At 38.2% G+C, this 64,406-nt stretch overlaps 2 protein-coding genes across 6 annotated transcripts; one reads left to right on the plus strand and one right to left on the minus strand.

Annotated features, from left to right (window-relative positions):
* Nucleotides 1-2,415: 2,415 nt before the first annotated feature.
* On the minus strand, nucleotides 2,416-10,548 carry LOC127565809 (fructose-bisphosphate aldolase). Of its 5 annotated transcripts, XM_052006394.1 has the most exons (5): nucleotides 5,801-6,620; nucleotides 5,543-5,742; nucleotides 5,230-5,318; nucleotides 4,760-4,856; nucleotides 2,416-3,786 (listed from the first exon to the last, which is right to left on the minus strand). In XM_052006394.1, the coding sequence occupies exons 1-5, from the start codon at nucleotides 6,597-6,599 to the stop codon at nucleotides 3,697-3,699; spliced, it is 1,275 nt and encodes a 424-aa protein (XP_051862354.1). In that variant the 5' UTR covers nucleotides 6,600-6,620; the 3' UTR covers nucleotides 2,416-3,696. The 5 variants fall into 5 exon arrangements, with proteins under 5 accessions (XP_051862354.1, XP_051862355.1, XP_051862350.1 ...); XM_052006395.1 differs by lacking the exon at nucleotides 5,230-5,318 and having other exon boundaries at nucleotides 4,775-4,852; XM_052006392.1 differs by lacking the exons at nucleotides 2,416-3,786; nucleotides 5,230-5,318 and adding an exon at nucleotides 10,385-10,548 and having other exon boundaries at nucleotides 4,551-4,852.
* A 1,533-nt stretch (nucleotides 10,549-12,081) lies between these two features.
* On the plus strand, nucleotides 12,082-28,730 carry LOC117575929 (dipeptidase 1). Its single transcript, XM_052007340.1, has 8 exons — nucleotides 12,082-12,171; nucleotides 20,820-21,528; nucleotides 21,601-21,670; nucleotides 22,456-22,632; nucleotides 22,729-22,813; nucleotides 22,905-22,980; nucleotides 23,091-23,229; nucleotides 28,375-28,730. Exons 2-8 carry the CDS (start codon nucleotides 20,888-20,890, stop codon nucleotides 28,480-28,482), a joined length of 1,296 nt encoding a protein of 431 aa, XP_051863300.1. The 5' UTR covers nucleotides 12,082-12,171; nucleotides 20,820-20,887; the 3' UTR covers nucleotides 28,483-28,730.
* The last annotated feature ends 35,676 nt before the right edge of the window (nucleotides 28,731-64,406 follow it).

Genomic DNA, 64,406 nt, shown 5'->3' on the forward strand with positions numbered 1-64,406 from the left:
ATACTGATGAAAACTTTAGACAATTCGTATTGTACTTAAATATGAATTTTATTGCAAATAAATTATATTCAATTTTGGGCAATTGCTGGACCGCAATGACCTGAATGAATGAGGCAATTTGCCAGTTGAAATAAGTCAATTTGAATTGCATTACAATGCCGTATAAAGTAATTTCAGTAAATTTAATGCACATGTACAATAATCAGCCGAAAAAAAGTTCTGTTTATCACAAAGATGCGAAGCCGCAACCACAACAAGAGCAATTGCTGTCGTTTCGTATGTCGCATATTGAATACTCTAGACGATTGGCAATTATCTTCGGCTGGCGCAATTAAAATGCGAATGATTTATATTTATAGGTATTACGAAAGACTGATAAGAATATATAGTACAAATGTATGTAACCTATTGTGTAACTCAATTATAGTATTCACAGATAGGGTATAAATGAATTCGCAATGCAATTAATCTGACCATGTCGATGTCGGATGGTCAAATATGGATGTCTCTATAACACATTGATGTAGCCTTTGTCGTGGTTTTTCAGTGTCGTCGCCGTGTCTGCCTCTGTCTGTCCTTTTGTCTACCTCACTGTGCATTTTATATTTGATTCTGATTAAGGGAACTTTGCACTCGATGCAGCTGCAGACACCCCAATATGTAGTAGAAGCAACAGAGCCAGAGAAACACAGCAGCTGGCAGCAACATTGAAATGCGGAGCATTGCACAGATTACGCTTGCCTTTTGTCTGCTTTTATTTGCATTTTCAATGAAGGAAATTGTTAATTGAAATTGAGACCAGAAACATTGCACACAAAAAGGCGAATTGTGGCTACTTTTAGGTGTCTGCTGGCTGCCTATCAGTCACAGTCTCTCTCTCTCTCTTTATTGAAGAACACTCGCTCTGTGTCTGAATAATTGTAATGTCAGCGCACGCAAAACAATATATAAATACTCTGGGTATCAACATTGAGCGTGGTTATCTTAATTTAAACAACCGAGATACAATACCCCAGACCTGTCTGTCTCTCTTGTCTGCGTACTTGTAAGCTCGTGTCGATGGAGCCTGCAAACTGTTACTCAATGAAGCACAAGTACTCGTAATGTGCAAACATTTCATTAAAATGAAATTTCAAATTGATTGCGAACAGAGGAGACCATCAAAAAAAAAAAAAAAAAGAAAAGAGAAGGTAACGCAATAATTCTAGGAAAATGAAAGAACGACAGGAAGCAATCCACACACAACATACAACAGCAACAATTGTTGTACTGCAGCGGAAATTCCATTTTGTTATTGTTATTAATAGCACTGCAGAAAAGTTAGCATCCAGTTGAACTTTTGCTGCTGTTTATGGTTTTTCCTCTCGTTTGAGTGTCAGGTGCCTGGCGGGAGTTACATAATATGGGGGTAAAGATTCCTAGTATTATGTTCCTCGCCACTTAGGTAACTTTTGAAGCGTATTGCAGCATACTTTGATGTGATAACCACACGCATTATTTAATAACTGTTATAAAGCAAAAGAGTAGGAAAAAGTAATTAAATAATTCATAGAAATATTTCAAGAGGGTAATTACGTTTTAAATTTAAAAATAGTTGAAAAGTTAATTTATGGAAAGTTGAATGTAAAAAGTTTTAATAATTGAACAGAAATTCGTTTGTTGGGTGATTTGCCTGTAATATCAATAACCAGCTAACGTTTAACGTTCAAACACACAATACAATGAAAGTAAATATACAAAAGAAATGAAAACCAAACTGAAGATGAATTGCCTTTTGATTTTTGTGTTTAATATTCTAATATTTTAATAAGTAAGTTTTTTTTTATATTTATTTTGCTTTGTTTGTTAATCAATGTTTTGGTAATTTTAAGAAAGCCATCATTGAACTCAATTCATCTACAAATTCAAATCTTCCTTGATAAATCTAAATGTTTTTGTAGTTTCTTGCTTTGATTAGACAACAACTTTTGTATTCCTCAAAGTTACGGAATGATTATCTCATAGTCGATCACACTCGATTGTAGCTGTGCTGATTATTTATTGAGTTACTTCCGATTTTCTATTTTGGTCTGCCAATAAAATAAGTACTAAGTACTTGCATCACAGCGCACGTTGTAAATCTTCTCACTAAATATAAGACGTAGTAGCAGATAAGTTTATTTTACCTGAGCTAAAAATATATATTTAATCAAAGCATATAATAAATAGTTCTATAAATAACGCTAATGTTTACAATTCGTTGCATAGTTATTGTGTTAAGTGGCTTTCAAACTGTATGAATGAAAACTGTAAACTTCATAGCCTGCGCCTGGATGTATGCAACAAAAATTGAATCTCTTACTTAACTACCAACATACTTAAGGTAAATTTAATTAAATGGCATCATTCCTCAATTGTATAATAAAAACAGTTAAATTGGTTTGCTCTCTTATAAGGTTTTCTTTATTGAATGATGTTCGTTCAAAGCCCTTATTTTTTAACATAATTGTAATTGTTGTTGTTGATTTGTTTTCTTCTGTATTTTGGTTAATGTTAAGTGAAACATGTTGTTCTTGCTTTTACATGTTGTTATTGTACGTTTCGCTTTCAGGATTTCAGGTTTTAATAAATGAGTTATACCTTTCATTGTTTTCGTAAGTTCTTCTCTAAAATCATAAAGTTCGCTTATAAATGTAATATATTATTTGCTTTGCTTGCATCTAAAATGTTTTCGATTAACAACGATATGCAGAAATATATAAAGTAATCAAATTGAGTAACACATAATAATATGAATCATAAATATAAATATTTAGGTATGTATGGGGTTAGTAATTTATCAGCATCGATATCCCTTGATCTCCGTGATCAAATGGGAATATTTCGGTGGCTATCAATACAAGGGTAAATAATAACAATAATAATAAGCTGTCAACTACAGTATTGCAGTCACCATATTATTATTATTACTATACATTGTTATGTTTTGTTAATATTTTCAACCATTTAGCAATAACAATTTCATATATATATATGTATATATGTGTATGAAAATCAACTTATGTCAGTTGACAATTATTTGGTTTGTTCTTGATTAAAGGTAAGTATTTCTTTTTTATTAGTGTTTGTGTATTGTTTATTTGCGTCTTCACTTATAATTATAATCGTAATCATAAATATAAAGTGTAATAATAATAATAATTATAAAAAAAAGTTTTCTCATAGCTTTTTTTTTACAAACGTTGAAAAATATATACGACATAATTAGAAACGTAAGAAACACATGCGATTTCAATGTTTGAAACTTGAATTGTTCATTGTTGTTGTTCTTATTTTTTTGTTGATGTTGTTCGATTTGTTACACTTTTTTGACTTGCGACATGTTAAAACAAGTGCGTTTGAAACAATGAAATGAATTACAAAAATTCATAATTTTAAATATTAATAATATTTATATAATTTGCATAACTTCAACATTTTTTTTTTCTTTGTGCTTACAACTAAAAGTAAAATTGCGTCTCATAAACATAATTATTAATTTTTTTTCAACAATTTTTGTGATCCATCATCTTCATTTTTTTTTTTTTGCTTTTTTCTGCATGCTTTTTATCAGCTTTTTGCTTGCGTGTAACTTAGAAAATAAATAATGAGAATTGCCGAAAAGTGATTTTTCCAGCAACTCGCGTTTTATTATCTGCATTAGCGTTTGCGGCCACCTTAGTAGGCGTGGTTGGCAATGAACAGGGAACCGGAACCGGCACCAGCGCTGCCGGGAACGTATTTGCCCACAGCGGCCTCACCGTTAGCCTGTGATGAAGGAGAAGGAGAAAGATAAAGAGGAAGTGTTAATTAAATTAGAAATTTGTAAAAACCCTAAGTAAATTCTTATAAATAACTTGACGCTCACGCAAAATGCTTAACGTTTCAGTTTTCAAACTTTGCTGCGATTTCTGCCATGGCTCACTGAACTGTAAACTTGTGGCTCAACTCGCCCGACTCTTCACGTTTTCTCTCGATTTTTCCACCTGCGGCAAAATATTTTTCAAGCTCGTCGTACACACCGCCCACACGTGTAAAAGTTTTTTGTAAATTAAATTTTACAAGTCTTTTGAGCAAAAAGTTTATTCGATTACGGATAATTGCGCTGCGCAACTGCGACGAACTTGGCAGCGAACAAAAGGGGACGAACCCAAAGGTTTTCGCAATCCCTTTGAACGCCGCAGGCAAAAGTTGAACCTGACCCGTAATTCACTGCTTGTAATTCACACAATTATGTATACGCCCTGTGTCCGGTCAGCTGTGTGTGTGCGTCCGCTGGCCAATTACGTTCTTTGAGCCATGTTAAAATATTCATGGCTACACAAGCATAACGCTTGCCTTTACAGTTTTGCAAGCACTGCTAAATATTCAATTTACAAACTTGGTTCCTTATTTAACATTTTAACGATTATACATATTTAAATATATTTATCTTAATACTAGTTATCTAAATATCTCCCTCTGCAACAAAAAATATTTTCATTTACGTACAATTAACCTATCGATCGATTCTTCAAACATGTGTCTTAAGATTGTTTTTTTTTTATTAAAATTCTAGTTGTACATCTAAATGATAAAATTAAAAAAAGTTTATAAAAGAGTGTAAAAGAAATATCGTTATCTCCATTTCTGTGTGTGTGTTTGTGGCTCTCTGGAATGTAGTCTGATCGCAGCACAGTTTAGCGGGCCTTTGGGTAAGCTATTGCACTTGCATTTGGCCAAATAGGATTTAATATTTTTAGTATTTGTGGCCAGCAATGAAGAGACTGGCATTAGCCGCATACGAGGGTATCGAACCGGCCACGTATTTGCCTTGGCAAGCTTGGGCATTAGCCTGTGTTTTTGGTTGAATGGTGCGGGTAAAAATATAGAAACAGAAGAGGAAGCGGGAATTGGTTGGGATTAATAAAAGAAAATCGTGCATAAGGATTAACATAAAAATAAAGTGAGGTTAGCAACAACATACAAATGAATAAATTATAGAGGTTAATGCAAATGAGTTTATGATGTTATAGTTCAATATGATTCACAGATGTTAAATTTATAATTACAACTTTAAATCGAAAATGCTTTAAAAGTATGTTATGTTGATAGATTATTAGAGTTAGCTTTGTACACATGCGAAATAAACAATTTTTGTAAGTAACTTCAAATTTGTTTCTTTTTTTTTGTGATTTCAAATAAAAAGTAGTATTAAAATGGAATTAGTATTTATGATCTTCAACATGAAGTCCAGCATCACCAGCAGCGCCTTTAACCGAACCGGCTTCATAGCAACCTGCACTGGCAGCACCATTGGCCTGAATGAGTTAGTGGGTTAGGATAAGGATGATGATGATGATTAGTAAATTTGGATGGGATTAATTTGGGATCGAAGTGGAAGCTGTGGCAAGCGGGAAAGCACCCGAGACTTGTCGTCTCAAACCCAGCCTGACAACCAGAACTATATGAGTTCTTAAATCTAAGCCCATTCTTAAACTAAGCCAAAAGTCCATATCTTAAATAAGGTTAATCTAAAACTTACCCTGGCGCGCTTGAGCAGCTCGTTCTGGCCAGCACCAATGTTCTCCTTCTTGCCACCCCATGCGCGGAGCACGGAGGCTTGCAGGGCACGACCGTACGAGAAGGTCAGAGCCCATGGGCGACCCAGAGGAACTTTGTTGATGGCGCTCAAGTTGACGGAGGCCTCCTCCTCGGACTGACCACCAGACAGGAAGGTGACGCCTAGTGATTGTAATCATTTAGTAAGTTTGCAATTTGGAATTAGAGAAATATCTCTTACCGGGAACGGCAGCGGGCACGGTGCGGCGCAGAGCCTGAACGGTGGCCAAGCCGATCTCCTCGGGTGTGTTCTTTTTCGCGGCAGACTGACCAGCAGTGACCATGTTGGGCTTCAGCAGAGTACCCTCCAGGTAGACGTGGTGATCGTTCAGGGCCTTGTAGACGGCAGCCAGAACGGTCTCGGTGACCTTCTGGGCACGGTCCAGATCGTGATCACCATCGGGAAGCACCTCAGGCTCAACAATGGGGACGATGCGCTCCGACTGGCAGATGGAGGCATAACGGGCCAACACATTGGCGTTCTCCAGAATGGACTGGTATGAGGGGGTGTTCTTGCCGATCTTCAGCACGCAACGCCACTTGGCGAAATCGCAACCCTCCTTCTTGTACTTGGCGCAACGGGCAGCCAAATCATCCAGACCCTGGGTGGTCGACTCATCCTCAGAGCCGAACAATGGGACAACACCCTTGTCGACCTTGATGCCGGGAATGATGCCCTTCTTCTTCAGCAGCTGAACGAAGGGAGTGCCATCATCGGCCTTCTGGTACAGAGTCTCGTCGAACAAGATAACGCCAGAGATGTTCTCAGACAACTTATCGTCAGTGGTGAACAGAAGCTGGCGGTAAGCGCGACGGTTCTCCTCGGAGTTCTCCACGCCAATGTCCTTAAGACGCTTGCCCATGGTCGACACGGACTCATCGGCGGCGAGGATACCCTTGCCGGGAGCGACGATCGCCTGGGCGATGGTCTTGAGCTCCTCCTGCAGCTCCTTGCTGGGATAGTTGAAGTATGTGGTCATGTTTGAGATTCGCGTATAGTTCTGCAAAATACGAGTCCATTTTGATGAGAAAATTTGAAAAATAAGGGCGGTCTGTGACAAAACCATTTTTGCAAAAATTTAACTAAACGATGAATTTCAAAAGCCCTAATAAAAACTACAAAAAAGACAACTAAAAATTTCCAACTCTGATATTCTGATGTTCAACTTAATTATATCTGTATTGAATATATCAACAGCAATCAATCATGAGAATTATATATTTTGAAAGCTAGTCAAATGCTCAGCTGTTTCCAGTTAGAAAGAGACAGAAAAAGAGTGACAGTAAGCAAAGTAAAAAAGAGAGCAAAACAGAGAGAGAGAGAGAGAGTTGCAGAGAGCGCAACTCTTGCTGCTGGCAACATTTCGTTCACATACATATGAATACACATAAATGTTGCCAATGAAATGTTGCTAAGCTCTTGTTTTTTTCCTTTTTTTTATCATTTACTTTTGTTAGAGAACAGGTGAAAATTTCACTTAATATGCAAAAGTAAAACAAATCTTTGCAAATGCTATTAAAGTATTTGACTATTGAATTATATTCCTAATACAAGCTTGCACTTGTTTAAGTATAATCGTAAACTGCTGTATTTGCTTTAAACTCATTCACTTTGCACACTTCCTATTTGTTGTTTCAACTTCAGTTAAACTTTTTACATTTTATTCACTTGATTGCCTAATACAAAGTTCACTTATTTCAACAACTGCACTACATATTACTTATAAGCCTTAGTTTTCAATTAGTTTTCAACGGTTTTTAGGGGAACTGCTCGAAGAGTGAACCAACCTCGACAATGCTTTTCTAGCAACTGAGCCAAGTCGGACGTGCGAATCGGACGACAACCTCGACCACTGATGTAATCAAACCGGTAGGCATCGAAATATGTACATGAGTATTACACAGACTGGATGGTGTCTAGAGGGGGATTAGGGGGCAAATCACCCTCGCATTTGTGACGTGACCGTTTGTTCACTTTCACTTTCAATAGAAGCTGCCCTGATGCGTGATATGCGACATGCGGCGCATGCTCTTCGCTTTGACATTGAACAAGGTCAAGCAACATGTTGCGCTCCCTCCGCTTCTGCTCAAATGTTGCTAAAGTGAAATTTGTGACGTGTTGCTTACGAAACGGTTATACAAATTCGTAAAAAATCAACAGAAATTCGTGTGGCACGAAAGAGAGAGAAAGAGAAGGAGTGAGGAAAAGGCAGTGATATATAGAGAAAAGTTTCGGATACAACAAAGTTGCAATGTTGCGACTGCTTGACTTGTTTGACATTGAAAAGCACGCACAACTTATATACATTTATATTTAGGTATACTATATATGCAAGTGTGGTGACTATTCCAGCAAATGATTAGAGTAACCTCAACTGATAGTGCCTAATAAACTACATAAATAACGTTTTGTTTACGTCGACCTAGAATAAAGCTGAATTGATGAATTACACTTCAAACACTTGACTCTGCTGCAGAAGAAAGATCTCTATATATACTTTTATGCAAATATATATTTTGATATATATAAGTAATATAAAGAAAGCTGATTCACTTTTTTTTAACACACACCTACACGAGCCGGCAATCGATCGAAGACTGAATGTAGCCCAAAATACGCCACGAATAAATATAAAAGCGAACCCCACAAAGCGACGCATGACAACAACAACAACATCAACATCAACGACGACAACATAGAAGAAAAACAACAACAACACTAATTTACTGCTGCTATCACGAGTGTATATATGTATGTGTGTGTATTTGTATAAAAATAAAATAGACACATGTGTACAAATATGTTCGGTCGTGCTGCTAAAAAAAAAACAAGTTGATAAAAAGAAACGAATATATAGTAATTTTCGAAAATTATGGAAACTTTGTGGAACAACAATTGATTCGCTGTTGGCTGTCGTCAAGCAGTTAACATCTTTAACCTTCAGCAGAGGAGCAAAACAAGAAATAAACGAGCCCCCATATAGACCAAAGTCTTCTTTTTTTTTTGCTGTTGTTATTTTGAAACGTTATCATAACCAGACTTGTTCAGGATGTTGTTGTATCAATAATAATCAGGGCCTGCCTCCTCTCAGTCATCAGCAATAGGTCAAAAGAACAAAACGAGCTATGACAAGACTGAGATTATTTCGAGTGTAGTAGAATAGAATAGTATTTATTGATGATTAGGGCAACTGGCGACGATTATGTAGCTCAACTGACGTCAAAAGGGGCAACGAAACCGGGAAAGATACAGCGAGAGAGCGAGAGAAATGGCGAAGAAAGGTTGACAAATATCTATACATAAAAATAAAAAAAAAAACCCCAAGGGAGAGAAGGGTCTGCAAACAGCTGTTGCTTGCATTATGATAGCAACATATATAGTGAAGGAATATGTAAATATATTCTTTAAACTTTTATCATTTCCTTTTTACTTAATGCGTAAAAGTGAAAACTAATTTGATTTGCAAAAGTTTTTTTAATTAGGCACATAATAAACATTTTTATGACTGTCAAAGACTTTGTCATCAGCTTTAGTAGTAAATTTTTTATAATAACACTAAATATTGTTATCATTTTTTTCGCATTGACCTGCAAAATCTTTTACTTTTTTAAGAGGGCAAGGAACTGGTTTCATTCACAAACTTGTTTTGCGTCTTAAGTTGCGCATAAACTTTGTTATATATATTTTTGCCACCCCTAAAAATGCCACTCTCTCGCTCTCTCTTTACATAAGCTTTAAATATTTCTCTGTATGGGGATCACTCTCTTATGTAAATCCCAAAATCTAAGCAAAGATAAAATGCTAAAGTGACAACCACACCCGAGTGAAGCAAATACAATTTATTTACTTCAGGTCTATCCTCATTCTCCCTCTCTCTCTCTTTCTCTCTCTATATATCAGTCTCTTTTTCTTTTCCTCTATGTCTCCCTTTATCATGTGAAATCAATTGCTGAATAAATGTTTTAAAGAGTAGGAAAAACAAAGACAATTGATGCTAAAGTCAACAAACGATGACGACATTTAATTGAGAACTAAACGAAAGCTAATTAAATTCATACATATAGATAATTGAAAATACTTATACGACGCGTGTGCGCTATATGCATATAACATTTGAGACAACTATTTATATAAAGAAAAAGACGACGACGACGACGACTACAAATTGCAGTTGAACAGCTGCCAAGAAGCAAATGAACCCATAAGTGAAAATATAGATGAACATGCAGAGAGCGACCAAATGCAAGAGAATGACGAAAAGGAAGAAATTAACTCTGCATGGAAGAGCCGGTTAAGCCGGCAATTCAACTATGGTATATATTGGAAGCAATGTTATACGATATCTGGTGGCGGGCTCAGGTTTCTTATCAGAGTTGGAGCGGTTGCATAGGTCAACGACGTTGTCAACGTCGATAAGCAGTACAACTAAACCAACAAAGTTCGAGAAGCCCTCATAAAATACTTGTAGTTAGAAAATTTCCAGAGTCACACACACTCAGCACACACACACACCCACATACACACACGCACTCGCTTACAACGAGAATGTTCTGTAAGTTGTAATCAGCTTTAACCAGTGCAAAATGATTACGAAACCAAATTGAGATAGATGTGAGAACATAAAAAAACGGGCAATGCACTTGATATTATTACGAGATAACGAACTGCGTTTTTTCTTATTTAATTGTTCCTCTTTTAATTTATTTTATTATTATTATTTTTTCTTGATTATCACACACTGCGGCAACACACTTCTGCACTCACCGATCTGGAAAATGTAACTGTGTAGGTGTTTTGCTTTGCGCTGCTCTGCTGCTGGCTACCGGCTGGCTCTGCTGCTGCTGCTGCACTGGAGTTAAATAGAGGACGCTTTTATTTTTGGGCTATCGACTGCGACGTCGACGTGAAATTCCAAAGTGAAATAAGCAAAAAGGCGGCCGAATGTGGGCAAGAAAAACGTCAAAAGGTTGTTTGGAGGTCGTTCGGTGTTGATAAATCGAATGCACTCTTTGTGCCTAAATTGAAAATACCAAAAGCTCGCGGTATCTTAAAGCTTGCGGCGGTCGCTATGGGCGTGAGTAAGCACAATCAGCTGTGCGCAAGCAGTGCGTGCTTTGCACTGCTTGTAACGTTAGACAATACGTTAGTATTTAAATATTTAAATTTGCGCTGCTTGCTGTTGAAAGTTAAATGTGAACTGCTTGATACGTTGGACTGCTTGATTCGCTTAACACTGCTATTTTAAAGTGCATTACGATAGATTATATTTATCAAATATAAAAATAATAATATCTGTATAGTTTGAATTACTTCCATATTAAATACGCTAATCAGAAAACAAAGTGTCATTTTCCACTTGAAACACTATAACTGATATGGCGAAAAATAGCTGGAATAATTCAAGAATCATAAATTAAGAATTACTCACTCACACAAATTATACTTAATTCCGCAAAGGCTAATAACAAAGCACTTGAAAACATGCCTGACCTCCTACAATGCGAAATGACTCAATCAAACAATAAGCAAAATGAACAAAAACAGCTGACTAGAAGAGTCGTAAATTTCCCAATATTCCACACATTAAAATTGGAGTGACTCAAAGAGAATAATTCCGTTGCTTACTCTTTGTTTTATTCTCACGCACACTCCCCGCAACTTTCTCTCTTCGCTGTTGCTTTATCCTTTGTGCTTAAACTTGTGAGGAATCAAGTTTGAAGACTTTAAGAACTAAACTCCTCAGTTAGTATTTAAGCAACTTAATTGTTTTGGCTTACTTAAAATGTAGTAGTTATATTTTAATCCTTTATGTTATGTTCTTAACTAAGTATTCTCTTATCTAGTTATCCCATTGATGCCATCTTTATGTGTTGTACCGCGTGCTCTTATCTAATGCAGCAGCCACAATCGCAATCACAGTTAGAGCCACAGTTATATCCGCATCCACATCCACATTCACATCTCCTTTAGGTGGCTCTTTTCTCTCTGTTGTCCTTGCTCTCAAAATGCTTCGCTCGTTGTTTTGGCTTCGTGTTGTCGTGTTGTTGGCGTCTCGTGTTCGTGACGGGCGCACAAGGACTGCGGCGAGTCCTGTTTCGCATTTTGTCGCCATTTTCAGTTTCAGTTGAAATTCGTGCGTCGGCCGGTTGGGTTGTGTGGCAAACGCGCTGCTTTATCAACAGCCACACGTGTTGCATTCGCCTACAACCACATACACGCACGCACACACACACAGACACACGCATACATACGTGGAAAACACGCAAATTACGTTACGTTACGTATACGCCGTGCCTGCCATTGCCCTCGAGCGTCGACTGCGACAACAATTACGCGATTTTCTTGGCGTGTGAGAATTAATGCAAGAAAATTATGTGAATTACAAGTGAAGTGTAACAAACGAGATTAAATACTCCAAAAGCAAGTGTACAACAAAAAAATAAAGTAAAAAAAATACACAAAATAAGAAAAAAACCAATAAAGTATTAAAGCACGAGCTTAAAGCAAAAGCCACAAGCCGGAGAGCATGTTAAATAGTTTGCACAATTTTGGTAAGCATAAATGCCCATAAATCCTGGCAAGCAAATAAATGTACAAGTGTGTGAGTGTGAGTTTCTGTATGTGTGTATGTTTGTGTTATTTTCTATACATATAAATTGGTACATGGGACATTTTGTGTACCCGGTTTTGCGGTTCATATGCAGATTTTTGGCTGCCAAATTCGTAATATTGAGAAATTGATGAGTGCCACTAGGTTCAGCGCAGCCGAAGCCACAGTTCAGCCTCAGCTCAGCCCACAGCTCAGCTCTCGGCGACTGGCAGCCACTTCATTAATATGCAGCAGGCGACATGCGAATGCGAATGCTGTGCGTTGTCAAGTCACCCAATTTCAACCCAGAGAAATCCAACCTCAAACCCAAGCCCATTGCCACATGCCGCACACACACAGACAATGCCATTTAATAGCACTTTGTGAGTGTGTGTGTGTGCGAGAGTGTGTGTGTTGTGGTCCCTTCGTTTCTTTGCCGCCAAGTCGTCTGCATTTGTGGAAATGAGTATCCTATAGCTGGTGCTTGAGTATCATCCTGTCTACTGCCTCCTGCTGATGATAATGTTGATTTTTGCCTTCCGCAACAATTTGCTTTGAACTTTGCCCTCCTTTCATTCTCATTCACATTCTCTCCCATCTCACTTGTTATGCTTCTGTTTTTCACCCCTTGTTGTGTTGATTTCATAAACGTTTGTTACCTGCTTTGAAGCTATGGTCAACTCTCCGGACACCGTTTGAGCTTTGGCTTTTTGTTTAATTCCGATTTTATGACACACTTGACATTAGGGTGAAATTTATTGGGTGCAAAAGATAAATAGTTGAAGAAATTCCACATAAAATGAATTCACATTAATTTAATTAGGTTTAAAATTGTGTTTTAAATGCAAGAAAATATCGCATCATAAACTATAAATATACATTATTATTAGGCAAATAAATCAGTTTAATTAAATGACAACACAGCTTATTAATTCGCTGCCATTAAATTTATAAAAACAGCAGCAACATGAAAAAATTGTAAATATATGCAAACAATTTGTTTCAAGTGTTAATACCAAATATGAATGCGCATTAATATTAATAATTAAAATTGCTCAATTAATCATAAAAAGTTACACATGTTCGACCACAATGCAAACAAATATTAAATGAGCTACGCAAATGTTTTCTTAAAGACTTGAGAAAACCTTTTAGTTTAATTCGAGTAAAAGTTGACTACGAAATTTAATCAAGCTTATTTTTATGTACACACAAATATTATTTGTATTTTCTCTCTTTACTTTGAGCAAATGTATTTCTTTAGTTGAGCTGCCTGTGGATATTTAATGTCAACTATTTGTGTGCGTTGGCCAAAAGTAATATGTGATTTTATAGTCGGAAGCAGCATCTTTGGGGCCATTTGGGGGCAAACATTTAAACCTTTTAGCACTGGTTTTGCAATTGGTTTTCAACTCGTGCATAAATTATGCACGCCAAAGGAAATAAAAAACAAAAAACAAAAAAACAGTAAGGACAAAGCACCAAAGCAACAGAGCAGCCAAAGCAAAGGCAAAAGGCAAATCAAACAAGAGCAGAAAACATGAAAATGTTGTAAAATAATTTCAATTCATTCTTACGCACGCATGCCTGAAGGGCGTCTCTTTGCTGTTGCTCTGATTGTTGTTGTTGTTGTAGTTGCCGCTTGTCATTGTATTGGTGGTGCCCCCAAAAAGTGTGCCACACATACGAATATACTTTTCCATAAGTTGCTCAGCTTCAGTTGTTTACTGCCAGCCCAAAATATGAAATGAAATAAGCGCAAAATAATCAAAATCACAACAACAACAACAGCAAAAACAAAATAATAATAATAAAAAAAGTGAAACAAATGAAAGCAAAACATCAGGTGGCGTTTCTTTCTTTCGTACTTTGCACAATGTGCGGCACCTTTTTGTTGCTCTTTCATTAAATTAATTTATGCCGTATGGTTACTTTCATTTTTCTCATGAGTTCTTATTGAAATTGGACTGAAATTAGAATTTATGGCTTATGGAAATAAGTGCGTTGCAAACCTTCTCCTCGAGGAATCGTAAACGATTCAATGTGGTAAATATTTTCCATGGCATCGCATTTAATTGCTTAAAGCTCTGCTGTGCACGAGAGATAAATTGCCGAAACTCAAGTTTAAATGAGCCTTAAAAAGTTTTTGTTATGCTCAACAGATGCAAGGTTTTATATTTCGATATCAAATTTCGATTCAGAGCTGGAAAGAATCTTTATTTGGGATAGATCAGAAGGCGAATGTTTAAAATTTTCATTTTAAAGCGCGTAATTTTAAGCCTTTAATATTTATGCTTTTTATTATATTCTGTTAATCTGCTGGCAATACTTTTTTGACTACAGCTCTGGGGCATCAACAAGATCAGCTTAAGTTGTTGGCATGTAATAATTCTTAAATATTTTATGATGCCCATTAAAATGGGAAATTGCTGAAGCTCTGGCAGATGGCTTTACTTAAGCCAAACACTGCGAAGCGAAGCCACGCCACGCCTTATTATTATTATTATTATTGCCAGGCATTCAGGCTAACAAATTTTTGTGCCCCCTGGTAAAAGGACTTTCTTGTGCAGCGCCGTGAACTAAAAAACAGCCAAGGCGTGGAAATTGTGAGCAAATGTGAAAGCAGCGACTGATGGCTTGCTACAATTCGTATTGAATGGAATGAATGGCAATGAATGAATTCGAGTCCAAAGAGCGAAAAGCAAATGAAAAAGAAGGCTACTTGGAAGGCACGGAGGGCACACCGTATATACGGAAGAGCAGGGAGAGGGAAAGGCAGAGGGGGTTGGCTGATTTTAAATAACGTTAAGTAAGCGCACATGAATGCATTTTGATTGTCTGCCATAGTTTACGGCACGTTTCCTTGCCAGGCTCCGGAATGGAAATGAAGAACGACAAACTCACAAGCCAGCGGGTGACTCTGGACGTTCTTCCTCCTCCCTCTCTCTCTCTCTCTCTGTCGTGTCTTGGCAGCGGCAGCCACTTCCTTAAATGCTGCGCTAATGTTGAAAGAAAAGTATTTTTATTATTTTTATTTATTTGCTTGCTACTTTGTATGAAATACCAACTACCATGCAGAAGTCACAGTCACAGTAACGTCAACGACTGCGATGCGGACGACGTCGCATTTCCTTGCTGCAATTTTCCAACGCGCGCTCCGTTTTCTTTTTTCTTTCTTTTTTTTGCCTTTTATTATTTCGTTTCGTTTTCGTTTTTTATATGTGTGTGTCGGTTATGCGCCGTTCCCTTTTGAGGCCATGCAAAATAATGTTTTATATGTTGCAATAAATGTACGATTCGCCCGTTCTTGTTGCCCACCCACTTCCCCTATCGCTGCATGACAACGCGCATACGCAATGTTGTACGCAGTTATCCTTGCGCCCATTTTGTCTGGCTCCCAGCGACTGTGAGTGTGTGTGTGTGTGTGTGTGCGTATGTGAAAGTACGTTTATCTCTCTGCATTTGCTGCCCAGTTGCCAACTGACAAGCTACCAATTTTGCGACTCGCAACGTCGCATGTTCCCTCAAGAAAATACTCCCTAATTGCAATAAAGGAACAAACAACCAAATGTCGAGTTATGTTTGCATTTTTTCCTTGTCTTTGGGAGAGCTAAAAATATTTTCGTAACGCGATTTAGATTGTTAAATTTGGTGAAATAATTTACTATTATCATTTATAAGATATTTATGCACTTTACAAATTTTTTGATACTCACCTTTAACTTTTTAAATATGTGCGTTAAAGACAATTCAATATTACTCAAAGAAAATCTATTTTGAATATTCGATTAATCATTTTTAATTTATTGTTAGTAGAAAAGTAGTTGCCTAGTCTGTTATACTCCAAAGACTTATGGATCACATCTAATTTTTGTAGTAATTCTATATTATAAGAATTAATTCATATCTAATTTTTTATATTGCTAAAAAAGCGTTTAATCAATTTTAATTTATTGTTAGCAAAAAAATAGTTGCCTAGTCTATTATATTGCAAAAAATTATGAATCACATCTTATTTTTGTAGTAATTCTATATCATAAGAATTAATTAATATTTAATTTGTTATATTGTTAAAAATCATATCAAATTGTTGTGTAGTAATTAAGTAGTAGCTACTTAATCTTGTATGAAGCTTATAATAATAAAACATATCCAATACCTTCTTCTACATATACGAGTACTCGTACCTTTTTGTTAGTAAGAAGTAATTCCTTTATCTCTTATGTTACTAAAAAATCATGATTAATATTTCAAACTTATTATTCTTGTATTGAAAAACATATTTTTTCATTGCATACAAGTTAAAGTCAGAGTTTCATTGTTTAACTGGAATCTGGTACTTTAAAAAAGGATACAATTGTAAAAGGAACAAGGGTATCAAAAGTATTTAACGTATTTTCTATTGTTCTCTGATATTTTAATTGTTACAGCTTTCGACTGTGAGTGTGTGTGTGTGTGTGTGTGCGTATGTGAAAGTACGTTTATCTCTCTGCATTTGCTGCCCAGTTGCCAACTGACAAGCTACCAATTTTGCGACTCGCAACGTCGCATGTTCCCTCAAGAAAATACTCCCTAATTGCAATAAAGGAACAAACAACGAAATGTCGAGTTATGTTTGCATTTCTTTCCCTGTCTTTGGGGGAGTTAAAAATATTTTCTTATCGCGATTTAGATTGTTGAATTTGGTGAAATATTATTACTATTATAATTTATAAAATAATTGTGCACATTACAAATGTTATGATACTCACCTTTAACTTTTTAAATAAGTGCGTTAAAGACAATTCAATATTACTCAAAGAAAATCTATTTTGAATATTCGATTAATCATTTTTAATTTATTGTTAGCAAAAAAGTATGAATGATATCTAATTTTTGTAGTAATTCTATATCATAAGGATTAATTCATATCTAGTTTTATATATTGCTAAGAAATCGTTTAATCATTTTTAATTTATTGTTAGCAAAAAAGTGGTTGCCTGTTATACTGCAAAAAATTATGAATGATATCTAATTTTTGTAGTAATTCTATATCATAAGAATTAATTCATATCTAATTTTTTATATTGCTAAAAAGCATAAATCGTATCAAATTTTTGTGTAGTAATAAAGTAGCTACTTAATCTTTTATGTTACTAATAATTATAAAACATATTTAATACCTTTTTGTACATATACTTTTTTGTTAGTAAAAAGCAATTCCTTAATCTCTTATGTTACTAAAAAATCATGATTAATATTTCAAACTTATTATACTTGTATTGAAAAACATATTTTTTCATTGCATAAAAGTTAAAGTCAGAGTTTCATTGTTTAACTGGAATCTGGTACTTTAAAAAAGGATACAATTGTAAAAGGAACAAGGGTATCAAAAGTATTTAACGTATTTTCTATTGTTCTCTGATATTTTAATTGTTACAGCTTTCGACTATGTGTGTGTGTGTGTGTGTGTTTGAGTATTCCATTTGAAGTCCTTTTTGCATTTGGTAGCAGAGAAATGAACAGTATGGCAATTTAATTAAAGATCAAATGTTGGTCCTTCGTCCTTGGTGCTTTTAGGGCTTCTGGTCCTTGCTCCTGTCACTGGCATAAATGTTTAACGAAGCGTCAAACGTTTTCGATTTCGCAGTCTCTTGTTGTTTGTCTGGCTTGTTGTATTACAATTGTATTCGTCGTTGTTGTTGTAGTTGTTGTTGTTAACCCAATAGATGTTCATTTAGCTGCTTTGCGTGTTGTCGTTGTGTTGTGTTAATACTTCGTGCGTTGCGACTGTGTCACGTTTTTGCTTTGCCCGTTGCTGTTGCCCTTGTCACAGTTCAATGTTGTTCTTGTTATCAATTTTTTTCTTGTTCTGCATAATTTCGTTTAAGGCGAAAATATTAAAGATCTTTGTCGAGTACCGAGCCGAACCGAACCAAACCACATCGCAAATGTTAAGAATAAAAATGACTTCAAATGGGCACCAGCAAAATGCAAATAAAGGGAGAGCAAACAGAGCAGATAAGAGATATCTTTCAAACTTTGTAGAGTGGAATGTTTCCATTTTGTTCCCAAGCAGCAGACCATGAAAATCAACATACGAATTCGTGTCCTTCCATTCCACATTTCTCCCTTTCTTACTTCTTCTTCACCCAAGCATCATCCATCTCTGCATCCTCTTCTTCGGGCTCGGCTTCGGCTTTGGCTTCCTCTTGCAACATCCACATCCACTTTCAGTTCTCCTCGCTTTTGGTTCTTGTTATTTTCTCTATTTGTATGCTCTACAAAGTGCATACCAGCAGTTCTCATATATGAACTCTGTGCAAATGAAAAATTGTATATTGCACGAAAAAAATGTTGCAAATGGCAAAATCTTGAAAATACAACTCGTCTACTGTCGACAGTCGACAGTCGACAGACACAATGCCACAATAATACGACGCATGCCTTGGCACAGTTATTGCGATGCAGGAATTCAAAATATTTTTATGAAACAAAGCAAAGAAAACATTTAGTGCAACGACAATTCAACAACGTACAATCTCATTTCATAATGGAGCTAATGAACAACAATTGCAAACTGCTCGTTTCATTTCAAGATATTTTCATTCGTTATTCGTTTATTCGTTAAATGATTTAACCAACTGAGCTCAGCTTATGCTAGATAATGTTCAAAAGAATCCAATTATTGGTGTGTCGAAATATTCGCATTCATTTCAACTGTTCAGCAATAACAAAGAGGAAAATTGAATTTTAATCTAATTGTAAAGTTTCAAATAATTGTTTCAGAGAATTTTGAATCATTTTTTTTAGCGAGCGAATAACTGAAGGAAATATTCATTTTACTTGAATTAATCTTGTTAACTAGGAGATAGATTGCTTTATTCATTAGAATACTATAATCTTATAAATAAATTAAAGTCTCAAATAAATAATTTCGACTACTAAGCGAATAGTTTCAAGGTGTATCTGAGGGAAAATTTGCAACGCCAACTTCCGCCCTTGCAAATCAAATAAAAAGCGTAATTTTGAAGCTTGATTTTTGTTACAGGCAATAATAACTGCAGTATTAGTGATTTCTTAAAATTTAGATGAGATCGGAAAAAAGTAGAAGAAGTTATTTGAGAAATACTTGACAAAAAATTGTTATTGCAATCGTGTTTTAGTTGTTAACAATGTGGTATATTTTGTACTCTTTGGTATATTTACATCATCTACATCAACATACCAAAAATATGCTACGACATCTTTTGTATTTTTTGGTATCTTAATTTGGTATATTTTAATAATAAGTTATGCTTTTATTCAAAATGGGTAGCCAGTATCTCACAGTCGAGCACACTCGAGCTTTCTTGCATATTTTAGTTGTTCGTTAATTTTTTATTTTTTAGTGGATGCGATATATAACTTTTTAAATATTTAATTTGATGCATTATTTAATATTTTTATGAAATATGACTTCCAAAAAAAATGTGTACAATTTTCATTATATTTATTTTTGACTCTTTTTCCAATCTTAAGCTGTTTGACCTTCTGCAACTTTTATTCGTTTTCTGACTTCCGAATCCCATTGAACATCAATTATTATGTTCAACCAATTGCGTCGCCAAAGCTCACATAAACTTTATTGTCTACGCAATACTCAAGTTGCCTTTTTATTTTGCTGTTTTCTACTTCATAGCAAGAAGCCGACTTATGCATTAAAAACTATTAAGAGTAGTTTAGTTTAGTTGAGTTCTGTCCCATTTTGTAGTTGTTGCCGTGGGTAAAAACTTTAATTTGAGTTTTGCAAAAAAATTTGCGAAAACGAAATGGGTTTCGCACAACTGACGAACAGGAAAAAAGTGCCCCCGAAAATCAAAAACGAACGCAAGACAGAGTAGAATCGGTCAATAGCCTTTGGGCGACTACTGTGTCAGCAACTGTGGCTTACTCATATGCTACTTGCAGCCCATGGCCAATACTCCGACATCAGTTGCTTTCAACATTTAGCATTTTTCCCCCACACCCTCTTTATCCACCTGCAGTTGGAGGCAAAACTTTTTGTCGCTTCAAGATGAAAAGAAAAATCCCCTCCAAAAAAATTCATGGAAAGTAGTTTTGCTGTGTGTCTCTCTTCTCTCCCGCTCTCTCTCTCTGTTGGGTATTCAGTGTGCCAAACTATTTATATTCGGTGTCGGCTTCTAGTTGCTGTTGCTGTTGCTCTAGCTGATCCGTTAGCAAAAAGTTTGCTATAAATAATTTTTGCATTTTTATTGTGCATTTTTATGCATTCGATATCGAAGTTGGTTCCGCAAATAAATATGAAAAGTTTTATTTATGTTTGGCATGGCGGCGGCTAAGTCGAAACCCAACCAGAAGTCCATGGGCGTTATATTTATGGCATTTGTTTGCCAACAACTTTCAATAGCTCAATCACGACATCCAGCTAACGTGGGGAGTCTAAGCAAACAAAACCAAAACCAAAAACTATAGCGCATGCAATATTCTTGATGTACACTAGAAAAACAAAAAAAAAAAATGATAGAAGATTCCCTCCAATACGTGTTCGTACTCCAATTTGGATTTCGATTTCCATTTCGATTGTGATGTGATTGTAATTTGCTTTTCTTATTGTTGTTGTACTTGCAGTTAGAACGACGAACATCATCAATGTGAGTGCTGCGTGGCTTGTGCTGTGCTGCTAGCTCCTGGGGGCAATGAAATCGAGGAAGCTGCCAAAGGTTTGTGGCCTCAACTGTTTGACGCTCGTCTACTTCCCGGTGCTGGTCTTGCCCATATTAAAATGCACAGTTGTTGCCACTGCCAATGCCAGCAGCAGCAGCGGCGGCAACAGCGACTTCGACTATCGCATGCAACGGGTGCGAAATGTGCTGAAGGAGGTGCCACTGATCGATGGCCACAACGATTTGCCCTGGAACATACGCAAATTCCTCAAGAATCAACTGAAAGACTTTCACTTTGGCGGCGATCTACGCGAACTTGCCCCCTGGTCATCGAGCGCCTGGAGTCACACGGATCTGCGGCGTCTCAAAGAGGGCATGGTCTCAGCCCAGTTTTGGTCCGCCTACGCGCCCTGCTCGTCACAGCATCTGGACGCAGTGCAGCTGACATTGGAGCAAATCGATTTGATACGACGTCTAGTGCAGCTCTATCCCCATCACATGGCTCTGGTCACCACCGCTGCGGGCATCGAGCAAACCCATCGCACTGGGAAGATAGCCAGCCTCATTGGAGTCGAGGGCGGCCATGCGATTGGCACCAGTCTGAGTGTTCTTCGAATGTTCTATCAACTGGGCGCACGCTATCTGACACTAACACACACCTGCAATACACCTTGGTAAGTGGCACTTGGCTAAATTGACAGCTTGATGCTTGTTCTTTGTGATGCTTAATAGGCACTTTCTTACAGGGCGGACTGCTGCAAAGTTGACGAACCGGGAAAATATCCACACATCGGTGGACTCTCACAGTTCGGCAAGGTAAGCTAAGAAAACTAAATTAAGGAAGTCTTACTTTAAAAATAAATAAAATTAATGATTATTGGTTTATGGCTAATTGATTTTCATTTAGATTTAAATCATGTTTTTTGACAAGAAAAACCAATTATATTTCCATAGCGAAGTGTTTAAAGTTGGCGTTGTATATTACTACAATACTGTGTTTTTAATTTGCTTGAAGTTGTATTTTTATATTCAATTCTTTGTCATTATTTATTGTTTGTTTCATACCATAAAATTCAAAAATTTCATCAAAATCATTCTCTTGTTCATTGTTTGTAGTTATTTTAAATAGATATGCATCACACTTATGTTATTAAACAAAAATCAAAGTCAAGTCGTTTGCATATTAAACATTAAACTTTCTTCGTACACTTAATAAACATTGAACCAAATTGTTATTGAAATCGATTATATTTTGATGAAATACATGTTAACAAACACATCATAAATGCTCATAGCATATTTACGCAAACTCGTATGCTACTCTTATCAAAAGTTATTATTTATATGAATACAACAGATGTTTGAATTCATTTGTTGCCGGCAAACACAAAAAAGACTTAAATTTCACAAACCATTTTTATGCCAATATTTGATTGCATTCCCATAAATAATTCCCCAAAAATCAATTGTGTGTAATACTTTTGCACATGTATAATTCTGAAGGCTATTTGTTAGTATTTATATTAATAAATAAAACAAAAAGTCTGAACAATATTAAAAATATTCAATTTCTACTTCTTTATTTTGCTGCTGCTGTTTAGCTGGTGGTCAAGGAAATGAATCGCCTGGGCATGATTGTTGATCTGTCGCATGTGTCGGTGCCAACAATGCTCGATGCCCTCGCTGCATCGCGTGCCCCGCTCATATTTTCGCATTCCTCGGCTCATGCCATATGTAATAGTTCCCGCAATGTGCCGGATCATGTGCTGCAGCGCATTGTACGTATACACATACATACTTATATGAAAAGCCATTGCCATTGCTCGGCAGCCAATTAACTTGGCATTAATCTAATGAGGTTTTCTACTTTGCAGGCCATTAACGGCGGTCTCGTTATGGTTGCGTTTTATCCGCACTTTGTCAGCTGCTCGGGACAGGCGACACTGCACGATGTTGTGGGTAAGTATGAAAAAAAAAAACAAAAATTTATGCAGCTGCGTTACACATAAAGGGAAAAAAGTTTAATCCAATTCCGTTGCCTACTTTTCAGCGCACATAAACCATATACGAGAGGTGGCTGGCATTGACCATGTGGGCATTGGTGCTGGCTACGATGGTGTCAATCTGTACGTATTCATTTCTCTTTCGCTCTATTTCTTTGTGTGTGCATACTCTCATTGGTGTATACGTGTTTTTTCCATCTTCTTCGTTTTTTTTTTTTTGTGTATGTGTTTAGTGTGCCGAAAGGCCTGGAGGATGTTTCCAAATATCCGCATCTTTTTGCCACTTTACTCGAGTCGGATAAATGGTCAGAAGGGGATATTGCCAAGCTGGCTGGCAACAATCTTATACGCGTCTTCAAGGAAGTCGAAGCAGTAAGTATAACACACATTCTAGTACCTAAAAACACACACAACAACAACAGGATAAATCGTGAGAGATAGGAGAAAGAAGAGCATTTGCCATTGGCATTCCATTGTTCATTGTGCACGTTGGCAACATTTCTGAATGGCTTCGACTAGTTGTGTATACTACCTGCAGATTAAGGCTTAGTCAGAGCTACCCAAACAAAAGCACATTTCTCAGCTAGAGCCAAACAAAAAACATGTTGAGCCACTGCACCATCCCCAAGATAACTTCGAAACGGAGCGAAGCTCTAGTTGCAGTTGCTGCTCCTCTTGTTGTTGTTGTTGTTGGCTATATAGCTGGTGCATTCACTGTCTGCATTCTCTGGCTCGCTTGTTATTGCACTTGGAAAATTCCTTTCAAAGGATAAAGAGAATAATGTGGCTTTGCAATGGAATTTGCACATACTTCGTGCGGAAAAGAAAAAAAAAAAGGAGGGCAAGAAAGCATCGGGTTGATTCTGCCTTCGACTCGGTGGCGTCGAAAAGACGCAAGTTGCAAAATAATTTTAAAAGGATTTTCAAATGGTTATTCCGATATTTATACATGAGCATGACCAATAGCCAACAGCCAACAGCCAACAACCAGTAGCCAGCAGCCAGTCGCCAGTAGCTAGCTGCTCGAGGAGTCTTTAGCCTTTAGCAGGCTAGAAGCAACTGAAGCTGCTGCAGTTTGTTTGCGGATGTGGTCAGCTTGTTTGCTGTCTGCTTGGCTGTCCAGGATCACACTGTTTGCCGTACTATTTGTTCCTTTTGTTGCTGTTGTTGCTATTGCTATTGCTGTTGCCTCTCTGTTGCTGTCACTATGCGTTGAAGCTGCTTCGGATACACTCAAGCAGCATTCAATTTAAATCAATACGCATTGGCATTGCCCGTCCGTCGACCATACATACGAGCACTACGCTCCATAAGTCTCTATGTGAGAATCTCTTTGAGCAAGTTACTCCATTCACATCGAATGCCACTCAATGCATAGTACCATTGAAAGCATCCAAGTGGGTTTGTTTTGCAGTCGAATGGCTGTGCTTGGCTAAGCGTTCGCCTCAAATTGTTGCAAGCCAAGTATTTCCATGTGTTGCACCGATCCCAAAGTGTACTTAATGCTATTCGAAATTGAGTGAAAGGCTTATGGGGCTTCTCAATGGGGCCCAGACGAGACTATCTTAATTATCTGGAGCAGTCGATTAAGGAATAATAAAGGTCAATCTATGAACTGAATCGACAGCTCATGGATCTAATTTATGCTCATCATAAACTGCAAAGATATCTGAAACGACCTCGTTTCTATGAAGCAGTTGGTAATTTTTTTCTTGCTTTCTAAATTGCTTTAGTTAAAAAACTCATTTAAAATGTGTCTGGTTGTAGAGAAGAAGTGGAAGTAGTTGAAAAGTCTCCTCAGTTCATAGCTCAGCGACTATGGTCATTTAAAGATTTAATAACAAATATAAATCATACGCCCCCTTGAACCGTTTGCCGCCTTAGCGCACATTTTATTGCTTTTGCTCCTCATTATAAAAACCCCCATAAGTTTCGTTTCACCAAAAAGAGATGCGGCAGCATTTTTAATTTAGCGCTTGTCTCGTTGCTGGCAAACTTTAATCATATTCTCTCCTTCACTTCCCTGGACTCTGAGTTCTCGACTCGGACACGAACTCGAACTCGGACGGTGACTCTTACTCTTACTCTGGACTCTCTGACTGGCGCCTTATCTGCCTGCAACATTGTAATTAGTTTTGCCTTTGCGCGTTCTTGTTCTATGTGCATTACAAAAAAAAATTGTGAAAGAAAAAACTAAAAAGAAAAAGTAAGCTACAACCGACAATGGCTCTCTATGTGATTACAATGCGCATTTGTATTTGCCTGCTTACTTAGTAATGTGTAAGCGGATGGGAATGCGAATAGCAATGCCAACGGCAATGGCAACGGCAACGGCAATGTGGAAATGGATATGGCATTAAAAGTGTTGCCTACTTTGCCGGGCGAGTGATTAAATTCGCATTGTTTTTTATTGCATTTTGCACTCAACAAAAAACTGTGAGTAAAGTCGACTATTAGGATACGACGTTCCCAAATGATTATTAGTTGTGTGTGTGGCGAGTTACATTTGCGGTTTATAACCACTTGATTATACCCATTTGGTGTAGGGTATGCAGCCACATGGTAAATATATAAGTATATGTATAGTATATATTACAGTTTTTTACTGCTGTTTATTATATGGCATAATGCTCATTAAGTATTGTTGTGTTGTAATACTTTGTGCTGGCGCTTTTCATTTTGGTTAACTCTGCCACAAAAGTAATTAAAAATGTTTGCTCACCGCCTTTGTATATTATTTTATTTTTAGCTATTTTTTGTCTCAGCCTCGAGCGAGAGGCTTAATAAAAAAAATCACAGTAACTCTTGTGCGAGGTTATTGCCCTGACTTTGAAATGAAATATATGAGGACTCTTATGAGTTTGTATTATCATTACAACGTCGCGTCGCCTGTGCTACAATTAAATTGCACACACACACAAAAAAAGCAGTTCAAATGTTCAATTATTAGACGCTTAATGCGCTGCCTCATGAGAGTGAAGAAGACCCTGTGGGTCAGTTTGAGTATCTTTGTTGATGTCGGTGCCATCGTTGTGATAATTAAGCAAGTCATAGAAATTAGGCAAAAGGCCATTTAGATGATTGTCATCTCTGCTACACTCACATACACACATACTCACACGCCTACTAAATACCCTTTTATGCCAGACACGCACTGGGATTCAAATTGCGACTCATGCAGAAGAGTTTTATGTTTCCGAAATGAATTTCGCCAAGTCAAATTAATTTTTCACTATATCCAAGAATGTTTATTTAGAAGAATAGTTATAAAGACATAATTTTTTCAACTATTAAATTTTTAATTATTGTTGCTTAGGTAAATAATAAAAATAAAACATTTCTAAATAACTCACTTAATTAGACAGCACTGCAAATATGAATTTACTAATTTAGATGACCTCTAAAACGGTTTACTATTGACTTGCTTTAATGCCAAAGTACACTGAATTTAATCTAACGCCCAGCGGCCATCATTAACCCATGAGTGTGCCATATAAAAATAAGCGAAATTAGGGCAATAGAGATTTGAGGCTGCTCATGGGAATGTCACAGTGTTACAGTGTTCATGCTGTGGCGCCTTTTCAATGCTTTACGAACAACGACAACAACAAACAGAACAGCATCAACAACAACCACAAATGACAGGCTGGGGAGTGAGGAGGAGAAGGATATTACAGGACCAGCAGCCATTGCCATGAACATGATAATTTTCTTGACGCCAGTTTTTATCTAGACAAAAGCAGAGGCCGTTCTGGCAGTTCAGACTATTCGCAGAGAAGTGAAGAGGGAGTGGTGGAAGGGAGGGAGGGAGGCTGGCTTGTGTAAATGTATCTTTTATTTTAGCCTTTTATACGAGTATCTAATGCGAGCATGGAAAGGCATTTGGCACGACACATAGCCCAAGTGGCGGCATTGGGCAAAGTCCTCGGCAAATGGCAGCAATTTGTGCGAGACAAATTCATTTAAATATCCTATGCCGGCCTCTCTATGACTTACACTTGTATGTTTCTGTGTTTGTGTTTGTGTGTGTGTGTGTGTGTATTCATGCGTGAGTGGGTGGGGATGAGTTTCTATTTGCTCTACTTGCCATGTTAGTGTGCGTTTGCTTGTGTTTCAGACTGACCTTCTTACAATTGATTTGGTTAGCATAGAAGTGGCGCAGCTCTTTAACAGGCATTTTGCGCTTTGAACTTTTCTCACTCAAATGTAACTGTGAACTGTGCTTTTGCATTTCTGCAGCTCAAAGGCCGGAAAAAAAACGCGCTGCCAAAGGCAAAAGCCACAAAAGGACTTGTGGAAGCGGGTGGGCGTGGCCCAAAAGTGCAATGACTGAGCCCACAGACTGAGCCCAAGCTGACGTTTTATTGTTGTGTTTGTTGTGTGCTTGTGGGTGGGCGGGAGACGGAGACGGTGACGGTGACGGTCGTGCACATAAAGCCTCATAAAAAAGTCGTAAATTCGATTGTTATACGGCAAACAAAGCACCGGAAATGGGCCGAGTGAGCGAGCTGCCTTTGCCTGTCTGCCACCCAACACACCTCTAACTGCCAGCCATCAAACCTTTCTCTCTTTTTTTGTCTTGCTTTCTGTTTCTGTTTTTATTTTTCTCCCTCCTTCCTTCAAGTCACAGCTGTGCGGCCTCAAAAGGTGTTTGGTGTTGAAAACAAAACATTTTTTTTTGTGTTTTGTGTTTTGCTTTTGCATATATTTTGTTTTATTGTACGTCCCGTTCCGCTTTTTTTTTTTGCGCGGCATAAAATGTGCTTGAAACTTTGCGCAAAGCACACCCACACACACACACACTAAGTTGTTCAAACAATAATGGCTAGAATGAGCCTAACTGTGGGCTTAGAAGGCCTTTAAGGACTGACTGAATGCGTTGCCAATAAGCGTTGCGAATGCCTTTCTGTTACCGAATTTACATATGAATAATTTAATACGAATATGATTACTTTTTAAGTAGCTAACAACATAAAGGAGTTCTTCTGATTTCTGATAATACCAGCAAGACAATGTGATGAATGATTGTATTAAAAATTTAAGGAAAGCTCTCCTTTTTTGTTGTTACCGATTCTTAAATTTGTAGATTTTATTAAGAGATGGCTTAAAGCATCGCGTTGGAAATAAAATAGGTCAAAGTGTATTCCATTGAAATTCAAAAGACTTCATTAGAATAATGGCTGCAGCGTCCGCTGGGATATTTAATGACTATTCCGTCAAGAAAACTGCTGAATTTATGCTTAATTAATAACGGCAAATCTAATGCACTCGAAATTCAACATAAAACCAACAGAATTCCCATTTGAATATTGAGCGCAAACTTTGCCGAGCTGCAAAACTTAAGAATTTTGTTTACACAAAAGTTGCCTGCATATTGAATTAATTTTCATTAGTTTCAGCTCACAACTGACTGGCAACTAGTATGACGTTCAATCAGAGAATACGAAATATTACGCATACGCTAACTTGACACACTTTTGGTAATTGACTTTTGTTGTTGTTTTGCAATCGTTGCAGGTGCGTGATCAAATGGAATTATTGCGAGTTCCGCCAATTGATCAGTCAATTCCAGCCGAGGACATTATGGGCAGATCCTACTGTCGCTATCAAGGACCAAGAACGTGATAATTTCTTCATATGTAAAAACTGAAACCAACACACACTCAATACATACATTCATACTAGTCAAACACACACACGCACACACACTCCGGGAAAAGAGACAAGAAATTATGTCAAGCGTACGTGTTGTAAAGTGAAACTTGTTTTAGGTTAATTGACAAAGTTGTTTCGTCCTAACATGTGAACATTTGTTTTCATAGTCTGTTCGTGTACAAGCCAAGGTATGTGTGTCGTCGTATATATGTATCTGTATATGTATATGTTCCCTCGTATTTGAGTATGCGTACACAGACTTTCAATCGCTCAGACTCTCCACGTGGCAGCTGCTTCCAGGCAACATTGTGCACAGCTGGCAGTGCACATAAACAAATACAAAGTGGCATAGAGCCGCCATACTTCACACACACACACAGACACACACATACAAACACCCACCATATCCTCTCATCCCTGTTCAGTAGGTACAGCACTGAGGTTACCATAGCTCATCCAACACATTGTGTAAATATCATTGCCATGTTTATTTTCATCTTTAGCACTTAGTAAGGCAACAGGATCCGCAAAGAACGAAAGAAAGCAACAAAAAAAAAACGAACGGAAAAAGTAGTTAAACCGGAAAGGAGTAAAGCAAACTTCAAGAAAGAAAAACGCACAAGCAACAAAACGATAGACAAAAGCCTGGCTAAGTAAACAACATAATAAGAAAAGTGAATCGCTCCTAAGCCTCGAATTAGTAAGCAAACATAAAAGAAAAGAACAAAGAGAAAAAACTAAATAAATAAATATAAAAAGTGAAAGTGCGATCGTTGGATATAATCCTGTTCCAGGCAACAGAATATATACAGTTTTTCATTGAGTATTTTTTCTATGAAAAAGTTATACTTGTATTATTAAAAATATTATAAAAAAAAAAAAAAAAATAGCTACAAATTTGTCTATCAAAGAGTTATATTTATGTGGCTAATGAAGAGTCTCTCGGCTATATAAATTAGGATATGTTTTTTGCGAACATTGAAAATTACTATGTAGTATAGGATTTCAAAGAGCTAAGCTTTAAGCGCAGCTCTGTAAAATTAATTTCGAATTAAGTTGTGTTATTAAAAATAGAATTCAAATGTGCGCCCTTCATTAGCCATCTGCTCATTCACTAAAGATTCAAATTACACAAAGCGGAATTTAATTGCATTCATGTACAATTGTTTTATTTCACAGTCGACTTAACTAGAATGTTTTATTTAATTACTTAATTAAAATTAAACAATTAATTAGCCAGAGCTTTTCGCACACACAAACACACTCAACATGGACAGATTTTATATAAGCACGTTCCACATCATTTGGCAATTTGTACAAAGTTTTTGTTATAGTTTTTAATCAATATTCGGAAATCACAATCCACTAAATATTCTATAATTAATAAATTCAAACAAAAGTCAACCCGCCAAATAAAAAAATGCAATTAAGTTCACAAATCAATTTAAAATCATAATAAAAAGGATTGTTAAACAAAGTCTAATAAACACAGAAACTGAACAAAGGTCAAACTAACAAATTATTTATGTTTACAACCAGGAACAAAAGAGATATCCTCATCCTGTCAAACGTCCTTTTTGACATTTTAATGGGCATGGTTTGTTTAGTTTGATTCATCTTCATAAAAACATTTTTGATTGCTCTAATAGAGCTGTCAAATGCCAGGTTATTGAAATTTTAGCTAATCATATTTGGTTTTTTTATTACCATCTTTTAAATAACTAAATTGTGTTTCCAAATTAGTTTTCATAGATAAACTCTTAGGCAAATGATTTGCCCTTTAATGCCACGAACACATATTTTCATAGAAAGAACAGACAACCAGAACATCCAAAATACCATGACATATTTGAAGTTTGAATGAAACGAGGTGAAGTTAAGTAGTACACAAAATAAAAAGAGAGACAAAAACACATGTGATCAAAAATTATATTAAATATATTATTATAAATATTACGATTATTTAATAGCTAATGAGGTTTACAGAACAACAACAACACAACAACAAGAACAACAAACACAACTACTGAAATGAAAACAAAACATATAAACTAACTAGTTAATACCTAATAATGAAATACGAAATATCTAAAATAATAACTACTGAGTTTGCAGCAGAGAGCAGAAATCAAGCTAAGAACAGTTGTAAAATTTGCCACATAAACGAAATAAATTTATTGATTTAATCATAATACTATAAATTTAATTGTAATATTTAATAAACCTAAATGTACTCCTATAGAAAATCCAGAGAATCCAGAAAAACCAGTTATTCAAAATACATGTATGTACTATATGTATGATCACAGCTGAACTCCACAAAAAAAAGATTGGGATTAAGCAGCATTCTAACTTGTAAATATTTGTATGAATAAAACTAAAACTTGTACGATTATGTGTAAGGCATAAAGAAAACTTAACATAAAACGTTGTGGATAATAACCTAAAAACAAAACAAGAAAAAAAATCGAAAAACTTCATAAGTGTATTACGGGAAATTGTCATAAGTGGCCAGTGGAAAAAACAAAAAGAGAAATAAAGATAAATACATAAAAAAATTAAAGACTGCTTTTGATTACGGCAATACACACAAACGAGATCTCTAAGGTAAGTAAATTCCGAAAATATTTCAAATTGAAAGCTTTCGCTCAGTCAACTCAAAAGAAGTCACAAGTAATCTTCATGACTTCACGTTTACAGGCACCAATAAGTCTTTTCTCACACACACATTCGTAGATGCCAAAGTGGCATTGCAATCCTTATCATTCTTGATGTTGTTGTTGTTGTTGACTGTTTGCATGAGGAAGACTAGTGTGAAGAGCCATCAACACTGAAATACTTCCTGGAACTTCAATTCATTCTTCATGGCATTGTTTTTGCTGTTGTTGTCAATGTTGTTGCCGTGCTGATTGCACTCGAAACACACACTCAACAAACACTTCAGAGCCACATACACACATCCTGCAGAGAGCGTCGTCGTCTGTCTGTCTGCCAGTCTGTCATTCTGTCCCATACTGTTAGCTCAGATCTGTGCTCAGAGTTCGCTTGTCAATTTGTTAAAAACAAAGCAAAATACCAGTTTGACTGCCACCCTCCTCAACACATTTCCTGTTGCTGCTGCTTCTGCTGCAATTGAAGATACTCTGTAAGTGAACACTTCGAATATGAAACAATTTTCATTTTAAATACTATCCAATTTTGGTGCATACCTTTTTTATGCTTCGCTTTACAGGGTATTTAATACGTATACATATATAAATCGATTCAGCTCCATCGTTGTGCTTATCTGCGTGCATTTTGGTAAAAAGCAAGCATTTTATTTCATTTCATTTTATTCGCACACAGCTAAAGATAAAAGTGCTGGCGAGTTCAGTTGCAATAAAAAAGCGTCTGTTATCGCCCGCGGGCCCCTTACCGTGTAATTTATGTGTGCACTGTGGCCAAAAGTTCAAACATTGAAAAATCATGAAATTTATCTCATTTTGCGCAAAGGTCAAGCAGCGCCCCATGTAACCCGTTACCAACTACCAGTTACCAGTCCTATCTGGCATCCCTTGATTCATTCTATTCATACATATGCCCCAAAACCATATAATTCAAACGCTCATAAAACTTGCAAATATTTGGCATTTCGCATTTTTGTGTGCTGCCACGAGCGACAAAAGAGCAAGAAGAAAAAAAAACGAAGCAAAATACAAACTACAAAAAATGGTGCCCCTTGCTTTTGCGAAAGAGGAAAGGGAAAACAACTATGCATCACATGAAATGTATGTTTTACATAAAATTTCAATTAAATGAAATAAAGTTTGGGAGCGAAGCAATGTCCTTGGCAGCAGCAGCAGCAGTTGGTTTGTCAGAACGCGTGCGTCTTTCCTAAATCATTTTGCTGGCAGTCGAAATTAAACTGGACCTGGACCAACAACTTTTGTATTAAAACATTTGTTGCCAGCACTCGGCGAGTTGCCATCGCTTAGCCCAAAAGCAATAAAAACCGCTGAAATATCGATGCGAAACTATGGCCAAGTGTGAATTGAAATAAAGTATACAAAAAATGAATCGAAGAATAAACATCAAAACAGTTATTTTAAATATGTGTATTTTTTCAGATTTCTCTGATTGTGCTCTCTCAAATGTAAAACATTTTGTTATCAATCTGAACTTTATTTTTTGTAGTTTATTAGGTATGTATCGCTATATCTGTTTGTAACTTAATGGAGAGTATATATCATTTTTTGTATAATTTATTGGAAATATAACTTGGTATTTTGTTTTGTTGCGAATCGCTGGACTTTTGCTACTCTGACGAGCACATAAATAAATAGAGCGAGGGAGAGGCAGTCAAGTGTCGGCAATAATAAATAAATATAAAAAACGTACAGAAGAAAACGAAAAAAAATAGCAAAAAGAAAACGTTATGAAATAAAATAAAAGCACAAATACTAAACATTTTCGTTTAGTTTCCAATGACGATTTGTTGGTCAAGCCACGCCCATTTTGTTGCCCGCCCTTTGCCGCAAACAATGTTACCGCCTTATCCGGCGTGTCCATACACTTTCTCCCGTTCTCTCTATTTCTCTTTCTACTTCTGTCGTTCTATGTGCTATGTTCGACTTTTGGTGTTCAACCCGTCGTCTGACCTCGTCCTCAACATTGCGATACTGTGACACACTCAGTGGCGAGGAACCCAAAGAGCTGGACGCAGACCCAGACGCAGTCCCAGTCCGCCGTAAAGTGCCACCAAAAAGGATTGTTGTACGCCATAAATTGTTGTATTTTATTGTCCAATTTCTTTTTATTATATTTTTGGGTTATTTTTCGCGTTGCGTTCTGTTGCTTATGCTTCATCTACTGTTTCGCTTTTCTTCTGATTTCTTTCTGCTGTTGTGTTTTGCTGTTTTTTTTTTTTTGCGTTTTCCTTTTCTTGTTGGGCACTTTGTGGCACATGCTGTGTCCGTGCTCTAGCCAACTGTAAGAGCTGTAAGCGCTATACTGGACCAACTTGGCCGTCATTTCCATTGTCGTTTGTTGGAAAATTGTTTTTTAAAAAATAAAAAAAGACACACACTTACACACACACACAAACATACAGAAATGGCAAACGTTTTCTTACAATAACAACAGCAACAAACTTGAATTATTAAATGACGACCCACAAGAATGGCAACAGAAGCAGCAACAAAAACAATAGCTGACCCTGTGTGTGTGTATGTGTGTAAGCGTGTGTGTGTGTGAGTGAGTGCTTGTTTTAACAATTAAGAAATTCTTGAAATATTCAGCATGTCGCAGGACAATAACAACTCAACTGAACTCTTTTCTTCCATCAAGTCCAAGTACTGTTTAATGGTGTTCTTGGCCCTGGCCAGTAAACGCCACAGGGGCAGACACACACACACGCACACACACAGATTCATTCAGGTATAAAGAATGGTAAAATGTTCATGACATTTCGATGGTTCAGCTATAGGATGCAACTGTTGAAACCAAAAATAAATAAAATTGGTGCCTTTTAATTTACCGTATTTAATAAAGAGAATTCTTTGAGATGGCGTGGAAAAATCAGCGGGACAAAACAATGAGAAGTCAAAGGCACAAACAGCAAAAAGCAGCTAAAAGCAAAAGCCATCGATAACAGGCGCAACTGGAGGTGAGAGGCTGTGTGGAGGTCATCGAGCGCCAGTAAACGGCTTTCGTTTGGCTTTGGCCAACTATGCGTATGCGTAACATGAAGGTAAACATTTTAATGAGCGTTTGCATAACAAACGCGGTTTTTCGCAACACCGTTATGTCGAAGCCCTATATATGTATGGTATATGCCCGGTCAGGCAGCCTCAAAAGCGGGGCATAACCGCACAACGCCCCCGACTGGTGGCAGCTTTTAACGCACTGTGTAACTGTAACATGCAATTATATTTAATGATGATGTTTATTGTATAATGTACTCACCCACACAGCCAGAGAGTGACAGAAAGAGAGAGAGAGAGTGAGAGAGACAAATACGCACACACACACAGACCAACAGAGTTTATTATGATAATATCATGATTTTTTATCTCTGCCATATGGGGCAACAGATAGCATCGCCCCGCAATTTGAATTTACAGAAATTGATTTTGTATTAACTAAATTGAATTATTTATGATGCATTCAGACAGCATTATAAAATAAGTCAACCTACTCGCATTTATTATAGACGATTATACCTAGCGACAGCTGCTGTGCGACGTTTCATATTTCACTCAATCAGGGAATTTAGTTAAGCCTAACAAATCCTCACACAGCTGCCACAGACCACAGACCACTCATCGAATGCGAAAGGTGCCTGAGGTGTGCTATAGCATAAAATAGATGTTGACCACCCATTGTGAGAGTACTTGAAGCAGATTTTAAAACAATGGGGCATGACTAGTATGAGCTTAGAGCATACTAATTTTGTATCCTGTTAAGACCCAGAGATGAAAGGCCAAGGTATGTACTCGTCTATCAGCTGTTTGTGTAATTTAAATCAAAAAGTACTTAGGCATTAATACAGAGTTTCACAGTATACAAAATCTCTCGTTCTCTTATTGATACTTGAGCTGTTATACTGAGCTTTGATACGTGATACAGATTTATTTCTGAGCTTCATACGCAGTGTTTCACTTGCGATTTTGCAAGTACCTTTAGAGATGTCTTGGGTATGCTTCTGTTGCTGCTTCTGCTTCGGTTTCTGTCATTTTGGGTGTGCTGTTGACAACCGCAAGGCAATTAACGCTAAGCACCACAAATCCTTGCGGCAGCTCCTTCAAAATATTCTCTCTCAAATGAGAAAGAAAGTTTTCAAGTTACTCGCACCCAGATAGAAAACCCAAGGAACCGCTACATGTGTTGATGTTCCTTGTAAGCGGCTCTCCGCTGGAATGAATCCAATTATGTGCTTAATCACTGCGAGCGAACAAGACAGAGATATCATAAGAGATAAGAGAGCGTGCGAGATTGAGAAAGAGAGGAAGGGAGCGTCCGTTAAGGCATTGAAAGGACTCGCTGACAATGCTGGCCATAGAAAGAGTCGGTGAAAGAGTCGCTCATCTCCACTTTAAGGATGTGTGTGTGTGTGTGTTTGAGTCACATGTGCGTAACGCTTACGCTTTTGCTTTGGCTGCCAAGCATGTAGCATGTGGCATGTGGCATGTGGCAGGGCTTAAGGCATACGGCTGGTCGCTCAGCTGAGCCTTTAAGCATTAAATACTTTAACACACAAGCGCCGTTAAAATTTATTCATGGCCGTTTTTAATGCTAGCGGGCAACGGGGTGCTGACTCCACGGACAGCGTCTCTCGACTTGACATGCAAATAACTGAGAGTGTGCTCACACAGCGTGTGTGTGTCTGTGTGCCCTAGTAACTGTGTGTGTGTGTGTGTGTGATTGCTGCTCGAGCCTTTTTTTTTGCCATGCCGCCTGCTCTTTGCTGTTGACGCTGCTGTTGTTGCTCTTGTTGGTGTTGTTGCCGTTTGTTAAGCATGCTTTTGAAAAGCTATTGAATATGTTACCCCAGCCACCCCAGAAGAGGGGTCTCCATTTTAATGGCGATTTTTCACACTCATTTGCCACTGGCTTTCCCTTACCAGACAAAGTGTACAGCACATTTATCAAAAGGCTTGTACGCGTATGTTCGGCTTAATGGAGTGTTATTTTTTGTTGTAGTTGTACATTCAATTTATTGAAATAAACTTAAGTGCACATAAATATTTATTAATTTTAATCGCTTTAAGTTTTTCCACGATCTTTCAATTAGTATTATTTTTTTCTTATTTTTCTGCTGTGCATATAAGACATTTTTATTTTAATAATTATTCATTTTAATATTTATTTATTGTTGTATTTCTGATTTAATATTTAAGCTTATATTTATAATACATTTTTATTTTATTGTTAGTTTATATTTAATATTTTTCTGCTGAATATATTTTGTATTTTAAAATTTATTTAAACAACTCTCACTTATAATAGAGTATACAAAATGAGTCGCATCGACTCCGGTAGTTTCATTTAGATTTTTTCTGGCCTTTCAGTGCCCACTGTGTGTGTGTGTCCCCCATGGGGACGATGAGTCTAGGGGCCGCAGTGATCCAATCATCGGTTAAATGGCGAGTAAAGTGGATGGAATGGAATGGGAGATGCCCTGCCCTTGGCTTTCATTAGTAGTGCCCACGGATGGCGTTTGTTTCAATCGATGTTTCCGCTGAAAGCGGCAATTCAACACTTTGGTACAGCCGGTACCCACTTGATAAGGTACTGAGCTTACACTCATCCCACTCCCATTGCCCATTCCCCATTCCCCATTCCAGTTTACAGCTTCTTGAGAGCAAATATTTTAACATTTAATTTTAATTTACAACAGAGAAAAAGAGTGGAAGACTGAATGAATGCCAGGTCATGCCTCAGGCTCGACACATGCGCAAAATATTTGTCACACTCCAAAGGCAAACTGAAGGAGATGGAGAAGGAACTGCTGGGAAAAGGAAGAAGCGAGGAGAGAGGCACACCCACAGTTTCCATTTCCATGTCACGAATCTCCTTGTGCCCATGAGTTTCGAGTAAATTACTTGGTTGGCATTTGATTTGCTTAAAGGTTAAGTGACTGTGACATGAGAGTAAAAGGAAAATGTGCACAGATTCAAGTGCAGACAGTTGACGTTGCGTATACGTAATGTCAAGTGAGTTCATGCCGGGGGTTTATGCTTGTTTGCCTTTTACATTTCGTAAATAATTAGGCAGCACATAGTTTACATTTTGCACAAAAATATTCCAGCTCGCAATCTCTCTTTCTCCTACTCTGTGTTTCTGTTTGACAAATACAACATTTTGTGGTGAAATTTTAATAAAATTTGCGTTGATTTGAATGGAGCAAAATGCGACTGACTGACTCCTGGCATTTGTAATTAGTAAATGGCATTTGCAATTGGCAATTAACAGACCTCAGGGGGAATTTCACTTTCACAAGTTTTTGGGTTTTTAGCTAAGTTCCCAAGTTCGACACGCGCGAACACACACACACACTCACACACATACAACAGCAGTTTCCGTATCCGTTTTGCTTTGTTAGTCGGCATCCGTTTGCCGCGTAAGTTTGATTGCATTTGTCTGTGTAAGATTTCAATTTCATTGCACCCATTTCCATGGATGCATTGTTGTCGTCGCCCTCTCTTTGTTATTGTTGTTAGCGTCGCTGTTGAGAGCGCAGCGCCAACTGCACTTAAAATGTTTATAAACTTTTTTATTTACTTTATTTGTTTTGTTCGCTCCGTTGTGCGGCATCTTCAATTCTATTTTTGCCAACATCTTAGTTACTTCCATTGTTATTGCTATCTTTCTCTGACTTCAAGTTACAGCGGCGTTGGGTTTGCTGTTTTCCGTTTGCTGTTCTACGTTCTGCGTTCTGTTCTGTATTCCTAGCTTGGTATTTGCGCCTGGAACTAAGCTTTTAATTTCGTTCAAATTTGCGTTTCCGGCTTGGCGTGTAACCAAGTAACCGCTTACTGCAGCATTTTCTTGACTGCGAAATATTGTGGCAAAGTCGCTTCCGGAAGAGCAAGTAATCTATAAAGAAAATTTGATATGCCAGCAGAGTCTAAGAAATATAAATTTGAGTATGCTTAAACATCTGTTTAAAATATTTAATTTCAATTATAGCATCACTCTTGTTGCTTTTTAAATACATTTTACCCTCAATTTTGGGACAATCTTTAGCCTTTAAAAAATAATTAACCACAAGTTCAACATTTTGCTTTTAAGTGATTAATATTGAAAGATTGGCCCCAATACATCTAAGCTCTATGCCTATAAATTTTCATATAATTTTCACAGTTTGCTGTGGGCAATCGAAGCAAAGCCTCAACCCATACACAAATTTCCACTCTTTCAGAGACCCAACAACAAAAAAAAAAATATTGCACTAAGTATCTGCTTGTTATTGGCATTTGCTGGCATTTACATTTTAATGCCGCCCACCGCAGGCTGCAGGGCCCTTTTTTGTTTTTTTGTTGGAGTGTTGCCCCCTGAAGGCAAGAAGGAGTCCTTTTGTACTTTGCCAATTCATTTGGCTTACTCTCGTTTCCCATTTTTTTTGTTTTACATTTTTTTTTTGTTCGTTGTTGTCGTTTCTGTGTCTCTTCGTTTCATTTGCCCTTTGCTTTCGCTTTGTATGTTTTGCAACTTTCTGTTTACATTTGCTTGTTGCCCGTTGTTTTTGCTGTTTAAATATGCCGCAGTATTTAGCATGACAACGACTTTGACAACGACATCGTTGTACAATTACACACACATATACTATAGCCATACTATATATATAGCAAAACCTCAGTCGTTGTACACATGCCACAGCAATCGCCAGGGCACAGTTCAAAGGACTTTCCCGTAACTGCCAATAATTCAGCTGGTTTTTATGTCTTGTGGGTCCACGTTTTGTTAGCATCTCTCACTCTTTTCGTCCAGCTTTGTTTGCCTGCGGCTTGTGCATGTTTTTTATGGAATTAATTAAAACTTTCCGCTCGCTGCTCATTTGCAGGAAAACATTACTAAATCACAATGTTTAATGTGATGGCTTTAAAATTGCAAAAACATCTACACTTGTAATTAATGTTTGGGGTTAATATAAAAGAAGAAATATAAACTCCATTTCATTAAATACACTTTCGAGTGAGGCATCAGTTTCACTGGCATTCAAATTAAACAACTTTTATTTCACACGATGCTTTGAAACTGATTCGACAGCGGAATGCAGATTAGACCTATGTAATAATGAGCATTTCCTCGCTGGCTTATCGTTTCCGGTTTGCTATCTGAGCTCTTTCACAAATTTGTTGCATGCCTCGTATCTATGGATATGTTGTACAACAATTGTCTGCCAGCTTCACATCCGTTTAATGACAAATTCCAGACTAGCTGGCTGGCAAAAAAAACAAGAGAGAGGAAAAACAAAAAAGGCAACTGCGAACAAAGTACAATAACAACCAACCAACCAATGGCGGCCCTTTTTGCCGCGTCCTTTTCACGTGTCTGCGCCATGTTTTAGACCGTCAGTACTCTGATTTTATGCATTTTATTATCTGCCTTAGTCACGTTTCAATTTACGGCCCATTGGCGGTTACAATTTGCAATCACGTTTCACCCTCGCAGACCCCAAACAGCGTGGGGACTCAGCTCAGCTCACTCTCTCTCTTTTCGCTCTCATTGCAACTTTCTCCCGTCATGACACCTTTATTACGAGTGGCAAACTGCCGCCCAACATTCTGCTACTACAATTCGAGCTGCGACTGACTGTGTTTATCATATGGTCGTCGTGCCACTTATACGCTTCACTGGGCTGACTCCGTCCACTTGGGCTGTTAGTGAGTTTGCCTTTGCCGTTGCTGTTGCCTTTGCCTTTGGCTTCGTCTGCGTTTGAGCCTTGTTTTAGTTTTGAATTTATTGCCATTTTGTAATTTTTTTCTTCTTCTTTTATTTCTTTTTGTTCCTACTGCTTTGCTTTGCTAGCTTTCTTTTGCCATTTGCCTTTGTCTTAGTTTTATAACTTATTTTGCCGGGCAGGTGCAAATGTTCGTGGCGGGCGTTCCTGTCTGTTCCCGCCTGGCAAACGAACTAACCTGGCGCGCACGTCTGCTTTGGCTTCATTGTTATGTCTTTTATCTATGACGGTTCATTGTACGTTGCCATCCAGCTTGCACCTGCCTTGTTGCCAGTTGCCAGTTGCCCTCTTCAGCGTTTGCACCTGTAGCTAGACTGCCTTTTGTGTCTTCCACTTGGTCTCTTTGGGTCACGTGGCCAGCGCACTCCTTGCCACTCGAATCGACTCGACGCTGCATAGTAGCAATCGTAAATTGTAACTTTTTATTACATAATTTCTGTCATTACGCCGCTGGATGGTTTTTGGCTGGAATGACTGGCTGGCTTCTCGCTTGGTTGTTGCCGCCGTGTTAACCCTCGTCTTGTGGCCATATTCCTAATGACTTCAATACATTTCGACTGTCGCCGCCTGACTGACATTCGTTGCCGTTTCCGTCGCCCGTTCCGTTTTCCCGTTACCACGGCCATTTTGCGACTGCGTGTCCTGCATACATACGATTACAAAATCTTCCTTCCATGCCACCCAAGACCATCGCTTGCGACTTTCCTTTTGCCGAGTTTTTATGTGGCTTTTTATAGTACCTTTGACTCCGACACTCTTCTAACGCTGTCCGAGGCCGAGTAATGTTAATTTAAAATGTAATTAGTTTAAGTAATGAAGACAGTTTTTCGGTTGTCACTGCACTTAGCGCACTTTTCTTTGGCTATTTGCAACTTTGTTGGACATCATGATGTTCTTCAAAATCATTTCGCAAACAGAATTATTTCTATAATTCTCGGTTGACATTTTGAACAGCTTTCATAATTAAATATTATTGTCAACTTTTCAGTTTGAGTTGGAAATTTGCTCCATTAAAACTTATTATCGATATAGCATAGCTTTCTGTTTTCTGGCACAAATGCATTTGTCTTTTCACCTGATTCACTGAGAGCTTTCTGCCAGCATTTAAAATGAGTTTCGCCATTTGCTGCGCATAATTTTCACATTTACGTTAAAGTTTTTCTTCGCTTTACTCATCCACGCAGCCAGCTTTTGGCGAGCTAATTTTTATGCTTGCCATCATAAATCAAACAGCCTTTTGATCATCAGCGTCCAGCGAAAGAGAGAAGTTGCTGAAGATGAAGGAGAAGGAGAAAGAGAAGAAGCAGCAGCGTCTCGACGTCAATCTGGACAGCACTCTAATTAGCTGTTGCCTTGGCCATCCTTTTGGCTTGTTAGCTTTGTCAGCTCACTTTATATATATTTTTGCTTCATTAAACCAATTTCCGTGTCGCTGTCAAAACAACAATTGATTTCCGCGCCAATCGCCGGCAATGCCTTTTGAGCATTTGCTCGTCGACCCAACGTTCTGTATTTTGCTTCATTCTTCATCCTTCTGGCTAGTAAAGCATGCTGCGCTTTTCACAGCTCTTCTTCCGTCAGTTTCTTTCTGAGCTATTTACTGGACTGGCTTTCCTTTTTTGCGGCTGCCCACTTGTGTTTACATTGGCAGCTGCTGACAGTAACGAGTTGTTCCACACACGTCCACATGTCCTTGTTCCATGTTCCATGGCCCCGTCCAGGTCCTTGTTCGTGTGCTCATGTCCGTGTCCAGAGCGAACATCCTTTGTCAGCACATCGCCTGTTTGTCTATCATTCTGTGCGACAGCAATGCTCCAACATACTTGCAAATATTAGAAAAATTCCACAGAGAAGCCAAAAAAAAAAAAAAAAAATACAGTCTATCCTTGACAGACAGCGGCTGCAGCAACTTCAAAAAGTGGCCAAGTAATCGATTCTGTTATCGATGATGTTTGCAATAATGCTTACAGGCAAAATACGCTGTAGCATTTTTTTTGAGGGCCGCACAACTTTGTCAGCTACTTTGTAATTAAGTTCAAAAGAAAAAATTCTTTTATAATAATTAGCTCAGTTTTAGTATGAGAAGCTTTAGTAATAATTTTATATTAGTAGAGAGAAAAATATACCTTTACCACATTAAATTAAGTTAAAATAAATATTGTGGTTATCTTCAATCCGTCGTTTTGTGTACGTTTCTTTATATTCTGTTTGCATTTCACTTGGCTGCCATAATTTTTATTTATTTTTGACTATACGTACATATTTTTTTTTTATTATTTTTGTTTTCTAGCTGCGAAGTGTCTGTCTGCTTTGTCAGGAGCATTGGCAGCATGTTGCATTAGCAATATGATTGAGCGCTGGAGCGTACACGTGCCGTCGACATGTGTCTGTTTTGGCATGTTGAAATTGCAGAGCATTTGCAGGCGAACTGCGTGCGTCGCTATTTAAATAAATATATTTCTGCTTTCTGCATTTTGTGCAGCTGCAAAGAAAATATCAGCCAGCGAGTGCTGATGCCTTCAGCAAGGCAAACAAATATCAGCAGCAGCAGAAGCATCAGTATGAGAAAGAGCAACGGCAGCAGCAGCGCTGTAGCAGCTAAAAGGCCACGCATAATTTACCAATGGGCACGTCGATGTACGATGTACGATGAACGGGATGGGGCAACATGCCACTCTCACTCACTCACTCTGAATTGCGAGTCCCAGACGTCATATGGCTCCTTTCTATGCGCCAAAATTACGATGCGCCTTTGCCGAACGATTTATTTTACAGTTTTCCCCACTATACGATATACGGGAGAGAGCTCTGCATATTGCGTATACGATCCGTTGCCGATGACGACACCAACTCAGTCAAGCGCAAGTGTACACACAAATGTGTATTGCGATACAAGTATATGTATAGCACATGGAATTTGTATCTACATACAAATGTATATATCAGAGTGTCTTTTTTGGTTGCACATTTCGGGACGTCATATGGCAACGATTGCTGATGTGTGTGTGTGTGCTTGAGTGTGTGCGTGTGCATTGTTAGCGGGATTTGACACTCATTGAGCTGCCTTATGCCAGTTGGCAGCCAATGGAAGCGGAATCGATGCTATTGGGATTGGGATGCATTCACTGGATACTGATGCAATGACATGCTATTCTCATGTTAAACACAAGCTCTGAACTGAATTGGATTTGTCAAGGATATAAAAATGCAAACTGTAACTGGAACAATGCGAATATATTCGATTTACGTTCCTTTGATAAGGTTATGGATGATTTGCCACTATTTCTCTATATACATCAAGATACGTATCAACGTGTAGAATCATGTTAGCTGCAATATTGATTAAGACCAAAACAAATTTTAGTTATTAAGAAACTAAATTAAAATAAAGACATCTAAGTTTGGACTACAATAAATATTTGATTAAGTTTAACCACATTAAGTTGTATTTTGAATTGAGCCCAGAAGGTATTCTGCACTTGAATATAGATTGAAAATTTTAATTATAATTTGTTCACAAGCCATTTAAACTTTGGCCATATAGTATTTTAGGGGTAAATTTTCATAATTGCTATAGCAGAATTTTGTATTTGACCAGGGGCCAAATAAGCCAAATTACTCCCCATTAATGTCATCAAAATGTGCAAATAAACATTTGTATTATAGCCGAACGTGGCCGCAAAACTAATTGAGTGTGTGTAGGTGTGGGAGGGTGTGAAGTCCATTTCATTAATTCATTAAAATTCATAGCTCAAATTCACCCACACACACACCTACACATGCGCACACACATACTTATGAATTTCAAAACTAATAATAACTTAAGCTCTGTAATTAGGTGACGGTCCCTGGACGAAGCTGTGATAACATTTTGCGCCCCTAAGTTCTGGCTTCAGGTATGCACGCTGCTCTCGCTCTCTGGTTGCGGTCATCTGCAGTTCATTTGCCATACATATCTAATTTATATTACTAATTTAGCACATTCGCACCTCTTCGGCTTGATTGCGCTTTGCTATGAAGCTATGCAAAATGGATGTGACCAGCACACAGCCTCTAAGGTCAAGCCATTCACGTGGCACTCAAAGACACCGAGACTCATCTTCCCCACACACACTCTCGCACACAGCACATAGCACACTCGAGGGAGCTGCACATTAATGGACATCCAAATAATCAAAAACTAAATTTTCGTGAGCATCAACTGTCAAGTCCCACGGGCTAATGCCACAACCAACATGCTTCGCACTCGAACCATATTCTTGCTGACGTTTTCGATTTGCAACACGACGAGTTTTACGTAAGACAACCAAATGGCCACCACTCAAACAAATTGTGGAACGAGAAATCGTACTTGGAATTGGAGTTGGAGTGCAAAGGTCCGTTTCGACATTCATGAATTCATTCATAAATTATTGGTCCCAGTGCAGTCATAAAGTGACCGAAGCAGCCACCAAATATTGCACGATTGCATATGGCCAGCCAGCATCAAGGACCAAGACATGGCACTGACCACTTGCCGGGGGTGTGGCATGATGTGGGCGTGGCCACACTCAGGTACTTGGCCCATACCGATTATTTACAGAAGCTTAAATTAATTAATTGCTTTGATTTCCAATCGTTTCCAGGGAAATATAAATTGTCACTACGGCGTAATGCACAAATAAATAATAATAACACTATGCAACATAAAAGTTGTTGTTCAGTGAGATAAAATCTTAAAGTTGTTAAAGCTTAGAAAGTAATTACTTAATTGCTTTTCAAATAAAAATTTCAAATATTAGTTAAATGTAATATTTATACGAAAACGTTTCAATATTTGGTTCAACAGTTTCATGAACAAATTTATTACCGCTCTACTAAGTTGTTAGCCAACTGCATGCAACATTCACGATGAACGAATTGGTTAACAAAAGAGACTAATACCAGTTGTTAGAGCAGCATTGGTCTATTTCATTTTCTGAGAGTTGAAACGTTGAACAACAATGTGTGTGTGTGTGTGTTGCTCATGGCAATACGCTTTGGACAACTTTTGTCTGAGCCGATGCTTAATAAGCATCTAAACAGCCATGGGCAGTGTGACCAGAGCAGAGACCAACATGCGGATGCCAACACGTGTTTTGGCTTAGTAACTCGACAGTCATAGGTATGTGTGTGGGTGCGTGTGTGTTTCGTGCGTGAGTGAGTGTGTGTTCGTTTGACTGAGAGAGTTTTTCCCCATGCTGTTTTTGAGGCAGAAAATACAAAAGTGTGAGTGTGGCAAGGGGCAATGAATGCATTTTGATTGCAATCACAGTGCAACGTAAAGTATTTGCTTTGATTAACAAAGAAGAATACGAATATTTAATGATACGTATATAAATTGTAAACGAAAGATAAAGATTGTATTGTAATAAAAAAAGAAAAAAGATTTATTTGCTATATTAACATTAGCGTACACCGTTCTTTTTGCTCCACTGTGCGTAACACTGCAGATGATTGCGTCGCTTGTGCTTTGTGTTGTTTTAATCCACGAGGCCAGTAAGAGCAAAAAATCATTGCATAAATTACGGGGCAAAAGCAACAAAAACCTCGACATGCATGCAACAAATATGCATAAGTTCAGCAACAGCAGCAGCAGCAGCAGCATTGTTGATGCCCCCCTTATTTCTCTGGTCATTCTGCCTGTCTGTTCAACCAATTGTCCAACGGTTCATAAGAGGACGTTTGTGAGGCGTACAAGTTGCACTGCCAGATGCAATTGCATCATGGTTCATGGTTCGATGTTGTTGTTATTTCTGTTACAGTTATTGTTGACGATTTTGTTGTTGCTGCTGTTGCCATTGCTGTTGCTATTATTGTTGTTGTTATTGCTCACAGTGGTTACTGTTTTCACTCGGTTCGCTCTGTTGCCACTGCTGCTGTTGTTGTTTTGTTATGCAGCCATCGCTCATCTGACTTCTTGGCTGCCAATTAAAGTGACACGTTGTCTGTTTGTCTTGTCGTTGCCTGTCAACAGAACGGTGAACCAAATCGAACCAATGTCGATGGCCGAATGTGTCCGTCCCCGTTTCCTTCTTCCCCCCCCCCCCACACTTTATCAATCTCTATATGTTACATGCGTTGAGAACGCCCATTCCCAAAAGACTTTGACATTTGCTCATTTATTGTCATTTCTAATTTATTTCGCATGACATTCATTGTCCATTTAGGATTTATATGCAACGCACAGCCCCCTGCCACAACATCCTGTTTGTGTTTGTTGTGCCTTGCGGCTGCCCGACCAACAACACCCAATTATCCAGCCCTCCGGCTCACTCACTTTCCCATCGTCTCACCGTCTCTCAATCTCTGCGTCTTTGCGCATCGTCGTCGTCTGTCTGGGCTGTCTGTCTGTTGTGGTTTATTGGCTAACTGCTGTAAAATTGATAAAGTTGACTTTCAACATAATCAAAAGTAATAAATATTGTAGCTGCTGTGCTTGAGTGCAGTCAGTGCCAGTCTGGCGTCACATGTTTGTCTTACATCCTGCTCTTTCAACTCCACTCTCTCTCTCTCTTTCTCTCTTCATCTTCTTCTCTGGTTGTCTCGTTCTTGCGCTGTCTTGCTGACAGTAAGCGAATTTATTTGTTTGATTCGATTTGATTTGGCCAACTTGAGCGCAGGATTCCATGTGCTTTGACTATATCTGCTTTAGTTTCTATACGTGCCAAACGCATTGCAAATTGGGTCAACTGAGATTTCGTCTTAGAGCACGCTCGCTCTATATCAATATTAACCACCCGCCCCGTTGCCCCAAAGTCCATTACGAACTATTCTGTCTCACTTCCGACGGGCATTGGTCCGTCTGCGTTTTGATTTCCTGTCTGTATTTGTCTGACCTCCAGCAAATACATATGTTATTATGATAAAAGCTTACATTAACTAAAATAAATATTATTGTCTGTCGTCTGACTTAATATTTTGTATCGATTAAATTGGAACAACTGCAGGCTATTTTATTAAAATAAGCAGAAATATTGATCTCAATTTATATTATTTTTATTTCTATTTTGAAATTAATTAACATTGAATAAATAAATGCATTTCATTAAAGTGGTTTTTGCTTTATATTTTTGTTATTTTTCAGTTCATGTGACAATTTTGCAACACACACAATAGACAAAAGGCAATTGAGTAAATGTGGTAGAAGTCTTATGGCCCGTTTGCCACTGACTTGTGTTTAGTAGTTGTTGTCACTAGCATCTAGTTCAGTTCAGCCCCCTGGCCGAGATGCCATGCCTGCCAATGTTGATTGTTCCTGTGTCTGTCAGGACGCTTGTCTTGTCCCTGCTCATGTTTGCTTGATTTGCAGTGCTCGTATCACGGAAAATATCAAATTTCAATAAATCAAATTCAATTTGGGCACACACACAGTCTTGCACACACACTCTCACACGCACACATGCACACATTGATAGCTTGTGATAGTAATATGTCTTTGTTTCTGTCGCTGGCAAAATATTTGCACAGTCTTGTTGTCTGGGGCTTGGGCCTGGGCTTCGGCTTTGACTTTGCTTCGAGCTCTCTCTCTCTCACTCTCCCTCTCTGCCTCACTATTTGCTGTGCTTATTTGTATGACTCGCCTGGGCGTGAGAGTGAGTGTAAGTTTGAGTGCGAGTGTGTGTCCACATTTGTAATTGTATTTGTGTATTTGATTGTCATCAGTTTGATACACACACATAAACACACACACACACACACACCCTCAAACTCATACTCACACACGGACAAAGTTGGCGTTGTGCCCGCTCAAGCGGAACTTCTTCTCAAGGGCAACATTTACTCGTATGTGTGCCTGAATTTTATTGTTTATTTTCTTTGATATCATGAGGGGACAAATGTGTAGTTATATATATAAGTGTGTGTGTGCGCTTGTGTGTTATATATTCCAAGTGCGCCAGCAGCTGGCCCAATTATGTATAAGCCATATGTATTTGGCAAGCATTATATTATGATAATTATTATAATTATGATTCGAATAGCTTCCACTTAGCATCGGTTTTATTTTAATAATTTGGTAGCTTTGCACAAATTGTCGAGCAATCCGACTGTGTTCTATTTAGGTACTGTCCGTTCTCTTGGAATTTGCCTAATTTTAGAGCTATGTCGCAAAATGATATTACTTAAATTCGTATACGATGCGTATACTTAATGCGAAAGCTGCTTGTCTTCGCCGCATTGCATTTGTTTATTTAATATGCACGTGTGATGTGTAACGGACTCTCAAATTATGTGCAGAACTGGCTTTATTTTTGCTTTCTACTCACAGGATTTGCCATATGTTCGGGGGCAACGTCAACGGTTGATAAATTCAATTTATTTTTCGGCGTAATTTTTCCTCTTATTTGTGTGTGTGTGCGGGCAACGTCAGCTGCTGTTGGTGGGAGGCCGTCGCGTATTTTCTTTCCATTTATATGGAAAAATTAGCTGACTGTTTGTGTGGGTTAAGCGCACGGTCGCACGCTCGTACATGCACATAAAGGACTCTACTCAAATTAAATGTAGCATACATTTATGGGGCAAGCGAAACGAAATCAATGGCAATTTTTGGGCATTACTTTTTTTTGCATTTACCGGAATTGCTTTTCAAATTATATTGTTCCTCAAACTGCTGGCAAACATATGCCCGAAGGCCTGTAAAAAAAGTTAAAAAAAAACACCAATTTAACAAACTAAATAATGACTGAGGATTAGTGCAATGGCAAACAAACTGTAAGTTTACTTTAGTAAATTGTAAATGAAAAAATTGCTTTAAGCCCTTTAGAAAAATATTGCTATATACATATTTGCAAATATGGCGAATGAAATTAAAGAAAATAAAACAAGCTAAAAATATTTTCAACTCAAATTAAAAATAAAAATTCTATTCAAATATAATCTACGTTTGTGACTGCTGATTGAAGCTACTCTTAATCGAATATAATCAATATCCGAATTTATTTTCCTCATTTGTGTTTGTTTTGTTATCCGCATCGTTTGCCATGGGAATGTATTTGCTTTGCAATAGAATCAACTGAGCAAGAAAAATACATTTCTGCCAGAGGTAGCTCATTTCATAGAGAGCATAATCTAAAACGGGTTGTGAGCACATACAGCCCAAAAACTATTTGGGATGATTCATTATTCACATTTCCGCACAAAGATTGAATACTTTTAAATTTGCCTTCACTCACTAGGCCGTCGGCCATCTGTTGGGGCAGAATAACATCTACTTCGAGAGCCCGCGGCACACAAATTTATACTTTTATATTATTTATTTATGGTTTTATCTGTTTTCACTTTATCGGCAACTCATCAAAGTTATTTGCATGGAAGCAGCATGTTGCTTTAGTAAATGATGAACCTTCTTTTATGTACACGTTCTGTGTCATTCGGCAAATCAAATCCACTCAGGCGTGGGCATTTCCGTTTGTGTATGTCTAAACTAAATACATTTCCGTTTTCTCTCTGTGTCACACTGGGATTGGATGGGATGCTAAGTATCCTACTATAAGTATTTATATATGGTACATTGCCCTTTTTCTTATGCAGCGAGAAGACAGTAAAGTAAAATGGTATTCGTCGCTTTTCGTTCGCTTCGTTGTTTGTGCCGTTGTCCTTTGATGTGTCATTTTTCAAGCTTTTTACTTGTCGCCGTGTAGTTGTTGCACATTTATAACGGCAGCTCGGCAAATGTGCAGGCTAAAATGATTGCATTTAGACGCTGCTGGCAACAACAACAACAATAACAACTACAAGGACTCAAAGAGAACAACAACAAGAGGAACACATAGGAGAAGCAGAGAAGCCTGCGCCGTGACTATTTTAGTTAAATTAATGACGCTCTATTTGCCGTGCAAGTGGCAGCCAAAGGATACGATAAGTGCTGCCAGCGTGAGTAATACGCAGGTATGAACACAGCTGCTGCAGCCATATGCTGCATGTTCACCTACATATATTTATGTACGCTACCCCATAATGATAGTGTCCTAATTATGTCAACTATCACAGCGTACAGCTATTTGAAATTGATTTAAAAATAAGTGAACATACTCATTAAATATATTTTTGTAGAAGGCATAGTTTAATCGATGCTTGCGATCGGGTTACACTGCGTATGCGCAATATGCAAATGCCTCTTTAAAATGCAAATGTTATATAATATAATAACAGCTTAACAGCGAAAATATATTATTTCGGCGAGCAATATATTAGGCCAATGCTCACTGGCATCAACAGCGGATTATCGGCTGCCATAATGAGTCAACCTTGGCCCATAGCCGGCTATCGGTTATTGGTATATCAAATTTATTGAATTTTCAACCACATTCAATTGTGGTTGGCATAGACATACACACTCACGTAGGCAGACGGTGATATTAGCAAACCACCAAAATTCACATCAAATCCCAAAAATAAAATTGGCGAAAATAAATTCACTTTATATTATTGGAGCTCAGTGCACTGCATATCAGCATGGAAAATCAACGAAAATCTAAAAAATTGTAAATCAAAATTTCAGCAGCAGTTGGCAGCTGGAAAAAGTTTAGATTTCGATTTCAATCCAGGCACACAAATTAATCAAATTTAGATAGATGATAGCTGTACTGGAAAAATTTGTGTATGCCAGTCAAAAATATGCCTGAGCAATGAAAAATAAAAAAACTACTGATCATATGTATTTTTTCTACCATACCTTTAAAGCCACAAAATAATTTAATGAAACTATGCTTTTGAATTAAAAGATGTGACCTACATTTATTTCCCATTTATAATCTGGCAAAAGAAACTCATTCAGAATTTAAAACACAGAAAATATAAGTTTTAGCATTGCTTCAATTCTTCGGTGAGATGAAAACAAAAAAAAAATTAAATGCAATTTAAAATTTTCATGTATGCAAAATAGAATTTTTAGAACGGATTTATAGCAGTCCATAAAATGCATATGAGTCCAGTTTTTGGAGTTCGAGTCTCAATGCAAGTGCTAGAGTATAAAATTTATGCCTTAAAGACGTCTCTCCCTCCCATCAACTTACTCCTGCGTTTGCAAATGAATATTGCAAACACTTGCAATCCTCGATTCAAACGGAGTTTGCTACCGATGTCTGCTGCTCAGCTTGCCGTAAAATTGGAAAACAAATTTTATTATTGAAATTGAAAAACGAAAGAGCACAGAAAAAATACAGCAGGATGGATAATATTCTTAAATGGATGCAACTGAGATGAACGTTGCTTTAAAGCCTAATTAAATCAATTTGAACTGTGGTCATGTTTTAATTTTCTTCTATTATTCTCATTTGAGAAGAAACACTTGGTAATAATATTGCGTTTAATCTCTTAAAGAAAAAAATCACAAACTTGAAATGGAATTCGTATTATTAAAGGGTTGAGAGTACACTATCAAAATGTGATAAGGTATTTCGAATTGAAGTAAACCACAAGTGCATCCCAATTTGTATGTAAGGGACAGCACAGCCTTCTACATGCTTAGAGAATTTCAATTATTTTATTAGCCACGTGGCGTAGGGATTCTCTTGGCATAAAAAGGGATAACTTGAAGGCTAGCTCAGGTGAAGGTGTGCCAGGCATTGTTTACGGGACGGTTTTATAACCGGTAGCGATTATTATGAAATATGCAGAATGCTGAAGGAGATGGAGATGGAAGTAGTTGGACACGGGAAAAGGATGCCTTGTGCTAGAGAGCATAAATCTTTCATGTACGTTTAGTCTATGAAAGCATATTTACTAATAACCCAATATCCTTTCGCCCAGCTACAAAGGCGCTTTAGGATTTAGTTTAATTTTCAGCTTGAGCCTGGGTGATGGGAAGCCAAAAAAAGGACATAGAATGTTTGTAAGGGGGAGGGGAAAGAGAGAGTCCATCGACGCTAGTTTTGTATTTAGTTGAGTGCTTTGGGCCAAGTTCTGCTAAAAGGGACACTAGAACAATGAGATTTTGCCCTTGCTCGTGCATATTTTTAATTAAAGCACAAAAGCCGAAAAACAAAGTATGCTTCGGGCAATTTGAGGGCGTGCAGGCGACCGAGGACAGAAGAAGAAGCAAGAGTTGGCACACGCTGTGTGTATGAGCCTAAAATAAATGAAATATTTATTAACAAACCGTCGACATTCTTGGCAGTTTTGCGCGCGTAAGTGAAAGCCAGCAGCAGCAGCAACAGCAGCAGAGAAAAAAACAAACACCAAAACAACAACGAAACGAATGAAACTACAAACAAAACCATAAATGAATTCAATTACATTAACTTTTTTGTGTGCCATCTCTCTTGGTCTTTCTGCCATCTCTCTCTCTTTCTGTCGCTTCTCTGGTGAGAGGTGGATATGTTATGCTTTATACGAAGCTATCGCGTAAGGCAATAAAAGGCAAAAAAATCCAAGATAGTGAGGTCGTTCGGAATGAAAGGGTGCGGAAACGAAAGACCAAAAGCAAAAGCAAAAACAAAATATAAATAAAAGACGAAAATTCAACGTACGCGAACCGCAGCAATTTAAACAATGTCCAATGCAGTCCAAGTGGTTTTTACACCGCCACAGTTGACTGGCATTACCATTGGCATTGGCATTGGTATTGGTATTGGTCTTGGTATTGGGCATTGAACATTGGTCATTGGGTGGATTGCTGTATCGCTGAGTCGCGTGTTGCTGGCTACTGTTGGATGTGGCAGCTGCATACTAAAGGAAACGGTTAAACCCTAAAGGCCAACCATGAAATAGTGATGGATGTTGCGGCTTGTGTACATAGTTAAACTCAAGGTGCTGCCACCAAGGACCAGCCAACCGATTGGTGAAAAAGAATGGCGTCCGAACAATGGCATGTGGCTTAAAGCGAAGTGCTTTTTTTTGTGCTCCTCTACTTAGTTTCAGCTGCGATAATCCCTTAGCTGCATTTCAAGTCACAAAGTCATTAATCAGGTCCATGAACTCTTCGTAAGCCATTTCGAATTCAACTTGGTAACAGTTTATAGATATAGATTACGCTTGACCGCCAAAGAATACTTACAAAGTTGCTGACAACTTTGCTGGTAGATGGCCGTTGGAGTAGAGTATCCGATTGAAGTTGCGCTTTCCAGTTGTCAGCTGTAGTTTACCTGCAATCGGGCATTAAAATGTATTTATATAAGTAAATGGTGACTTGTCTCTTTGCCGAGTCAGTTACAGGCATTATCTGCCCTAAAGTGTGGCACCGCTTAACCGCGATTCTCTTTCTCTCTCTCTCTCTGTATCTCTCTCGCCTTGACTCTGTAGCTGTTGCTGTCGATATTGTGTCCTTAAATGCCGGTGTCGCTTGTATTGCTTGCGGCTTCTGCGAGTCCGGGGGCGTTAACCGAAAATCGATGGCTGTGCAAATGGAACGGATGATGTATGCGGTCAGCGTCTGCCAAGTGGAAAAGTTGTGTACTCCTAGCTGTATCGGCCAACATGGACTGCAGCAAGTAGTATATGTAATTGGAAGTTGCGGCACTGCAGCCTTAACATGGTCAGGCATTGTTTACACTCGCTCTCTCTGTCGCTCTCATCAACAATGATTAACTGCACCACGGTGACCATGTGGCATCACCTGCGGACGATGCACACACACATACACACACACACCGAGAGTGTGCTCCAGTTTGTCGTCCACTTAACTGGCTCCAACCTTAATGCGCGTCGTCAATCAGCTCCGGTTACGTCAGCATCGGATACGTTTGGTAACCCTCAGATCACATGGACATACGGATGCGTTTGTCGCGTCGCATCTCTAGCAGTGTCAAGCCAAACGGGGTCCAGATGCTAATGGACACCCATTAAACACTCGTTGACAAAGTGCCCATAAGACTCGACTCTTCTCAAGTTGTTGGCGCCCAGGTAAATGCTCCAATTGAGTGTGGCATGCAGCAAGCCAGAACGAGAGACAGATTTGTGTTGTTAAACTGCAAAACAGAAATATTCAACTGCAAAACTAATAATGTCAAAACCAGCAAACATTTGTCTTAGTAAAATGATTTTAGAAGTGTGCAAATTTTCATTGCATTTTCTTTTTTGAAAAATCACTGAATCCGAGTTGAAAATGAAATAGATTTCATGGAGTACAACTTGGGCACACTTGCACTCGTTTTATGAGCTAGTTGCTTACCAACCGAGTGTCGAATGGGTTTGCCAGACGCTCTTCATTAATTGACAGGTTTAATTAAAAGGAAACAGAGTATCTTGAGTGCTTGTGTTAAATGAGCCAGCTGCCCTTTTTAAAGCTCACACAAGATTGTGTCACATAAACGCTGCAGTCGATTGAAAACTTCTTGTGCTTGCGTTTGTCATTTCAAAATTACATTTTATGTCTTGCAACTTTCTTTCTCTCTTTCTCTTTAAGACTGACAGTATTCAGTCGCTAACTCGTCGAAGTTTTTGTTGTCTTTGGGTTTGTTGAACGCTGCAAATTTCAACGACATTTTATGAGCATCATGTGCGTTGGGGTCATAAAACGCATCTCAATCGCAACTCGATGCATTTGCTTGATGTCTTGGCAAATCTTGAGCACAATTTTCGAGTCTTGCAATGCAAAAAGACTGAATCATAACCGCAACAGATAAAGAGTGCTCAAGCTAACACAATTTTATTGCAATAGCTTTAGTTCATCATCTGTTTCAACCATTTGTTTGGAGCAGGATAATGATCACTTAATTTCAACCTTTAAAAGTACAGCTGAATCTCTTTGATCTCTGAGGCATGTGCTTCAAGGGCGTAGTCATCTTTAGACTTCATTTAACTTGGCTGGCTGGCTCGCTGGCATTGTGCGAGTGAGTCGAGGCTCACGCCCACTTTGCCGCTAATATCGTTTGGTCTGGCAGCAGCTGCGTCAGTGGCATCGGCATCGGCAGCGGCAGAGCAAACATTATCATCGACATAGAATAAACATGCATAATGGAGCATCTTAAATGCAACTTATTTTGCATAGTTAAGCATTTGAGTGGCATCAGCAATGTCGGCCTCCGCTGCTGCTGCTACTTCACTAACTTTGATACTTCCACTCGACTCGGTTCGCCTCGCCTCGCTCATCACCCCCAACCACAAACTCGTTGCAAGAGTTGGCCTGGGTTGAAGGTATACAGGAAACTCAATGAAAATATCTAAAGTTGGCAGCGCAGCGCAGGGCCACAGTGCCTATAAAAAGTATGCCCCTCAGAGCCACTGTCTAGCCAGAAACACTGAACGCTGCTCTGGCACCGACCACAGCAATAGCAACAGCGATGGCAATGGCAACAATCTCATGGAGCAGGCCAACATTTTTGCCAGCCACTTGCCATATTTACACCAATTCCCTTGTCTGTGTGCCAAGCATTTTTGCCTTCGTCCGTTTCTTGGCTCTGCGTTGCTGTTTAGCTTTTTTCACGATACTCTCGTTGAAGTTGTTGTTGTTGTAGGCACACGCCCACGATAGCAACAAGCCTCTTCTTTGCAGCTATTTCTGCTACTGTTCGACTAAAAAATTAAATGCTGTTGCTGCCGTCGTTTTCTGTTCCTTGTATATAGCCTCAGCCAACATCATGATGAGCAGTCAGTTAGACAGCTTGCCAGCCAGAAGACGGCCAGAAGCTTACCAAAGTTCGTCGTTTACTTTATTTCGTTTCTTTTATTTTTTTAATCTTGAAGTGGGTATTTATAGGTTGCAGAGATTTGTTAAAAGTTATTGGTAAATTAGGTGAATCATTTCCTTTTAAAGTTGACAAGCTTGCAGAAGAAACGAGAGATAGAAAAGTAATAAAATAAAATTATTATTGTGCCTAAACTCACCTTTTAGGTGTTGGCATCGCCAGGGTATAAGCACTTCGTTTCTGTCAAATAGAATTCAGTGTGATTTTCTTTTACTGCATTCTCCTTAGCTGTTGCAGTTTGTTCGTTGTCTGAGTTTGCTTTCAAAGGCATTATATTCAATCATCGGGTTAATCATTAGACAACAAGCGACACAAACTGAGTGACAAGCAACATGAACTCCAAGATAGAAATAGCGTAATTTAATGACTGAATTTTAAATAAATTTTTAAAATTTTTGCATAATAAATTCAGTGTTGTTATTTGATTAATATTTAAAGCAAACACGAAAATCACATTGCGTATACTTAATGCGAGTGTTCACTAATGACTTTAGCACTTAACACTGGACTAATTACAATGGAGCCAAATTTCACACATCGCTCATATATGTGATGAATATGTTGATAGCCACACCTTTTTGCCTAATTATATTGTTCAGTGAATATGTGTAGGACTCAACTTTGATTAGAAGGCTGGGAAAAACATCTGCTTACTGCTTTTTTTTTTGTACACAGCCTCCTTCGCACATTCGCGTAATTAGTATGGAGTGCTTCTGCTCCAGTTAAGTTGCCACGTTAACGCACAGTCTGATTGCAGGCTACGAAGTGACGATTATAAATAATAAAAGAGATTGCACAACCCATGACAGCATGTTACACCCACGTCAATGGCCAAGATGGCAATTTACGAGTAGGTGCGCAGTGTTAGGCTCCGACGGCTTGAGCAACCAAACAAACTCATTGAGCCATCAAATTTTTGGACGCCTGGCGTCATAATCGATGTGAACGCGCTTGCGAATGGTCCTCTGCCAAGGACACAGCATTCTTGCTGAGCCTGTTTAGCTAAGCTCTGCTAAGCATTTGATGTAAAAGTAATCAAGTTCGAAATGGTTTTAAAGCCGACCAACACGAACATGCCATTATAGATGACAGATACTGCACGTCAGGCTTATAAACTGTCGGCTGTTTTTCTTTGTCGTAGACTTTTCGATTTTTAATTTAAAATTAAAGCAATTCTAAAGATTTTGATTGATTGTGAGATACAAATAACAACGGTATTTTAAGTTAGTGACAAGATTAGATATTAGAATTTTTTATCAGCGGTGTCTTTTTTAACTTAACGGCATCTAACAAATCATTTATATTATAATAAATACTTTTAACTCTCATTTTCATATAGTAAAGATTATTTAAATTTCAAATTAAAGTCAAACTGTATAAAAATCAATAATATTTTTTGTTGTTGTAAGTTCTTGTTTTCACGTAGTTCATTAACCTCTTTGCGAAATGTTAGTTGATTTTATAAATATATTATTAGGTTGTCATGGGTTAGGTATTCACTATTCATAGCGTATTCACAGTTGGCTGTCGCTCACCACAGCTGCTTTTATTCTCGGTTTCCTCTTTCCTAATAACTTGGACTACATAAGAACTCTGCCGAGCGTAACTTTATCTGTTTAATTAAAGGCCGCTATGACAACGAGCCGCCAAACCAATGTTACCCACACACTCACACACACATTCTCGGCTGTGGTGGACTGAGGTGTCGTTTAGAGTTATTATGGGAGTTGAGTCAATGCCATACGCCCTTCTTCATATATGCCTAAGGCACAGAGCCCTTTGAGTCATTTGTGGAATGTGATGCTCTTGCCTCAAACTGCTGCATTTATTTCTTTTTGCTGTTGTATTAGACGTTGCCACTTTTCCCCAAAACTAAGTAAAAGTTTATATAAACAAAACAACAGCAGCAGCCAAAAAAAGAATGACAAAAAAATATTTACCATTTTTTGGTTATGCTTTGGCATTTGTTGTTGCCCCTTTTTTCGTTATTGTTGTTGTGATGCCATTTTAGTGGCTTTTTACCACACACATGCAACTAAAATAATCTGGTTGCTGCAAAAGTGACCGACTATGAGATACTCTGTGCTGCTCAGATAGCAAGAACTCAAGTCGTTTATACTCAACGAGCACATCTAATTGCTCGAGGGTAGAAGAGAGAGAAAAAACTGGCACAAGGACTACCAAAGGATGCTTGCTGCACTCATTTTGGGTGCGACTGCGAGTATTTCTCTTGCCATTTTATTTAAGCGGATTATTTTGGCACATTTGCGCTTCTTTTTCCTTATTTTTTGAGAATGTGAATGTGAATGCGAGTGTGAGTGTGAGTGTGAGTATATGGGTGAGTGCTAGTGTGTGTTTATTTGGTTTAGTTTCTATGCGGGCATTGGAATGCCTAATGAAACTCCTGCTAGATGTACGTAAATTTGACCAAATTATGTGTAGACACACTCTTATACATACGTACGTACACACGTATATATAAAAACATGCCTGGCATTGTGACAAAAGTTATTTAATTATGATTATGCTCATGCTGTTGCCGTTGCCGTTGCTGTTGCTGATGCCGTTTGCTTCTAACTATTACCACTCATCTGTGTGCTGGGCGCTCTTGTTGCTCATTTGTGCTGAAATTTACTTAGTTTTGCACTAAAGCGCCACAGGCTCAACAAATGTAGACATAAAACTTAAACACACACTACAGACTCTCCGTCACAGTCAGAGCAAATTTAAGGCGGAGACCCTGACCAAGTGACTCGTATTCTGCAGGACACTGCAGAGACGCAGGACGAAGGCAAAGACGAGGACCCTGGGCGATGCATAAGGGGCCCAGGACACATGTCAGTTCACATGCAGCGACGACTGTCTGCACTTGGCTTCGGCTTTGGCTTTGGCTATGGCTTGGCTTTGGTCTGGTCTAGTCGCATGTTAACTTTGGCGCTAATGTCAAATCCTGGGCAGTACATGTCGCACGCACAGCAAGATGCCGACGTTGTGGCCATATGTGGGAGACACGCCCCCAAACTGCTTACGTGCCACGTGCAGCATGGATAAAGCAGCTTTTCACTGCATCTGCAATTGACCATAAGCATTTCCGAAATTAAACAACAGACAATTTAGAACTGAGAGAGAGAGCAAGAGACAGAGAAACGATAAGTAGCTGAGACATCAATGCCTTTGACAAGGCTTTATCTGTTGGTCTTTTACATTTACGCTGCAGGATTTAACGATAAGGTCAACTAAACATGCTAAGATGCTTGCCATGATAGCAAAATACTTGACAGTTAGAACAAAGGGTCATAAACTCGATGTTAGAGCAACAGAAAATTATCAAGCAAGTTTTCTTGCATACATAAGGAAATGTATATTAAGAAATATGATTTGTAAAAGAGACATGCAATAAAGATTAAATATAATTTGTAATATATGAATAAAAACAATTTAATTGAATACTTTTGTAATTTTAATTACAATAATTAGCAAACTAAAGAAGTTTGTATTTTAAAAATCAGATAAAAATCATCAACTTGATATGTATATTTTGAAAAATAGAAATCTATTGTCATCTATAATATAAATTCTTTCAGTAAATTATTTATAATTTCATATGAGTCAGAGAAATATCTTGCTTTTAAATTGGTTTTGATTAGATTTTTGGCAAAGAGAGAATAAATATAATTTTGCAAATTTTCATTGTAATATATACAAAGTCAAACTTTAATCTAATAGCAATTATTCCTGATACCACAGATTATATTAATACACATTTAACTTGAACTATTATTTAGCCACAGTCAAAGAATTCAATTTCAATAACTGACGACTTGCAAACGCTATAAACTATATTTATATGAGCAATTGCGAATAATTGCAAATGCTGTGAATCATTCAAAATATTCATGAAAATGAGAATTTGATCTGCTTGCCTCTGTGACAAGAACTTTATCTGTCTGTCATAAAGTGTGATTCAATAAAATGACAATAACCAGAAATGTGTGCAAATATAATAAAATCATGTCATAATTATAAGTTATATATATGTATAATGGACAAAGAAAGAGAGAGAGATTAGATGACAAACATGAGGATATTCGTATGTACTTTTGCTTGAATTTTGCACTTAATTAAATTTCCATATTTAATGCAAGTCGATGGCCAAGATGAATATTATATGAATATCAGTGCGTAGTTAAATGTTTGGCATTTTCTTCGTAATTATTGTGTGTTTGTGTGTGTATGAAGTGTCAAGCTCTTTAACATTTTGCAATTAATTAATACTATTTAAGCAGCTTATTGTAAATGCTGCTAATGAAGCTCCTGCTGCTGGTAATGCAATGATTAGTTTTAGTTTCAAGGACAATAGACGAAATTTTGTGCAATTTTCTTAGGTTTTGTTGTGTGTATGAGTAAAATGCCATTTTGACTACTTAGTTGGCCAATTGTGGAGCAAAAGGCAATAAGCAAAAGGCCAAAATGGTAAATGGCAAAAGGCAAACGGCAAGCGGCAAGCGAGTAAACAAATTAAAGTCATCCAATGGCAACTGGCAACTGGTAACTTGCAACAAATTGCACTTTGACTGGTATGGCAAGTTTAGTGCCCGACCTCGACTTTTGGATGCTGTCGAGCAGTTGCACAAAAGTGCCCCTTCCTTCTTTCTTTTTTGTTCCCCATTGCATTCAGCGGTTGTCCCTGGCGACCAAAAGAGCCAAAGAGCCATACAACCAGAGCAAGAGCAATAGCAAGAGAAAGCGGAATGAGAATGAAAATCAGACTAAAAATATAGAGGAGGATGGTCGAAAGGATGCACCAAGCTGAGATGGATGAGTGGCAGCCACATTGGTGGTAGCCAGTTGTATCTATCTATCTCTGTGTGTGTGTGTGTGTTTCTGTACTTGTGTATGTTGCCAGCAATACAAGAAGAGCGAGCCAAGAAAATGCATTCTGAAGGGCAAAAGGGAATGAAGAGCTACAAAACAAAACTGTGGAAATGAATTTCAAGTAAACGAAATGAAATGAAACAAGGGAAATTACAAAGTTTTAATTCAAACATTCGCATTCGTTGGCAAATACTTAAGCTGCAGCTTTAGTTCAACTGAAGTGGCATGGCAAGGGGGAGAGAGCGAAAGAGATAGAGAGAGAGGGAGGGAGCGTTGCAAGTGTAGGGAATATTTTACCGAGACTAAACGAAATGCCGCCTTCAAACAGCAACAATTTTGCCTTGCCCAATGTTTTTTTCGAGGCACCTGACTTGCCACCCCTTGCCTCATATCCTTGTTGCATGCTCTATAGTGTATATCCCCTGTAGCAATGCAGTTGCGCCTGTTTCGCATTTTGATGCAAAGCTGCTGTTGCTGTTGCTGCTTGTGGGTTGCATTTAATTGCAAATTAAAATTCTGCGCTCAAGACTTTGTATGCAAAAGGGGCTGACAGACGGACCCTCAGATAGACTGAAGGACAGACAAACACACATACATACACGTATACGATTACACACACAGATAGATCCAACGAGAGTCAAGTCCTCAAGTCCTTTAGGGAAGTGCAGCAAAATAAATAAATGTTGCCGCTTTCCATGACTCTGCGTCCCAGCCTTCCACTGCAACTTTGTATGCCTTTATTTGTCAGTGTATGTGTATGTGTGTGTGCACTTTGTGCTTTTGTTTTTCTTTGCAGCGAGCTCACGAAAACTTAACACAACTTTACTCTTAACTCGTTTGCCCGAATTAAATGTTGGCCAAAAATTTGCCAAAAAACATGTCAGCTGCGCGCCAGTAACAACAATAAGAACAGCGACAATAGCAACCAGAGAGAGAGAGAGAGCGAGAAGCGAGAGCCTGCCACAGGATATGGAACGCGCGCGAGTCCTGAGTCCTGGGCCCAGGACGCGGCGCAGTTGCACATGAGCAAATTAAATGGTTTCCGACTTCCGGCAGACAACAAAAACGGCTGTTTCCATATTATGTATGTATGTGTATATACGACTATGCAAGTTTTATGCTTCTATGGCTCACCATTTTTTACGTCGCCACCTCCTTATCCCTCCTTATCCCTTCCGGCCACCTTGTCCTGCATCACACAAATATTTTCTTGCTTTCTTTTTTGGGTATTTTTGGCGGAAATTTTCGCTGAATATGGATTTATAGCTGAATGTTCGTTGGCATGTGAGTCCCCCAACACAACTAAAAGGCCCCATCTAACAGACTCGTCGTAGAAGCTGTCGGCAAGTTATAAATTAGCATAGCATGACGGGTTTTGAGTAAGACAAACGACAACAAAATTTTGACAAGTAAATGCGAATTGAAAACAAATTAGTCCTTCAACAAAGTAACAAAAAAATTAACTGCAATTTTTACTTAAACAAAAAATAAAATAAACAAATAAAGGTTTAACTTTTTGTTCAATTGTATAAAAAAATATTGATCTGCTATAATTTTGCTTTTAAAGTTGTCTGTCTGGATTATATTTTTAATACTCACTTTTTATTATTTCGGAGTCACAATTTATAGAATTCAGTTCCAAAGCTTAAGCTTAAAAATTGTACAATATTTATTATGGTACGGTGGATGTTCATCCCGCATTTTAGATGCTGTCAAATTATTGTCAATTTATATTAAACTTACAGAAATAATACTTTTCACAAATAGGAAACAATTAGATAAAACCATCTTCAAGATAAAAATATAATGGGAATTTTAGATCAAACAGTAAGTTAACCAAAAACTGTGAAAAAGAAAAGCAAACGCACACACACTCAATTTGATGGGGCAAATTGAATTAAATATTTTCGTGGTATTGTATATTTTCCATTAAAATGCAGCAGCAAATTGTTGATGGTTGGATAAAAAATGGATATACAAAAAAAATTTGAAAAAACTGGAAAGGCTAAAATAAACTGCAGCAAAAGCAGGAAAATAAAAAAGCGAAAAAAAAAAAACAAACAGGAAACCAAAAAATGTATGAAGCAAGCCGAGTTAGTCACAGCCGCAGCCGCCGGGATGGTTTTGCATATTGTGAATAAAAAGTGTTGTGTGAATTTAGCTTAGAACTGCATTTATTTGATGACAAACTGACCAAAAACTGCAACTGCATGATGGAAAAATTGCTGTCACAACATAAAAATGGACGCATATGCAGTGAAAACATCTGCACACCTGTGTAGCCCGCGGGGGCACGGTCGTGGTAAGGGGAGTGACGTGGCGGGGTGAAGGAGAGTGGTAAAGTGGTTGCTTCAACCACAATACATAAAACCGCTTAAGTTTTCATTCAACGAACTGTAAAACTGCATTTGAATGACGCGAGCGAACTGAAAAGCCCAGCTACAAAAAGGGCCAAAATCTGGTGAACTTGAGCAGCAGCAGCAGACTGATGTGTGTGTGTGTTAGTGTGTGTGCAGGATACTGCATGAATGTATGTATGTGTTTGTGTGTGAAGGGCTAGGGATGCTGTCAATGTTTATAATAAAAGTGCGCGACTTGTCACACATTTAGCACACGAGCATCAGGCAAATGCGGTGCGCGCTTTTTTGCTCGTTTAGATTTTTAGATTATGTTTTGATGGAAAAAATGCCGCGACTGCTGCTGTTGCTATAGCTGTCGCTGTCGCCTGCTGTTGGCTGATGATGATTTTTCCAGCCAGACGGTAGCAGCTGCTACTGCTGTTGCAGTAAAAAAAAAAACACTCACACACAGAAAAAAATAAATGCGAAGAAAATAAAATTCAGGAGCAAACGTTGAAATCGTCAACCTTGTCGCCTTGGCAAAACTAGCATGGAAAATATGCTGACTACAGAAAAGAGAGTAAGACTCATATATAAAAAAGAGAAGAGAGTAAAAAAAACAGCAACCGCAAAAGCCAAATAAAAGTGCTGGCAGTGACGTGACGGACTCGTTTGTGGCATAAGCCAAAGTCAGGAACTTCAGCTTCAACACTCTGATGGAATAGGCAGTCGAATTTGATGGCCGACCTAGCAAAAAGCAAAAAAGAAAAACCTAAAATGAAACGAGCACAGAGAAGAGGGAACAACTAAAAGCCCCAAAATCCTAGTGCTGGGTAACTGAGGCTGTAGTTGGTTAGTCGGCAAAATGTAAATCAAAATTCCAACCGGGCCAGCAGCACAACAGGCAACCAGGAACCATTGACGTCGACTCAGACTGAGAATATGGGGGGGCTGTGTCTCAGTCACCGTATCTGTCTCTGTCTCTTTCTGCACCGGATTGATGTTGGCAGTCCGTTAACGTGGCCATGGATAAACCGCGCAGCGCGTATAAATAAATATTTACAACTCGTTTGCCGCAGCCAAAAGCAAACTAAGCTTGCCAAGGCTGCTTGCCACAGCAGCAACAGCAGCAGCAGCTGCTGAAACAGTGGCAGGACCCGCTGTAGCCTTGTGTTGAAGCGTTCAAGGACCTGCATGCTCCGGCTCCTGCTGCGGCTCCGGCTCCGTGTTTCGAACGCAGAAGCCGAGCTGTGTGAGCTGTGAGCTGTATATAAGTCTGCTACGATGCTTGAACACCTTGCGCGGTGGCCACGTTAACAATGCAAACTCATTGTCAGTTTTTCGAGGGTCTGTTATGATGTTGATGACTTGAATGGCAGGTTTTGCAGGTGGATGGAAGGGTATTGAGCTTACGCTTCGCATTGGACAAATTGTTAAATGAAAACGACGCTTCAAGGTTTGGGGTGAGCTCAAGGTGCAACTTACGTACTTAATTTCCAAGAAAAAATTGGCTTGCTGATTATGTTTGGGGGAGTGGTTTATAAAAGGGAATTAAGAAAATTGCATAAGCAAACTATAAGCCAGATTTCGTGT

The sequence above is a fragment of the Drosophila albomicans genome, chromosome 2R, assembly GCF_009650485.2.
Source record: "Drosophila albomicans strain 15112-1751.03 chromosome 2R, ASM965048v2, whole genome shotgun sequence".
In the NCBI taxonomy this organism is placed as follows: Eukaryota; Metazoa; Arthropoda; class Insecta; order Diptera; family Drosophilidae; genus Drosophila; species Drosophila albomicans.

Excerpts from the sequence above, each read along its gene's own strand:
- LOC117575929 (XM_052007340.1), top strand. The coding sequence starts at position 20,888 with ATGAAATCGAGGAAGCTGCCAAAGGTTTGTGGCCTCAACTGTTTGACG. Across the intron at positions 21,671-22,455 it reads GACTCTCACAGTTCGGCAAG|CTGGTGGTCAAGGAAATGAA; the intron begins GTAAGCTAAGAA and ends GCTGCTGTTTAG. Across the intron at positions 22,981-23,090 it reads GGCTACGATGGTGTCAATCT|TGTGCCGAAAGGCCTGGAGG; the intron begins GTACGTATTCAT and ends GTATGTGTTTAG.
- LOC127565809 (XM_052006394.1), bottom strand. The coding sequence starts at position 6,599 with ATGACCACATACTTCAACTATCCCAGCAAGGAGCTGCAGGAGGAGCTC. Across the intron at positions 5,743-5,800 it reads CGTGCCCGCTGCCGTTCCCG|GCGTCACCTTCCTGTCTGGT; the intron begins GTAAGAGATATT and ends TACAATCACTAG. Across the intron at positions 4,857-5,229 it reads CTTCATGTTGAAGATCATAA|ACAGGCTAATGCCCAAGCTT; the intron begins ATACTAATTCCA and ends TCAACCAAAAAC.